Source organism: Botryllus schlosseri, chromosome 2 (genome assembly GCF_051294905.1).
Source record: "Botryllus schlosseri isolate E-star chromosome 2, Bs_hap1, whole genome shotgun sequence".
In the NCBI taxonomy this organism is placed as follows: domain Eukaryota; kingdom Metazoa; phylum Chordata; class Ascidiacea; order Stolidobranchia; family Styelidae; genus Botryllus; species Botryllus schlosseri.
The window spans coordinates 9,826,694-9,898,782 of NC_137237.1; the positions used below are offsets into that span (position 1 = coordinate 9,826,694).

Sequence of the window (72,089 nt, forward strand, 5' to 3'; positions counted from 1 at the left end):
ACGCGATATGAATGCTGACACCTCTGGAAAGCAAACTTTTTGCGCTCATTCGCAATGTGCATGTGTCACTTTAAAATTAAAAAACAATATAAAAATACGGTGATCAATCTAATTGTTTGCATCTGAACAAACATGCGGTAATCATAATTTGTAATTGTAAGATATTTGGACGATTACAGCATTTCCAAGTAATCGTAATCAATTATTTTGCACACACAATTGATACTTTGTAAAAGATCGAATTCAAATTGTAAAAGATCGAATTCAAATTACAAGTACAATCAGCATAAACTGAACAAGGAATACTGCGATATATCAACTATAAGATCGTCGATGGTTCAACTGTTCGCGTTCGCAAACGAACCTTCTGAACTTCTATACCGTAAACATTTTGGGAAATAACTGAATCATTCAGCAATCATAACATCTGTGATCGAAATCCGTCCAATTTGAAGTTTCTCTGCATTACGGTGGCAGCAAGAAAGGGAATTCAACAGAAAAATAAGTTCAAAACGGCATTGAAACATGATGATATTCTTATCGTGTAGAATAATATGGCTTTCTTCCACCCCAGCAATACTTTCTGAGTTTGTGTTCACTGGTTGGTCCCGCAAGGCATTCCGGTTTGATCAATATAGTTGATTAGTAGTTGATTAAATCAACTGTCAACAATCAATGCGCGTATAGTACTTAACGTAACAGTGGTGAAGGGAATCTCGTGAATAGAGTTCTACTTACTATTATCGAGCAGAAAGAATGCATAATACGAAATATAATTGAATAGTATATACATATTGAAAGGAATATACTATTCAATTGCACATTGGAGTTCTATACCTCCAGCTCTTCAAATACCAATTATCCATATCAAATATTAAATGGTGTCAGACATAAATGACAAAAAAGATGACATTGTTGTTTGAGAAACAGGAATGCTGTAAGAATTGGCACGTCACATAGTATCACGACGATTCCGATCTAAAATGGTTGCTGGTTACAGCCATGTAAACATAAATTGGTATATGACAGTGGATGTATTAGGTTTGATAATGTGCAACTTTGCATTTATTCATAGGTTAAATACCGTAATAAATGATCAAGCTGAAATACAATATAACAGTTGCACTGACCAGCCTAATCCCTATCACTCCAACAGCTCACAAGACGTAGGCACTAATTACATGCGAGCACAACAACAACAGCAACAACAACAATAATAAAAAGACGAGAACTGTGATCGCTCATGCGTTACAGGAAACTATTAGGGAGAGAGAGGTGATAGGAAGAGATAATCACACACAGTTTACTTACAAAATGAGGGATCTCAATCATTCATCCGTAATAATCGGCAATGATCGCGACTAGCCCGCTTACAAGCGTGGCTGTTGGATAGCCGTTCCGTAAAAGGCAACTATATTTGTAACAAGATATTAAGTAGGGCAATTTTTTACCTAAAAGACGTAAGATTTTGACAAAAAAAAATTAAATTTTGAATTGCTGTTTCGGTCTTGCGATATAACCTTCTCGTACGGCCAGGACTTCTATCACCTCTCGTCGAGTGCGTCCTGGTCAGCAATGTCATGATTTAAACCATTTGTAGGTAATAAAGGGTATCCCGCCGGTATCTCGCTCCGCCTTCAGGTCTCGTCGTTGCGACTGGATTAATTCCCGACAATGCAGACCTTCGCAGACTCCTCAAAGATGCAGCATAAAGCACGAGGCATTCGTACTATATCTGAGTGACTGAGTGCGTGCTGAAAGTTTAGTCAGCCTACTTCAGGTGCCGCCTATTCCAGGCGAGTGAGTTGAGTTCGTAGTAGACTATGTTCCATCCATCCATCCGTGTCAATGTTGAGATGGTGTGTTTTACTACTTCATTATGGTGAACTTCACAGTTTGCACTAGCCGACGTTACACTCCGATCATATCAAATGTTGACGTGTTGGTCACCGCTTGTCTTCCGGCACTCTCGGTCACTCTGCATACTTTGCAAGTGTCGCTCACATACCGTTTCGTGTACCTTCGCATTTTCGATGAGCTTATGTTGTAAAAAACTGGATTCATACACTCGGAAAGTCTCAGAAAAAAATACTGACAAAGTCCAAACCAGTATTCAGCTACCGGGTCGGGGTTCGTCTGTGTCGCCCAAAGCTCGTAGGCTGCAAGGCAACGAGATAGGTTTAATCTTACCTCTCAACACAAGCACTGGAATTGAAATAAAAGCTTACTGACGAATGGTAGATATCCGAATATGAAGGAGCACACAATGAGGACTAGTTGCAAAACGGCTTGCTTCTCTTTGCGCACTCTTCTTTTGATGGCCGCGTCATCAGTCATTATGGAGGACTTGGTGTGCTTGTGCACTGACCGGCAGATCAACACAGAGACAATTGCAACCGCAAACATTGGAAGTAGAATGAAAATGATGTAGCTCGGCAAAGAGAACTTCTTGTAGCTTTCAAGTCTGCCAGACATATGTGATTGTGATGACTACGACCAATGGGGCTGACTCGGGACTATTTTGCAGTAAAAATCAGTCGCGGTATGTGTACAGAGATGGCGTTTTGGAGGTATGATTCTAAGAATAGTAGGCCTATTTGAACTGGTCCTGACTCGAATTTATGCTTACTCTGTTGCCCAATCTTAATGTCCCATTATATATGGAAGTTATTATGGAATTTGCATGAGACATGAGGAATGAGGAATGAGTTTGGAATCGATTTCGATCCATTACAACATGGATTTAATGCGTTTTGACTACATAATGGCATAATGACATTGATAGTACTTTGACATTCAGTTTCTGAAATCCGGTTAATATAAGTGTGGCCATTTTAGTGATGGAGGAAGTTCGAGGAATCCTTTCCCTTCTGAATAAAGTTAGATAGGCGTTTAAGTGTCTCATGCAAATCATGCCTGTCACTTATCTGCGGCAAATTTGATATTATCTTGCATTTTCCTACATTACATCATCGGTTGGTGCCGGGACGATGTGTTTCATTAATTTGGTCCCTGCATTACAATACTTACGTCTCTAACAGCAAGGTGCAAGCTGGCCATCTAGCGTTCTCTTCACCGCTGTATCGATCTCTCTTGACGCCTTGTTCTGCGCCCGTGAACAACCACATTGTAACGAACCCACACAGGAACGCGATCACCCATGTTGCCCCCACCCATAGCTGAAAGAGTATATAGTGAGCGTTAGTGCGGATGATTTGAGACAACACAGCTGCAATATCCGTTGTTTAATTGGACCACTATTAGCAATCGGTGATCCATAAAAACAAAATTTCTATAACATCATAATATCGCCAGACAGGAACGAATCGATTTAGCATGTTTAGCACGCATTGAGTTCGGCCTGCAGATCTCGCAACAAAAACGTTGCAAACAGACAAACACTCTGAACTGCGCAGGTGGTCATTTATTGAAAGTCGGTCGTAGGTTCAAGGGAAAGTGACAGGCTCAGACTGATAAAGATAAGCGATAATTGTGATAATTTCTTTGGACTTGGTCGCATGGTAACAAAAATACCCTAGCTAAACATATGGGCTGAAAAGAATTGTCATTAAAAATAGAACGTTTTTATTTTGTCCTTGATGTTTTTTTGCGGCATACGAACAAACTCACGTAGCCTAGCAACACGTGATATTTATACATATACGTAAACGCACACGAGATATGCCCATATGCGTACCATGTGTGCATCACGTGCTTATGCCGCTGGAAAAGAAAGGTACAGAGATAGCCTTGTAAGGCATTCCAAGTCTTGCACCACCCCTCCATACTGTTCCTGAAATGCTTAGCGTCAAGTGTGGATACCACGGATACGAGTACGGCCACGACCTACCGGACGCTCCAAAATTACGCGGGTAGCTAGGAGATGCACCACAACCTTCTACCCCGCTAACAATGGTGACTAAAGCCTGAATGCGCCGCTACTACCTTCGCAGCCCATATGGGCATATTCATTCTGCATATACTTGTTTCTATAGTTAATGAATAATATAACAGCCGTACCATCAAATATCACGTCACTGCTATAAAATTTCGAAAATACCAGGCTAACAGATGTTTTCTATATATTTTATGCAGTCGTTAGGGTCCTAAAAAACGTCTGGGACTGAATGCCGTCTGATTTAAACCTACCAGACCGCCTCGTTTGGTGATGCGCTGGAAAAGACGTGGTTGCTGAATGGCGAGTAACCGCAGGAAAGCGAAATTTAGAATGTGCATCGACGTGGAGAAGGTCGTCATTAGATCAACAGCCCAAAAAAGCTGAAAGAAAAATCTGTGAATGTAAAATCTTCAGAAGAGTATTCAGTATGCACACATTTTCACACAATTGACCATCGTAATTCTCCATCGATCTTGTGTGTGTCACCTAACTACATAATTCAGGTACTAACAAAATCTATCTGTCAGTCGGTCTCCAACCCAAAATGACTCCAAATTGATACCGGAATGCCGGAGATCAATTTGGGCTCCTAATCGCTACGACTATACATAAAGGAGTGAATGTATGAAATCCCTCAAATTAAAGTGTTGGGTTGCGCTATATGTTAACAGTATACTGTTAACATAATATCATAATATTTCATTATAATAATAATTATAAATAATCTTATAAATTAATTTTCTTCGCTTTAATTTTTGTGACCAACATTTGTAACTACATCATACATTACTGTATTGTATATACCCTACTCGTGCCATGATGTTAGTATGATTCGATGAGTGAAATGGAAAAGCGGTATTACTCACGATGAATGCAAACTATATATATACTTTTACTATAAATTTGTCGCAAAAAGTACTGTCAGAGTCAGATGTACATCCGAAGTAGTCTAAATCCAATTCAAGTTCAGTTGAGTCAGTCGAGCTCAAGCAATATAAAGTTTCCAAAACGTTTCATTTGACAAGTTTACTGCAACGTGCTTGAATGTTTAAATGAGCGGTTTCTTACATGGGACTTCACAAATAACGGTATGTCTGAGTAGTCGCCAAGGGGCGAAAATCGATACACTAAATTGAGGTCACAGAAACAAGATGAAGCAATCAACGGATTTTACCACACATTGTCCGCGATGTCAATTTGTTAGTTCTATGACAGTGCTCTTATCATATCAAATAAATTAACGCCCATCATTGCATGCAGCTCCTACTTTACTTTACAGAAAAATTCAGGAGGCATCCAAACATCAAACCCCAATGTCCTTCTGTACCAGAAAAGTGGGCTTATAAGCGCTGACATTAAATCAGAAACACACAGCGAAGTGATGAAGAGCATGAACACGCTTCTGAAAAGACAAATATGATGTGAATATTTACCGATTTTCAGTAATAACTCTCTCAAACCTCAATTTCGGATTCTTTCGTATCACTAAAATCGTGAGAGTGTTCAAGACAATCCCGATCACGCAGAAGAGAAAAATGATTACTCCGGAAAATATCATAACGCCGTCGGTAAAGGGTCGCTCGTAACTCCTGCAAATAACATGGCTGGTGACTCAAAAAAGGTCATCAGACGCAATGAAACCGTGATATTAAAGTCGCGCCACGCTCCGAATATGATGCGGTTTCAAATTAAAGTTAGAACTGCGATAAGTGTTCGGCAGCATTCTTTTACTCAGAAGTCACCGCATTCGAACTGCAGCTGAAAGATTTCCACGAGGGGTTCTGTAGCACTTCATCAATCTCTTAGTTTTCGGTACTACGCATCATCGCTTCTTTACCCTTTGCGTACGCTACAATACTTATCGGAATTAAACCGCAGTGGTTCATAACATACAGCTCTTTCGTAAGATCTTCTGTCCTTTAGATTTAAAAACCCCTACTTGTTTGCTTCGAGAAGGTGCAACAGTCCCGTATGCGTGCCAGAAAATGGTCGAAAATGATAACCTTTTTTAGCCACCATCATCAGGATATGGCGATCAAAAGTGATATGACGTAGGTTGGCGATCTTCCAACATCTTGAACTGGGTGCAATCGAAGTACTAGGGTGCCGCGAACTGCTTTTCCCTTTCAGAGGGTGCCTCGAGGTCAAAAAGGTTGAGAATCACTGCTGTATGGAGTCACAGAAAAACTGTGTCGCATTACTAATTGTAATGTTCAAAATATTTGCCATTCATCGATTACAATATAGTTTCATACATTGGAAATTAATTAGGATTTTGGTCAATTAGAATATGCGATGACAGCATCTTCTTGAAATATATGTTTGTAGAAGACGAAAGATTATCGGATCATAGACTTTACCTGTGCAGCACAGCAATCTGAATAGTGACATAGGCTAATCTTGGAAGGGATCCCTGATGTTAATACCGAAGAACATAATAGATTCTTTGACTTACTCTTGCGTTGTGGAGTTTTGGTATGGCACTGTAGAAAAATTATATCCATACATTCTTCTTAAGTTCACAATTTCCCCCAAAGAGTTTTGATATAGGCCTGTAAAATATAACATCGGCATTTCTAATATAACGTTTGGTAAAGTCTGTTAAAGAGCAGAATAGAGGAGTAGTGCCCTTCAACTTTTTTTGGTATGGTCAACCCCAAAAGTCATTCAGACGAACTCAGTCATTCTACGCATGTATGTAATTGAGAACTGACTACTAAGAAAATAATGTCAGCAACTTCACGGCCTATTTGAGAATCCGATTACTAGCGCGAAATGTCAGCACCTTCGCAAATGTTACCCTCTGGCACTTCATGCACTCTTGTTTACCCTTTCGTACTGGTGCCCCCCATGCAAATCATGGTGCGCTCTACGATGTACCGCGTACACCGGTTGAAGAGCACTATCACAAAAAGATAATTTTTCGGGCCATCTGTCATATAACAAAGAAGGTCTGTTCAAATAACCGGGCAGGACAAGAACAAGTTATTTGTTCCTCTCATGTAGCCCAGGGGCGGCCAACCCGTTGCCCGCGGGCCACATTTGGCCTGCTAGAAGCTTTCGAGTGGCCCGTGTAATTCTCGAAATTAGTTATAATATAAAAAAAATTACCCAGGTAATTTATTGTGAACTTGAAAGACCAACTTAAAATATGATTATTCTGACTGAGAACTTTAGGATGTTGATGCCCAAAATATCAGTTCCTAAGCATTGTCGTAGCCAGGGGCCATCCACAATTTTCGTAGATCTTCGTAAAGTAGAATAGTTCGTGGCAGATTTATTTGACTTGATATTTTTCTTAGCACTTTGCGCGATTTATTGTTACTCGATTTCTTGCTTTTAGTATTGGTGCCTCCTCTCCTGATTATTAAATATTGAAAATACGCCCAATTTACGGTATTGAGTCTAACTATATTTGCAGTTATGAGAGAACGTGTCTTCCAACATGCGACTTCGCGTCTCCACTCGCAGTAAGATCGCCGGCGATGGAACCTTTGCACAAAATAATAGACGCATGTTCACTGAAATCTTTGATATTGATAAGTCCATGTCCAAGCGCCAATTAATCATGTTCTGGCCAAATGAGCCCGGTGATATACAGAGGCGACTTAAAATATATGCAACTAACATTGTTAATGACCGAATTCATTGAAAAAATTTCGCACTGCGCGTGGTTAGGGCATGTAGACAGAGTTTTCATGACATAATTGTTATCGATTTTGGTGCTTGGGGATATAAGTCCTATTTTACCGTTACCTAATCCGATTCGATCCTATCGGTCCATTCAAGTGGCCCGCGCAATGGTTCCTAAATCTCATGTGGCCCTTTGGCCGAAAAGGTTGGCTACCCCTGCTGTAGACTATAAAACCTTGGTGAAAACTTCGATATTGATATGACCAGGTGCCATATACTCCTGTCCTTGCAATCTGAGCACCGCGGTACATTAAATGCAATATATCCAACTACCATTAATATTAACCGAATTCACACGTCCACACTGATTTCACGTGACATGAAGGACAGTGAATTTGGTGATGTAGGTCTTTCGCTCCTCGCATAATTTGGCCCGTTCATAACCGACGACTGAAGAAGGTCATCAACAGAGAGTGGCCCGCGCATTTGTTCCAAGAACCGAATGTGGCCCTGTGGCCAAAACGGTTGGCCACCCCTGATGTAGCCTATACTGTAGGATTACTGATGACGGGTACCGGCACTGTGGTTTTGATAATCCCGCAACCCTCGAAGTCGTCGTTGGTTCGACAGTTATAGTAAGTAGATATAGATAATTGCTACGGAATAGGTGTTCTGATGATGATGACCGCCGACCGTTAAAATGCTGCATAACGATATAGTCCTGGTTAATGATATTTTTGGTCTGTTTATGACAGTCGAGTCGAGTAAATTTACGCATTTGAAAAAATAACTCGAGTCAGGTCGAGTCACAAAAAAATCGCTACCCGTGTGGAACTCGAGTCGAGTCATTACATACCTGGTGCCAATAAAGGACTCCCGCGGTCGAATACTAAACCAAGATCTATTTAGAATTTAAATACCAATTTGTTATAAGACCACGACAAGGCAGTTAGCTTCAGTCACATTGTTATGAGTGATATCTTACTCAGCTAAACCAAGCGCTCTTTAATTGGTTTCTCCTCCCGCAATGTCTTATACAGACTGGGGCATATACAGGAAGGTCAAATCAAAATCGTGAACCATACACCAATGTTCCCTCTACTTTTTGACGAGGCTGCGCAGTGCGCACACTCACCAACTCACTGCGCAGACCCTTGGACAACAGTGCGCAACGACTAAAAAAGGTCATCACTTCGGATTTTTTGTGCGCAACTTGGATTTTCTGTGCGCAGACACTGTGTCAGCACTGCGCATTTGCGAACGTGTGCAGCTTAGCGGGAACATTGCCATACACGTCAACAGTACCTATTGCAAAATATATCCAAGGCTACCGCCGGGAATGTGAACTAGTACGGCTCTCAGACTTGTACAAACTACTGCATTTTCAAAAAGCGCAACTAGAGCTAGTCCTAGAACTACTCACTTTTCAAAACCTGCAACTAAAACTAGAACTAGAACTAACGACATTTAAAAAATAACACAGCGCAGAATAAAGTGCAAACGTTTGACTTATCACGCCAGCGTATTTCCTTCTTCTCATTCTTAGAAAAAGAATTGCTCACATCCGGATTAGTTATTCCCAAGTCATTGATTGTTAAGAACCGTACTGAAGTGGATTTCATTGACCTAAGCCACACATTAACTTCTGTTTTACCGGATATATCAGACACACATCGACATTTCAAAAGGACGGGGTTTCGAGTTTGAAATGGGAGAAATTTCGATCCCAAAGAACCACCCGCTGGCTACACTACTGCACGGACACCATGCAACCGAACTCGATTCACGCAAAACGACGACATGTGCTTTCTAGTTGTTCGGCAACTGATATTTTTTCAAATGTGAAACTAGAACTACTGAATTTTAAAAATATGCAACTAGATCTAGAACTAGAACTATCCGCAACTAGAACTAGAACTAGAGCTACTCTATTTTCAAAATCTTGAACTAAAACTAGAACTGATCACTTTTCAAAATAGGCAACTAGAACGTGACATGCCACCCCATTTTTGTCGCTTGCTTTTCTATACTATCTTCTTCTACTTTTCATTTGGTGTGCATGCCTCCTCTTTACATCGCCTAGGCCAAGGTGGGTGTCAGATTTTAAAGACTACTCCAAGTCGTTTCGACTCCATCCTATCTTTTCATTGTATCACAATTTTTGTGGTGTATTGAACTGATAAAAATTGCTAATAAATCGAACCGAATTAGAACTAGAACTACTCAATTTTCAAAATCTGCAACTAGAACTAGAACTAGAACTAGAACTATCTATACTAAAAAAAGCATTACTGAGTTGACCGCCGACCTTACTTGGATAATGTCTGATCAAACATCGTATTGAGGTTAAGCACTGAGTACAAGGTTTCTTGAATATGCGTCACAGATACTATTTACGTTTTTAAGAGGAAATGCTGATTCACGCTAAGTCTATACATGAATTATATTCATGAATAGGACTATAATGGCTATTATTGTATCTTGGATTGCGGCTATAGGCCCAATGTCCAGTGAGAAGTAGGGCTGTGATTGAAATGTAAATGCACATACGGAGGTTTAAAATAGCACTCTCGCTTAAAACCTGTTTTTGTAGCCATGGCCTCCTTATCGACGCAGTGGAATCAGAGAAGCTTATGTCCATTTTAAACACTTGGTAAAATCAAGTTTCAGTGAGAATTTAATTTTCTTTTAGTCATATCGTGGTCATGGTTGTGTTGGCCACAATGTGACTGACATAAACACCGGCAAGATATGGCAGAAAGAAAGTCCTACAAAAACGTGATTTTTCCATTGTCATAAGCTACTTAGATTCCACTTCGACTTTACATGGAAATTTACAATATTCGGCTCATTTGTATGCATGTGAGTGCTGGTGCACGGCAGATAATGCTCGAAAGTTGTACTGTTCGAGAAATATTTTCACGTTATGAAATCACTAAGAGGCATCGATGCTGCACGGCAGACAGAGATGCGTCAGCAGCCATCGTATGAACCTCGCGCATTATCTTCATTGTTTATCTAGCGTCATGACTGGATTTGCAAAATCAAACATAATGTGTATATTACGCTGTTAATTCCATGGACTGGTGTAGCCTATAGAGAAGTTTCGATGGGCCCAATTATTCAATCTGACTGTAGTCGCATATGATTACCAACTGAATTTGTTAATGAAGAGATGCGGTAGCATCAATACAGTGCTGTATATTTAACAAGCTTATCAAATGTCATAAATCTTCAATTTTAATATGATCATTGACGTCGCCAGGAGGATAATGACTTATGTAAATAGACGGCGAGCCGAAACGTAAAATGTTGCACTTTTTGCCGTTCAATTTCGGCCTAGCCCCTACAAATGATGTATATGACTGAAAACCCATCAGACGACATGGTGGTGATATATATTCTACATTCATGATTAGTAATCATTACTATTATTACAAAATGCCTTGTGGATTATGTTCATGCTTGTCACCATTGTTGACCTTTTGCACCGCCGGCACAGAAATTAGGTTAATTACTGTGAAAGAGGGTCGTGACGTATACGACAAAATTTAGTGAACAAGATACATTGACATATGACTAGCAGTAGAAGATGCAAGGGGCGTATTAAATTGAAAGACCGCATATACATGATCGATCCTACTATAGCTGTTCAGTGTTCATTGCATCGCATTGTGTCCTGTACATCGCACTGTACATTGTATGTATTGAGCCCGTGAAAATACTCATGTGGCTGGTTTATGGTTTTAACGACGGTTTGAGTACAGGTGGGGACTCTGGTTGCGTAATTACGTTCCGTGTCAGGAAAGCGGAAGTAAAAAATCGCCGTTTCAAATCATTGCCCCGACAGCATATGAAGGCTTATTTTCATTTTATACAATATATATGAATTGCCTTGCTCATGTATTGCATCATCGGCCACATCGAAATGGATACTAGGATTAGCAGGGAATTATCATTCAGTAATTTTGCAGTTTGATTCAGCATATAAACCATGGTAAAGGCAGCCATGCTGTGGTATACTATCTTTTCTTATGGTGTTGATTTCATGAACATTTTAGTAAGCTGATGATCATGACATAATAAGGCAAATAATTTTTCGGTGCCATTGGTAATCTTCCTTTGTAATAGAATAATATGTACAATTACGCAAATTATAATGCACACGTTTACAGATGTCACAAAGCGTAGTTCATATGGACGTATTAGAGGTAGACACTGCAGTACTTTCAAACAACTCCTTTTCTTCTTCTTATAGCCTACTTGAAGCTGACCTGAGTCTTTTAAAGCACTACCTTAGTATTATTGCGTACTTGAGTCAGGTTTTGCAGCACAACGGCCATGTCTACCTTAAACCTAACCCTAACTCTAATCCTAACCTTACCCCTAACTCTAATCCTAACTCCTACTCTACTCCTCACCGTAACCCTAACCCTATTGATCAGCTTACCACATCTGCGACGCGTAACTTTCACAACGCCTCGGAGCTGAATACAGTGCCGCCAATAAAATTCGCACGAATCTGCTCAACATCTGCGTGCAATGCTTCTAGAAGCATCACGCGTATACCAAATATACAATTTATTCATATCTTGTGAGGAGCAGTACGACTTATTAATCATGCCAAACTAAAATTGAGAAAGTACACGTTGCTACGGAAATCGTGCTTCACAGTGTCAATTGACGAGTTAAGGTTTTGACCGGTCAACCGTTGAGTTCCATATTGCAATACCGACAGGCACCGCCGTAATGTGAAACTATTGAAACTAACGATCATTCAGAATGCATAATCTTCGCCCACTTTTTCTAGTAACGAGCCAGCAGCCAGTTCTGCGTATATTGTTTATAACGTGCCGGAAACTCCAAACGTGTATAGCATCACACAGACTTTAAGATACCCGTGTCATTATAGACCGTGCATTCGATATTAGTTATGTAATGCGATACACTGCATAGTTGCAATCGGTCGCAATACTTACAAATAGCGGTTCACAGTTTCTGGGATTCAAGATGAACGATAGGTAGGTTCCGACCAGTTGATTAGCTGTACGTTTCCGACGATGTGATGGGAATACTTTTCTCCAGTAACAAACAAACCTAATTTGCTCATTTGAAGTCAACGATCAACTAATGCCTCATCGAGCTTATGCTCACGAAATTCTGATAAAACAGGCTTCCCCTTGATAGACATACACATGACCGATCTCCGTTGGTATATGCGGTTTAAATACAATCAAATACATCACTGGCATTGGTTGGTAGCCTGCGATATCTATATGCGTTGCAAAATAATTGTGAACTGTATCCCTGATATCTACATTTAACAAATACCCTCTACGGAACGAATCTGTCATAATAGGCCATACAACCAATACCATCGGCAATAAAATATGAATAACATAACCTGTCAACCACCGGCATGTGTAATAACAGGCTTATGAGACATGCTATTAATATATAGGGGAGATGTGGTACTGATGGATCACTGGGACCGAAAATACTTTGTAAATTCTCTATGATAATTTCATATTTACACTCCGTGGACTTGTCTACAAGTGCATGATGGCAAAATCTTTCCTCACATACAAAAAAAAACGACGCGCGAGAGCTATGGGGTCTCTCACAAATGGTTTTTGTTTTGGGGGGTGTAAACTAAATTTAGATCGACATATAAATTTTTCTTTGTAACCTTCAATACGAACAAACCAGCGATCATTTTTATTGTGAAGTGTAGGGCTTGTATCAGGCTATATAATGGCACCTGTTATATTTTTCGGTACCTTCGTTGAGTGGATTTTCTTTCGATTCATGTATAAAATTCGTAGAGTGGGGACCGATGATACAGTAGATGAATCAAGCAAAATAATCAAGCATACTAATCATGAAACAAATGAAACATGCCTACGTACAGAAAATCTTTATGTATTAATTGCACATGATGTTTTATCGCTATAACGAGGTATTTGGAAGTCACACTGTCGATTTTCGGGCAAAATGTATGTACCCTCAAATTTATAAGTTCGTGCCTGAATCGAAACGTGATTTTATGACAACATTTGAGTTAATATTTATTCTATTTTTTGACGGTTGCGACCAAACATTCTTCTTTTGCTTGCTGTAGCATAGATTTTAATACTGAGCAAGAAAAGTTGTCACGTCTGAGTTTTTTAGAGTATATGTCTCATAGGTCCCCGGGTCGTGTGCCATTGGACCCACCGGGTGGGGACCGATGATACGTTCGAGCAACAAATTTTGAGCGTCCATAAATATTTTTTGAAAAGACGGATATTCATGTATATGTGCGCGATAGGCAGAGCTTGTAACAAAGTGCTGAGCCAGCAAAAGATCTGCTGTTTTCGGCTGAATATTTTGGGGCCAGCGATCATTTTCCAATTTTTGATCCATCGGTACCACATCTCCCCTAGTACTTTTGCAGCAGCGGTGTGTGTCGCACGAAAATAGTAACATGCGAACTATAAACGACGGACAAAAATATGATTGTTGAAAATATTAAACGGTATCAACCACACACACGCACACACAGGGCCGTAACTGCCGCACCCCAAACCCCCCAATTGGGGGGGGGTTGAGCTCGAAGGGGGCCCAAAATTATTTCGTGAATTAGCATAGATTATAGAGTATTTTTTGACAATTTATGCACCTTTTTGAAAATTTTTCGCGCTATGCGCGATTTCAAGATGCCAACTATCTGGATTATTAGGTACTCTTCCCCCTAGAAAAAATAGGCAAGATTTATAGAAATAGGCATATCGGCGTTGGTCATTACCGCGCCACGTCGCACCGAGACATATAATGATTTAGGCCATGTAACATGCGACTCCAAGAACTGTGTCAGAACGATCGACAGCGACAAACCTTGGCCGTAAAGGACTGCCCTACCCTTATGATGACCGAAAACTTCGTTATATATACAGAATACATATAGGTTCCTGTCTTGGCAATCTGAACCTCACAAGACAAATACCATCCCGCAGGAAAAATTATATACCAGCCAATAAATACCAATCCGAAATCGTGTGATTTTTCATTTTAGTACGTTTGCGCGATTCTGTATTTTTTGATATAGCAGACAGGAGGTCACGAAATAAAATCATGTAACGAAGTCATATCAACGGGTCCGCCCGCCCGAAGATGTTCATTAATTATTTACGGGCTCTACAGTTTCAAAGACACCTCACTCAGCTCTACCGGTAAATCTGATTACGTGAGCAGAGAGGACAAGAAATTGATAGCAATATATATGCAATTACCGATCTTATTTGACCGATTTTATCATGAATTGTCGAAAATTTTCGCGCTTCGCCCTGACTCACTAAACAGTACATCTATAAATTCGTGGCAAAAGCGAACAACGTGATGGGGGGGGGCAATTTATAACCCTATGGGAGCCTAAGACTTAAGTTTTTTGGGGGAGGGGCCTGACGAAGTGCTGTTTCGTTCCTACGCTATACGCTCGGAGATGTTTAATTATTATTATTGAGGAGTCCTAACTTTTCAAACACACCTCACTCATCTCTACCGATAAATCAGATTACGTGAGCAGAGAGAGGATAAAAATTGATAGCAATATATACGCAATTCCCGATCATATTGACCGATTCAGTCATGAATTATAAAAATTTCTCGCGCTGGGCGCGCACAGCCAAGAAAATCCGACCCACCAAACAGACACCCAATGTATAAGATAAGCAGCGGTAAACGCACCTCATTTTATCGCTTGCGTCTTATATTCTCTGCATTACTTTTCATTCAGTGTGCATGCCTCTTATTTACTTTGCCTGGGCTAAGGTAGGTGTCTGATGTTAATGGCTACTCCAAGTTGTTTCGACACCTTCCTATCTTTTCATGGTATCGCAGTCTTGTGATATTTTGAAACGATGAAAATATTAATAAACGTGATTAATTGATTGAACAGCGTACAGGCTGAGGAGGGTATGGGGGGCGAAGCCCCCCAGAAGTTGTATTTGTCACCATATGGGGGGCCCAAGACCGACGTTTTTTTGGGGGGGGGGGGGCTGACGAAGTGCTGTTACGGCCCTGCACGTATCAGATCTATAGCCGCGATATAATTACCGGTATCTTTTATTTTCGTCTACCACCAGTTGGGTTTGAAGGCACACTGTTTTTGCGAAGAGTGTAGTGTGAATCCACGGCAACGCAATCGGCTGGCATATGAACATACTCGACATTTGCTATCTTGAGCGAATATTTAATGGAAATTTCTCCTTCAAAACTTCTCAACATTAAGCATTTTTCCATCTTCTCAGAATTGATTCGCGGGCCGGATGTTTGACACCCCTGATGTAACGGTTTCTGATTGTCGTTTCTTGCCTCTGTGAATAACTATTATTTGGTCGAATTTCCCAGAAAACTCTGAACAGAATGTGCTATTTTTTTCCTTCCCATAATGTAGTGTCAATGTCACCACCTTGTTCCTGATGGCTACTTGAGTGAAAACTCAACACTGTCGACAGATGGTTAAAATGTGGCCGATGGACATGCTCGACATTCACTACTATCAGGAATGTACTGTATGTATAATACAATAGTTTTTCAATTTACTCAGAATGACCTCGCGGGCCGGATGAAATGGTCGGGCGGGTCGTATGTTCGACACCCCTGGTGTACACTGTACTTATATAAGGGATATATGGCAATGTCCATTAAAACGTAGAATTTACTACAGATACAACTGATAGCTTTATCGAAAACTTCCCAATTAGAGTGCCGATAGAATAGTATATGTCAAATTGCCTAATATTTAGGGCGATTTTTTTACCTAAATATGGAAGATTCTGACCTAAAACATCGAAATTTTGACATTTTATGACATTAAAATCTTAATTTTGACCAAATTTGACATAATGTATGCAAATTAAGTGTTTTCCGACATAATGTTAGAATTGTACTACTTATCTTCATTTCTGGTTGGAGCTGTCTGTCCTTACGAAGTAGTTTGGCATGCAAAAAACTTTTATCCCTCGCAAACGGACAAATTGTTACATGGAAAAACTTTATTTTAACGAAATCCGGCCCTACGAAAAATTCCATTAGTTATCCTACATTGCGCATTATGGTAGAAATTTTTGAAATTCTTTGTATTACAACGAATGATATTTTCCCACATTCTCGGGTAGAAAGTGTCTGTCCTTACTAAGTATACCTTGCCAAGAATGGAGAAAGACCGTTCAAAAGCAGCAGTTGTTGGCTGACAACACTGAAGTTGTGCGTACACTGCTGGTGACAAACCGTGTTGCTTCATTCTGGCAATGGTGTCTACATCACAATTTTTCATCGTGCGCCTCTTGATCTTAAGAACTATGAAATGCCCACGCAGTCTTGCTTCAGTTGGGATATTGCGGTACGTTGAGCATAACACCATGTAAACCTATTTGTTTTATTTGAATGTTTATGATTCTCAATGAGCAGACAATGGGCCCTCTACAACGGTAGGCCTATAAAGTATAGGCGACAAGCTGTAAAATGTCAAATGATAAGTTCACCGACAGTGCAAAATCTACGATATAAACGAAATGCAGGTTGCAAAAAAGTTTTAACTTAGTAAACAATTTTGACATTTTTTGACCTAACGCTACAATTTGGACCTAATTTGGACTTATATAAAGGCGGGCGGATGAAAGTACGAAAGAAAAGTTTCAGAAGTATAGTTGGACAGGCGAAAAGATCAACATCGAACATTGTTACAACGGGCTGAGGTCGTTCTTGATCGTTTCAACAACGAACATATCTTTTATTTATATCGCAGTGTGTCTTGTATACGATTATTAATCGTACAGAAATATGGTGCAAATAACTACAGGACGAGTTACATAGAAGCTTATCGGGATGCTGCTGAATTCGGTTGATTCCCGAATCCCCGCTTTTTCTGCTACCGTGTTGGTATTGAAGTAATTTCACTCAAGATGCATCTATACTATTGTCATCCCGTCGAAAAACTCTTCAAACACCCAAATTCGTAGCGCCGACTTCAAAGCTCGAGGTTTCCGACGCTGCACGACTCCCGGATTTATCAGCGCAGCCGCAGAACTTGCACATGTTGTTGAGATACCTCTTCGTGTTCCTACGCATTTTCGAGGAGCTGATGTTGTAAAACACCGGGTTCATGCACTCCGAGAACCTCAAGCAGAAATACTGACCAAGGCCAAACCAATAGTCGACCACAACGTGAGCGCTGCCGAAAGCAGACCAGATCTCATACGCTGAGAAAAGAGAGATAAACGGTCATTGTCGGGTGAACCTAGTTAGATTCATTTGAGTACTTACTGACGAAGGGAAGATATCCGAATATGAAGGACACCACGATGAGCACTAACTGCAGCACGGCCTGTCTTTCTTTTCGGAGGCGCTTTTTCGTCGCTTTGTCGTCGTTCACCAATGACGATTTCGCGTGGTAATGGACAGACCGGCAGATCAACACAGACACTATTGCGACCACTATCATCGGTAGCAGGATTAGGACGATGTAGCTCGACATTGAGTATTTCATATAGTCGTCAAGTCTAAAATATACGAAGTTTGTTCGTAACAATAATGATGACGAGTTGGTTCTGCACTCAGCAGTGATCAGACATACGTTTCTAACAGCAGGGTGCACGCGGGCCATTTTTCATTCTTTTCACCGCTGTTGCGATCTCTTTGTTCTCCAGGCACGGCCCCGGTAAAGATCCACAGCGGCACGAATCCGCACAGAAAAGCGATTACCCATGTTAGGAAGATCCAAAGCTGTGAGATTCAGAATAATGCACCATATTAACAATCACTGAGGAACTGTATTTTTGGTTCGTCATAGGTGGGATAACAGACTATATTGTGTGTTGCCTTTGTTAGAAAATGAGTCGACGAGCTTCACTGCAATACTTTTTGAGAAGGGTTGGAACATTTCAACTAATATTATATTTGGCGTTGATGGGCGTTTTTATGACTTCTCACATTCAGATAAAATGCATTAATTCGTGCGTCGCCAGCTGCCGAGATAACACTACGTAAATGACGAGTCGAATGATACAATACTAGAGTTACCATACGTCCGAGGACGCCTGAATGTCCTCCATTTTGGCAATTCGTCTTCATTTACAGCTTTTACAACTAGGCGAATGGACGGGGTCAACTGAAAATAGGCTTAAATGACGGACGTTCGAGCGGGTCATTCGGGTGTCGAATCATTGTGATGGCTTTTTTTTAGTCAACACCACAGAAATATCGTAAAAACTGGGTAATGCGGGAATCGAGTGAAAGTGGTGACCATTTTTTAGTCAATACAACAAGCTTTTCAGTAAATATTTCAAAATCAGCTGATTTCAATTTCGGTAAACTAGCTTTTAGTATTTTTTTAAAAGTGCCCTGGTTTCTGGATTCCAAAATATGATAACGCTATGCAATACGCATGATTTTACCGGCTGATACTGAATCATTATGTATATCTGGACAATGGGCCACTGTATGCAACATAATAGCATGGCATCCCGAAACATTTATAGCATGGCCTTAGAGCACAATAGCAACAACCTATCACGTTGCGTGGCCTGCCATAGTTTACATATAAAATCGAATTTTGAAGCTAAAGTTGCGCATTGTGTATACTGTATATACTGGCCGGAAGATGATAGCATCCATCAGGCGTAAAGTTAATAGAAGAGAACTTCTGATTTGTGTCAAGTCGATACAGATAGGCCTGCATAAATGCGAATCATATACATAATCTATTAATGTAGGAACTGAAAGATATAGTATTTACGCATAGCTCTACCTTCGCTCGTCTTTCCGAGATCCGCTGGAAGGTACTGGGATGTTGTATCGACAGATATCGCAGAATGGCAAAGTCTAGAATATGCATGGAGGTGGAGAAGGTTGTCATGAGATCGACAGACCAGAAGAGCTGACATAAAAATAAAAATAAAAATACAAATACAGCGCAATGTTGTGAAGTGACCATGGAAAATAGATGTTTGATAAAACGCTATCAGTCTAAAAATATAGCCTGGCAGAGGAGGATTACATCAAAGAGTTATATAAACTTCTCGGGGTGTCAGAAGAAATATATAATAAATGCCCATAAGCACAGAAGTTTGGATGTGCGGCACCCTTATTTTGGGGCTCAGCTGACACTACCACGCGAAGAGTAGAGTGACCATGGGATACCGAATACAATTAAATCCATGTTTATCGGCGCTTAAAGATCAAATGCAAACGACCGTGAAACTCTGGTAAACACCTTGCATAACAGATTGACCTCCCTAATGTGGGCTAATCAGAGACTAAATCACGGGTCGCCATCACGCAGCCCGCAAGGTCATATTTTGTGGCCTGCGAACTAATTTGAGATTTCGGAAGAACGCAAACTTAAGTATTTAGAAATGCTGAAATTTAGATCAGTTTCAAAGTGTTGTTGCTTCAATATAAGCTATTCGCCTTTGCCAAACATCGTTATTCCTCACTAGTTGAAACGGCTTCGGCGATAGCAACAGCATATAGGGAGAATCAGCTGATATGAATGGACAATGGGCGCCTTGAGGTTCAATGGCTCAGACACTGCCAAGACCAAGACGCCTTCGGTCTTCTTACATTATCAAGCTTTAGAACAGGGGTCTCAAACATGCGGCCCGCGACGGCATTTTGGATTTTCAAGTATTCGACAATATATTCAACTGCCACATATTTTTTTAGATTTGAGAAGTTAAAGTTTATCTAAAACTTCTCCAAATACCTGAAGTCGCATTAAACTTCACCATCACATCACTTTCAAAAGCTGTCATACGGTGGAAGATCATCTATTATGTCACATTTCTAGTTGATGATGATAAAACATGACCCGTTGATGATTCGTGACTGAAAATTGTGATTTGGACTTGGGCGCAACCCGTTCGTAGAATTACTCGAATTCGGACGTAGGTGTTAAAATCGAGTTGAGTTGGGTCAAACGTTACAATCAGAGAAGGACTCGTGACTCGGCGCCTTGATCTGGTTCGACCACGGACGCAACAAACTATCAAACTGTCACGGGGAATAGTAATATAATCAATAAGTCGCAACTTCCATTGCGTAACGTATATAGCTATTTAATCATGTCAGTATGGAAATCATTGCCAATCTGTTGCTCCCATGATGTATAGTTAGTCACATCCTGGGTGATCATTGGTCTCTTTACTCGTGGTATTATTGCCGGATCCGAAAAATTAGTGGTACGCTCCATAGCTGTAACATCAATGGATTCTTCGACGATTGGACATTTCTATTCCAGGGGTTCTTAACCAGGGGTACGAATCACCACATCACGGGGTACGAGATGCATTGTGAAATCAAGCCTACATGCGATCTAGAGCCAAAAACTATTTTGCAAACCCCCAAAAAAGTGGAATATTTTATGGGCTCATTTATTAAACTTTAAAAAATTCTTCGCTCTACGCGCGAGTTTATGTGAATAGACTTTTTTGTATTAATATAGGTACCGTCAGGAATTGTGTTGAGAATGGACAGGTGTATACGAGAAATCTTATTGAAAGCACAAGGGCTACGATCGCTAAAAAGGTTAAGTAACACCGCTATTACTATATGACACAATATTTATTATATTTAAGTTGTTATTGATCTGTTCCAATCGTAGGCAAAGCTAACGCTGATTTAATTTGACTTCGGCAATGACATGAACGATAGCCTACTTATGTCTACACCAGAAACCCGGATTAGGCTACACTGCCTAAATGCTATGATATCAGATCAATCTTGGGTGCATTCTAAAATATTCTACCTCTAATTGTGGCACGTCAAATTTCCGCAAGCTGCAGCATTATAACGCGGCAGCTTTTGCGATGTCATGATGTATTTTTCCTCTCGCATGGTGCATATAAATCATTATTTTGACAAATTATGTGCAGCGTGTCAACCGTGAAAAGTACAATAGTGAATTACATTTCCACGATATTTGTGGCATGACAATCTGCAAGGATCCGTTAAATAAGGCCTATTCTTAGGAATTATACATTGAAACCCCTATTATTGATGCTGCGGCCCGCGGCGTCATCAAAACTAGGAAATTGGCCCGCCAGCACTGATGAGTTTGGGACCCATGGAGATAGTCCGCGTGTCTCGCCAGCCCTAATATCGATTCCTTAGTCGCTGAAAAACGTTGTCATGTATGGTGCGCAGCTCATAGTTCTAAATATAATGAAAATGACGATCATGATCTTTCTGGATGTATTTGCACTACTTTAATAAACTATTACTTCTTTCGTGGTGACCTATATGACACGTCAGTCGCCCATGTTTGAGAGCGCAGCGTTGTGCTGACGTACAAAGTTTTAAAAACGTGATTTCTAAACTGTGTGGCATATTTTGTCTCGATAGTGCATTCTTGCGGCCCGCGACCTCAACGAAATTTGAAAAGATGCCCGCGACCAGTTTTGCGTTAGCGGCACTGGACTAAATGAACGTATTCCATAGGGCAGTGGTTCTCAACGGGGGGTCCGCGAATCAATTTCAGGGGGTCCGCGCAACCTCCAAATTTGCAAAATATGTGATAACATGTCGAAGCAGTTTCGCTTCATAACTGCTAAAACTGAAGGACTCAGGAAAACTGCATGGCCGTCTGAGATGAAATATTATAGTGTGCAAATTCACTTTATTCGCCAATTGCCACTGATACAAACATTTTGCTGTTTAGAGATGTTTTGTTAGGGCTTCGGAATAAATTCGCTTGCAAAACAAAATCTATTTTTTCCCTGTGATAACCGCTGTAGGGATGGTGTGAACATCTGAAAGGTTCAGGTTCGTGTGATGTGAACGCGAACCTTTTTGAAAGGTTCTGTGTGAACGCGAACGTGAACCTCATATTGCAAATTTTAATGCTACATTTCAGTGAAGGGATATATTAATGTACATGTGACCTAGCGACCTAGCGACGACTCGGGCCACATTATGTCACAATGCTGAAATACATATTGACGTTTTAAAGGTCGCCAAATGTATACACTGGGGCAATCAAGTGATATAATAATCCCATAAAATCAATATTTTCCGTGGCATTGCCAACAATTTCGACGGGGACTTGCAAGGGAATATAAGCTCACGCCTTGGACTAGGCCAGACCGGACTATGTATTCGGCGTCTGAGTATTGCTACATTGATATTGAGCAGAGTGTAAAACGGGTTTCTATACTTGCTACCGATATCATCCCATTAACATGTTATACAGGAGCATCCAACACCCCAATCACACGGATTTGTTTTTATAATACAATAAACATATCAAATCAAGATGCCTGCTATGCCCGTATGCCAGCTAGATTTTTTACATTAGACAACGATCTATTCCGAATTTCATTTATTGGTTGAATAAGCATCATTGGCAACCACCTACATGTATCGTATTTCCCTCTTGATGTTGCGTGATTCCTGGTCAAGCTCACACCAGAGAGTCGCTAATTATTCACATAGGGCTGGGCAAAATCGAGTACCTCAATGATTAGATTCTGAATCACGTAAAATGCTTCGAGTCGAGTCGAGTATTCGAGTATCATTCATTATGACGTCATAAAAGAATGTAATATGTCAAAGTTTAAATATGTACCTTTTATGCCACAACAAAGAATATAATCCTTGTTATCCATCACATCAAAGATAGTTTGGTATTTTTTCGACCAGACGGGTTTCATTACACTTTGGCCAATCAAGGTTTCAAGGTTTCCACAGTGGAAAATTGTATCGAAACTAAGTCTCGTTGATAAATTAACTTGCAGTGGCGAGGAGCGTATATTTCAGTACTCGAAAAATCGACTTTTGCTACTCGACTCGAATCATTAAAATAATTACTCGATTCAGATTCGAGTTCTCGAATCATTGCGCGCAGCCCTATTTACAAACGGAGAGCTGGATATTTCGAGCAAAATTTTGTAACAAAGCAAGTAAAAATTTCGAGAATGGCAAGGTTTAGTGTTGACTTTTTTTATGCGGCCAGCGCCATGCATAGAGTGGCCTGAAGTTGAAATGCAAAGAATTTCAACCAACGATGTCATAATGACGTGAAAAATTGTAATATATAAAAAAGGTTAACAGTGCAGAACCTATCAAGGTTCGTTTGCGAACGTGAACCCCTAAATTTCTGAGGTTCACACACATAACAGCCTCACGTTCACACCATTCCTAATTAACCGCTATTCCCGAATAACTTCAAGATGATCTGCTACATAGAAATGACTACGCTGGACATTATATTAATAAAATGATGATGGTGATGATATTGGTGCCATGTATGTTGCGATCAGACCCAAAGTTGTCGTTGGAAGTGTTACGCGTTATTATTACATTCGCCATCACCTATCTTTATGTAAATTAATAGATTTTCGGCACTCGTTCATCTCAAATCGACGACGCGGATTCTCGAGACACGGCAGCTTATTTCAAAAAATGGCAGCCATAGAATTCGCTTTAAAATCATAATCGTCTTTCCAATGTCCACATAAATAGTATGATGTCAATTTCAAGAAAGGTCATATTGTTGCTGTTTATCACTAGCCTACAGTTAATATCTGTACAAAACTGATGACGGTTGCACGGTGATAGAGCTAAATTTGAACCAAAACTTGAGGGGCCTGCGAGGGTCCATGACGGTCCAAAAGGGGTCCGTGAAGACAAAAAGGTTGAGAACCACTGCCATAGGGAATGAATTCTATAATATCACCCAGTATTATGGAGTGCTAGCATTACGCAATGCTAGAATGTCGCGCTAATCGCAGTTAGTCGATTTACCATATATTATTCAATATTCAATCATCCACAATAAGCTAATCGCAATAAGTCGATTTACCATATATTATTCAATCGTTCACATTGTGATTAGCGCGTTATTTCACGTTATGTTATTAGCATTTGCACTTTCGCCATAAATATAAGGTCTGGGCTGGTAGTGCACCTTACGGCGCAGTAAAATCCTTGAACCACGCCTACCTAGTACCTACGCGACACGCCCTCCGCATACTATTCACAGGGATATCTCTGCTGACTATTCAGCTCTGTGCTGGTATCGGTATCTCCCCAAAACTGTACGCGGCGTAAGGCGCATTCGACGTGCGTGACTTACGCTGTGATAACCAGGGATATCCCTGACGATAACAAGTCGACCAATTACGTTCAGACGTGCCGCTACGTTATCGGTAATTGCGCATATGTAATTTCAAATAACAGTCCTCCGCATATAAGTGATGATCATCTGTACGCACGTATAGTGGTTACCTTTATTGAACGATATGAAACGACGTTTTCTTCTCCTCCGTTGAAGGGTCAACGCCCGGGGTGCTAATTTCTCTCCTAATCGGTTCGCTTCATCCGGGAGTATTTGGTTGTAGTAACAGAATGAAAATTCTGTAGTAATCCTAATTGGTTGATAAAATCGTATCGACCGGCTGATCAATATGGACGTAATGGAACTGTCGTTTAACGCAGGGCAAGCCTATCAATCAATGTATAGACGACGACTGTGGAATAGCATTTCACTGGCAATCCGATAGTACACATTCACGCGTTGCCCAGTAGGGCTGTTCAGAAATAACTTTTTTACCCGGATTCAAGCCATTCACTGATTAAATTGTCAGGTTGCAATACAAATTTGAGTCAATTCCGACCAGTAGAAGCGGAGTTATGTGAGTTTTTCGATGAGAATTCTCGGATTATCCTTGATCGGTGGATAATCCGCGATTTATCAACGAAAATCTCACATAACTCCGCTTCTACTGGTCGGAATTGACTCAAATTTGTTTTGCAACGTCTTTAAAGACAGCTCAACAATTTCATGGGGTTGGCAGAAAAATTTGGAAAATTTTATTTTCAATTTTCCATGATAAATTAAAAATTTTAATTGGATCTGCGGAGTCCTATACTTGTTAGAATCGAACCAAATTTGGTGTGCAGCGTTCTTTAGGGTAACCTGACAATTTAATCAGTGAATGGCTGGATTCCGGGAAAAAAGGTTGTTTTTGAACAGCCCTATTGCCCAGTGCCCACATTCAAGTCAAAATAGACGCAGATTCCACTGAATAAATACTGGTCAGCGCTCGGGATTACCATACCAAGGTCTGATATATCGACTTCCACTATACCGTTACACGCCGCATGATTTTCATCGCTTGCCGTTTTTTCTTATGTTATCTCATGTTTTTCATTGAATGTGCAACTGATCTGCATGTTATCTATTTATATGGAGTAATAACCTCGCGGACTGCCGGCGCCGGCGCCACGACATATTCGGCGACCCGCGGCTGGTTTCAGATTCCGGGAAAAACACGTGACTATTTATATATTTGAATGCTTATAATAATATCCGTTTCGCAACGGCAAGAATGTTCATAATAATATCATCCCATGCGATCATCTACATCAGTCTCTTCTACATATTATGGGTGTTTCGGTAACATAGCGTGATTTGAATGGCGGACTGGCTGATGGCAACTAGTGGTCATTGAATTGGCGTGGCAATAGGCCAGATGCAAACAATGACAATAGTGTGCTTGACTTTCTCTTGATGGGTGCCCAGTATTACTGAATCTATACTTCTCATCGCTTTGAAATACCCGGATAGTCATTAAGTGAGTTGCGCTCATGTATTATAACATCCAATAAAAGTGATTGTATGAAACACGCTATTCTAGAGAAATGGGGGTACTGTTTGCTCTGTGAATGTAATGACCAAACCCTCTGTCCCATCTGTTTCGGAACTACTGCTCTCAGAAACAAATGCAGTGTTTGTCAGTATTTCGCAAGGAGGAGTTACTAGACACTCAATAACAAAACGCGAACAGAAGTTTTTGAGTGCTTTTCAAACCCTTCATTTGCTACTTTCACTTTAGTTTTAGTTTTGACATGTCTGGGAAATTGCTACTTCTAGTTGTAATTAAGTAGAAATTCCGTTACTTCTACATCTAGTTGAGTGGCAACGTTGACTACAATGACCAACTCCGAGGATAAGTTATATTTATATCTCGATACTGCAATATTGTGGGTTACGGCCCTATCAACTTGGAGAAGAGGCCCTTTGCCTATTTTGAGTTGGCGACTCCCATTCTAGAACAAGATGGGTGTTTGATTGAAAGACTGCTCCTACTCGTTTCGACACCTATCTCTTCATTCTATCGTAATCTGGTGTTTTGAATTGATGAAAATACTGATGAATGAAAGAATGAACGACAGAAAGTACCGTATACCTACTTTGCAGAAGAAGTTCGGCGGCAACCAGACGTCGAATCCCAATGTTCTTCGGTACCAAAATAACGGGCTTATGAGCGCAGACATCAAATCAGAGACGCAAAGCGACATGATGAAGAACATGAATACGTTTCTGCGCACGGAAAGAGACTGCGTCAAGTACTTTCGTTGCGGACAAACGGACAGCGCGCAATAGCGCATTCACTGACCTTAACTTAGGAGTGCTCCGTATCACCACAATCGTGAGAGTGTTCAAAAATACACCGATCGCCAGAAAGAGAAATATCACTGTGCCGGAAAGGATGGTTACGCTGTCGTCGAACGGCTTGATGTAAGTCCTGTTAGGTGTAATTGCACTTCATTTCCAAAGTACGTTTTGGCGCCAATTCTATGAGTTATTTTGTTGCTACATTTAGCCTTTACTTTACGATAGAGAATGAAGCCATGAAGTGATTGCGATATGCCCAAACATCCGAATAAACCTGATGGTGAAATGAAAAGAATGCAGCGTTGTCGCAGGCAGCACTCGCAGCAGTTTATAAAATATCGTCCTCGAAGCATTGGTTCAACTTGCAGCGACAATTTCCATGATCAGCCGTCTATCACCACTAATGATATCTGGATGACAGTACATCGCACGAATATGAGGTCAGTGGAATTATCCAGACACTAGAGACCGCACCAAGCCTAAAATTGGCAGAAATCATTCACAATTGGACTCTGAATGAGGTTAGCGTGCCACACAGTAAGTAGGCTGCTTATGGTAGCTCTGCGTTGCCTTGATCATATTCTAACCTCCAAGGCAATGACTTGTTTGATAAACCATATTTTGTCAATATTTCAATTCAAGAGAGGAGATATGCTCATCTCAGGAACTGGAATAGTTGCATCAAACTTGTCCTGGAAAAAAGATCTCTCTGTATTTCGATTGAAATCAATGTGTCGTTTTATGAATTTTATATGACTGCCTGTCTGCATGTCACCGGTATTTTGTATGTATTCTCGTGGTGGATTTTATTATAACTAACCCGATAATGAAAACATATTGTAAAATTGTGATGTCTTGCAATAGAAGGGTTAATATGCATGCCAGAAAGCAACAATGATTCAGGTACCGATAGGGCTAATTGCGGTTGTAAGCTGCAGTAGCGAGAGGGTTAATGCGCGGCAATAAGGGTTAATTAGTCTGCAGCGGAAGTGCGAAAATTGTATCTTTTGAAGCGTCATTTTGCCATCGAAAGCGTACGGTACGCCGTGCGTTCGCTTTCCATTTTTCTCAATGGGCATTCCGCGCACACATGTGTCTGTATGCATCGGATATTCTATTCTATATATTTGACAAAATGTATTAGCCATGACAGAATCCATACATGGCATAGCTATTACAGGTGGTATCAATATCAATGCATCATTTCTTCCCATGTGTCCCATGATGCAGGTTTATCATGGTACTGTCGGGATGGGATATTCCTATGTCCTCTCAGCATCATTCATATCGCGCGGTGTGACACACTGTAATTTACGTCATATTGCCACAAGTATATATTTTGTAGACGACATAACACCGAAATTTTATATGTGAGTAATAAATAAACTTTGGTTGTATGTGCACGCAAACGGAAATGTCGTCGACAATGATACCTTGTATCCAGTAGTATGAGCACAGTGAACACCATATAAGTCGATTGTAAATTGTGTAAATCGTGGTCATGTTTTCTGCATTGGAACACTGCATTCCATGTGATTCTTACGACATTTTTGCTTGCAAGATTCCGTGGCTATGGTTATAGCAACATATTCTAACAATGGTAGATTCGTGCTTTCACCCACGTGTTTTAAGTCTTGACAGAGCTTACACACAGTTCCGAGAATTTTATACCAATCGCAATGTCGAGTTCGAACTATCTCATCTGTTTTGACTCGCGTACAAAAGTACTGCATAGCCTTCGCCTATACAATGCGATACAATCGATTAACTCGAATACGGTTATATTCGTTCTCATATTGAAATTGTGTGAGTGAAGGAAATATAGCGAGACTTACGGTATCGTCGTTCCATTATCAAACGGAGTCATCGAAGCGTTGTAACTCATTCTTCTGACCTTCAATAATAGCAATCAACTCGGATCTACTAATTTCATACGATCCGCACCGACTTCAAATTTCTAGCTTGCCAGGAATCTTAATCACATAAAAGAATAGCTAATCTGGACATAAATAATGTAACCCAACTGTTGGTCATCACCGTGAGAATAGCGAGTGCTGCAAATATGCAGAGAAATGCAATATATACTCATGTTCAAATATTCCGCATGGTATTAACATCGTACTAATAATGTAATCTGTAAAATTAATCGTGTGAATAATAGTTCCTTCTCGCTACACTCGGAAATGTCAAACGTATCTCTATATAAATCTGATACATTTTATACCCATGACCCGAAGAATCAATCAATGCGACACCATGGATTCCAAGGAATTATTGCTCTTCCACTGTAATCAGAATTGGGATTATAAGGGCACGATTTTCCCTGATATCCGCTATTTCGAATTAGAACCGACCACGGCGCCTCTAAAGAATCACATCACGACCCGATTGTACGCGATCCGACCTACATTCCCCATTTTCAACGAGTAATCGCGCCTATGTACAGGATGTGATCTCACGAATCTGCGTTAAAGTGAATCATGACACATTTTATACATATAGTGAAATTGCATATACGGAATTCTGGCATGCGACACGGTCATACACGAAATTTTAAAATGTGTACAATTGTAGAGTTCTAGTAATCGGGGGCATATCGATCCATTCGAGATTGAATATGGATCGATTGTCCATGCATGTAATGTAGATCAATTACTGTTCAATGTTACAAGAGTATATCTTAACCGTTGGATATATGGTCGTAATTTGACGATGAAGATATTATATTCTATTATACTTCACAATATAAATGCTAACACAAGTCTACAAAGATACGAAGCCTACAACCATGCCAACTATACTGTCCAACTCGAACACTACCTCAAGCGTAAATAGCAGCGTATACGCAGCTTCATTGTGCATCAGGAACGCTTAGTTAATGGCAACGGTAAATTTTCTCTGCATCCGGTTGAAAACCCTCATTGTATATCTTGCGTAGTGCACTTTTGCGACTAAAGTTGATCATGCAGAAGCTGCTCGCATCAAGTACAGACTGCATAATTGGATAATGCTGTCATGACAACTATAAAAAATAGAGATAGACCGAGGACTGCGGTGTCCGAAGGCAGCAAACCCAGAAAGTACCGATATGTTGGTGGTGAGAAATTCTCGTGCCATTCGCCGAACTGTTGTGCTAGAAGTGATGACTTCTTCGGTAAAATATGATCAGTCGCAGTTTATTTAACTTGCCTTATAAATCCCTCATTAACTTGATCCTTAATATTTCCACTCACGTCCGACTGCGCCCAAGGCTTATTCGCGAGTATAGAGGGTTACATACAGTGTATTATGGCCACATCCATTGGCTTTCGTTAATATACGAGGCGTTGTTTTTCTCTAATAATTTCCACACGCTTCGGCAAGCCTGTGGTTGACAATGGCATTCACCCCGACCACTAATTCCCAGTTACATCCCGGCAATCAATCAGTTTCAATTATTGTTTCTCGCCCTTGACGCGAAGGATACCTTGTCAATAGGAGCACACTTTGCGTATTTTTAATCCTCCGATCAAGCGATGATTGTCCTACGAACTAAGTAATTTATGATTAATTGCATTCATATGTAGCAAGATGTTCGTCAACATATCGGCCCACCAGTCTAGTCGCCATTAAAATAACAAGCGAAAAATAGTCTTGCAAAAATTTAAAATGAAAGTTTCGAAGTTTGCAATCCATCCCGAACGCAAATCTCATTTTCGAAAATGAACGCTGCAACCATATCTAGATATAAATTGCCAACCGGATGCACAATGCACATACACGGTGAATCCGCGATAACTTCCATGTCTCGGGTTGCATTTAAAACAAACATATTTAAACCATGGCCCTTGTTCAGAACATGTTTTTATTGTTTCTTTTTAGTCATGACGTCACAAATATTCAACTTTGACGTCACAGTGGTTTGTCATTGACAATTGAAAATATAGGGTGAATATGGCCCCTTCGACGAAAAGGACTTCCGACCACTGTCATAAACAGACCAAAAATATCTTTAACCACGACTACATCGTTATGCAGCATTTCTACGGTCGGCGGTATTCATCATCAGAACACCTATTCCGTACCAATGATCTATATCTACATGCTATAACTGTTGAACCGACGAAGATTTCGTTGGTTCCAGCCACCCCACATCGTATATGCGTCGACTATATTGGGTGTAAATCGTCTGTATGATCATACTACATGTTTTTTTCAGAAGTATTTACACAGCAATTATGGCATAACAGACAACGTATGATTTTTTTCATTTTTTATAAAAGGCATTTGTTAAAACACTGCTTAAAACACTTTTTAAACAAAATGTTTTGAAAACACCGTATTTTTAAAATGTAACCCTAACCATGCCTATGTAAAAATGTATAATATATATCCCTCAGTACTTTTACTAGACATCTTTGCTGCGGCTGCTTTTTTTTATTGCAAAATCTTTCGTCAACGCTTTTAAATATGCTTGGATTTAGTCCAATACCCAGGCTACCAAATAACACAGCTCTTCATCATGCCGCTTCCATGCTACAGGCTACTATGAACGAATTAGAACAAAACGAACGAAGGTAATGAATAATAATGGCCGCCACTGATGCTCAAAAGAATATTCTGATTCAATAATTTAATCATGTTTTTGCGCTTACGATCTCGATAATATATAGCTTACTCTTCCAAAATATGTGACCGCTTTACCATGACCTGTAATTAACCACGACCGAAGGTCATATTGTCATTAACTGCACCAAATATAGCTCACCGGATATTTATAATTAAGACCTGCATTTCCATATTATTTCTCCAAGTGTCGTACATTCCAGCGTCAGAACTTTAATAAAATCTTCATCGACATCTTTTCATTTGGATCATTTTAAATAACATAAAAATGGGGCATTGAGTGAGAAAATAATGTTCTGACACCACGCGATGCGTCCAATACGTTCTGTAACGGCAATTGTTCTTTTTCGATAGCTTTGTCGATTATTTACTTTCGTCGATTTTGTAATACTCTTCGCTTCTCGCAGGAGCAATCCGATAAAGCACAGAAATGTGAAGATTTACTTCACTCGACCAAGTGTCATCTTCTTTGAACACTTTAGTTAGCAGTGGTTCTCAAGCTTTTTGTCTTCCCGGACCCCCTTTGGACCCTCTCCCCACACACAGGTTTACTTCAAATTTTGCTCAATTTTAGTGCAAGCGTCACCTGTCTTGTGTAAATATTAACTGTAGGCTGCTGATAAACAGCAACAAAATGACTCACGTTTTAAAACATATTATTCATGTAGAAATTATAGGAAGACTTTCAGTATTTCAAAGTAAATTATGTAGCTGCATTTCTTGATATATGCGGTCGAGTTGTTAATAGAATCCGCGCCGTCGCTGTGATGTGACAGAGTACCTAAATGCCTTTCCACAAAGATAGGTTGTGGCGAATGTAGTAACAACGCGTAACGCGTCTGACGACACCTTTGGATATGATCGCAACATATCTTTAATGAACATATTACGTTCAGTCTAGTCATTTCTAGCTAGCAGCTCATTTTGAAGATTAAATGAAATAGCGGTTTATCACAGGAGAAATGGATTTTTTTTCAAACAATTTGTTTCCAAAATGTCAACAAAACATATCTAAACAGCAATATGTCTGCATCAGTAGGCTATTGGCATACATCATTAAATGACAAACATCATTGAACTAAGTTTCCTGTTACATTTGAGTCGCAAAGATTTTTCGTACACAAATTTAGTGTTAATTTTTATTCCTGAAAATTCAGCGATCCGCAACATTTATTTTGAAATTTTACCGGTCCGCGAGGATATAAAGGCTGAGAACCACTGCCATAGTTCTTACCGTCGTAATAGTGTTCTGAAAATCAGTTACAGTTTCAACACTTATAAGCACGTATATTTAATAGCGCTATCCAGATTCTAGGAGGTATCAAATGCGTCCAATTGTACGAAACAGGCAATCCATAAAAGCGAATGAAGCACATGAAACCATACCGGGATTAACGACAATAAATACGATTTCATGCGGATTACGCCGATGTCTTCGTGATGAATTATTCATAGCTACGTGCAGACTGACACTTTGATTCGATACATTATTTGCAAGTTCCATTTTGAATGAGAATGAGTTATACAGGGGCCCAGAGAGGAGTTTAAGAGTAGGTTATACAAAATACAACATAAATAATATATTACAATGAGGTAATAATCGTTCATCTCTTTCGACGCCGCATATTCCCATATATCCTCGCTACCGATTGCTTTTCATGAATCGCGTATAGGAGTCCCAACTGGGATGAAATAACAAAATTCAGAAGCGAACTAAGAAAAAACACAACTCGCTAAAACTGAATAAAAATTCTTCAAACTGCTGTGATAGCATATAATAACTTATTGCATGGAATACATCTTATTCGGACAGTGTCTAGGATGGACACATCATCACCTCTATATCATTATTATTGTCCGGCGTATCTAAACATTCAAATAACCCAACACCGGAATCGCATTAGTTCTTACTACAGAAATACCGAACGAACTCTGCACACTTCCACCATCACTGTCAACCGAAATCAGTGGACGCGTGCTAACGAGAATCGACATGTTAACCATATTTTGTTAATCAATTTCGTTGGCAGAAACATGCCTTAAATTAACATAAAGCCTTCATTCCGTTATCACACACGGTTTGGATCACGTAAATTTCCAAAGTCATTGACACGTCATCATTCACGAAACAAAACTTATGATCTCGAGTAATATCCGCGACTGCCAGGAGCAAAATTGTTCGCGCTTTTGTAAAACGATTTATTTTCAGTAAATTAGCTTTGTAACAAATAAATTCCATAATTTTCCCCTCTCGATACTAAGTTAGGAAGCTATCGAAAGAAGTCGAAATGCCATGACGCAATGAAGCTAGCCTTTAAGAAAACTGAATTGGGGCACCAAGGGCGTAAATCGTAAATTTTAGATGGATTAAAGAGTAGATCATCTGGTTCATCAGGTTTGAGGAAACCGGGTAATCGTGGCGCACATAGTGGATCGAGTTTCATTTTTAATCCCATGATTTAGCAAACCCGGACAAAGTGTACACTGCGTAAAATTTATACGCATAAATATTTCCGATAATGTCCGCGACGATTGTCTCATATATAGGTAATGGCTTCCCAAAAGACAATCGGATAATCAACGAATTATGCACGCACCACGCAGTATATCTTATCTATATCTTATCTATCTTATATATATATATATTTTAATCCGTTGCATCGCTGTACCGTACTAATAGCACACGACTTTCATTTAGCTATGATGATGATAATTCTACCTTTTACGATATCAGTATCTTTTATCAGCAGCCAGCCGTTTAATTCGACAACCTGACATCTGACAACGCACTCACCACTGGATTGACAACTCTGGACACTTTGGGTAATAATCTCGCGTAACCTTGTCCGATTTTCTGCACTCTGATCAACAGTTTTTTAATCAGACGATTAACATTCTCGCAGATCAACGAACTTTATTATCTCAACCCAATATGCGCCAGACAAGCGTGGTGTATTACGTGAAATTCATTTGGAAGCAAGCATGAATCGACATTCCGACACCTTGTTTCTTATCTACGGGATAACACACCCCGAATTTTCACTGTCTTTATTACGCTGAGCTGAATTTATTAATCCCAACCATTTGCAATCCAATTTATAACTAATATAATATGTGAATGCACGGCGGGGTCGGATCAGTACATCCCTATACCCAGAGTCATGTCGATCACACCCTATCCTACTCCGTTAAATTCCTTTGTTATTATTTATATATTTCACGCCATAATACTATATCGTGCACCTCACGACTCCACTGGTAGTGGTTCGAATCCCGGTTCGGACCAACTTCTATGTGTCGGAGGTTTATCTGGGCTCCTCATCGCCGACCTCGCTGTTAACGCAGCGTCTTGAAAAGGCCCAGAAGAAGAGTGAGCCGAGCTCGAAAGTCGGCAGCAAAGATCTGTAAAGTGGACGCACGAAACCGAGAGGGAATGAAGAGTGGGAGTGAGCGTGGAAGTGAAAAGTCGTCCTCATTACGAAAAAGCAAAGACGCTGGACTTTAAAAATGTACTGTCGTGGCGCACAAGGCCTAAAACAGGCGATACGCGCCACTGTAAAAGTGTATTCATAATAATAATAATAATATCGTGCACCTAATGGCCGAGCTTTCAAAGTTGAATATCGTTGATATTAGTACTTTCGTCGAACTCAATATTCAATTTCTAGAACATACTCCGATCCGCATTTTTTCTTGTACGATAATTGAATGTGACATCATTCGGGAAAATCGGTTTATGATCGCTGAAATACATCTGAAGTAAAAGTTTTAAGCATCATCATATGTATGAATTGGAACAATCAAATTCTTTAACAATTCCACTAAATTATTATATTTTACGTCACTTGCCAACAATATCGACGATGACTTGCAAGGGAATGTATACTTAAGCCTTAGCGGCCAAGGCTATATACCGGACAAGGCGTTAAGGGTTAGACTATTGCTACATTGTTATTGATAAGAGTGAAATACCGGTTTCTACACTTGCTACAGATATTACCTCAAAATTAAGTTTGTACAGTAGCCAACACCTCAATCGGGCGAATTTTTTTATGATAAAATAAACATATCAAATCAAGATAGATCCCGCAAGCCTGCTATATTTTTACATTCGACACATTCTTTCAATCAGTTTCGTTGATGTCAATAATTGATTGCGATTTTTATTGAAGGCCAACCTCACAGCAGATAGTCACTAAATATCCACAAACGGAATGCTGAGTGGTACGAAGTTTAATCGGAAAGAATTTATAATGGTGTAAAATATTGTCATACATGGACAAGGTACACAATGTTGAACCTACCAAGGTTCGCTTGTGAACGCGAACCTCCAAATGTCTGAGGTTCAGACACCGAACGCGAATGTGAACCTCACGTTCACACCATCCCTACCAACAATGTTCTTGCGATGCAAAGCACCCGATATGATTTATCAGTAAGACGTATATAGGCTAGAGGTCATCCACATCGCAGTGTTTTCATGAAACCAATTCATGTAGTTGTCATCAACGTAATTTTATTAGCGGGATTCTATTTATATCATATACCTACACGGTAAATTAGTGGGAAATTTGGTGCAGCATGCTATGCTTATATAGTACATCGACTATGCAGTGGTTCTACATTACACGTCTTTCCTTCTGCCAACACGATTAGGCGATTCATGAGTGCAGAATTGGAGATATGCGATGACAGCAATCGGTAACGGCACGTTGCAGCATAAAAGCGGAAGCCTTGAAACTGCCTGTAATTTCCATGTTCTTTTATTAATATCTGTAGACCTAGGTGGGGTTTTGATTGAATATACTAATCCAAGTCGTTTCGAAGCGTTCCATCTATTCTCTGTATCGAAATATTGTGGTATCCATAAATGACGAAAACAATAACTAATTATGATGACGTACAAGAAATTGTAAGTCATCGAGTCGAGTCCTTTATCAGAATTAGATAGACAGAGGACACCGCAGAAGTTCCCACCACATCGCATCCCATTATATGAGTATATCACCAGCAGGGCCAAAAATGCAGCGTCCCAAATTGAAGCTCGAAGTAGACCGGAAAATAATTCGTAAATAAACAAAAATAAATACTATTTGGGATATTCATTCAACATGAAGATTTTCGTCGCGCCTCGCGCGTTTTGTGCCACTTGATTTCTCGATTTTTATGGGGCTACCATACCCAACAAAAAAATTCCATAATTTATAGAAATGACTCCCAATGTATTCGCAATTATGAGAGAATGGCATATTCCTGATATCTTCTGAGGCCCTTGCCATGCGTGGCTCAGGGTTCGTTTTGGCGCCGACCATTACCGCGCCCCGGCACATTAAGAGGTATGAAGTTTAGGTCGGAGTGTGGCTAGGTGTATACTTCCAAAATGACCACCGCGTGTTCGTCGAACACGCTATATGTCCATTGTCCAATTGTCCATTGTCGAATTGTCCATAGGCACCTGAATGACCGGAGCCGAGTGGTCCTGTCCTTGCAATCTCAGTCCCACAGTAGGCCTACAAATGGTACGCGCATATGAAAATGATGTGCCTCTGAAGAAATGCTAATTTCGAATGGTGTTCGTCTCACGAAATAAATTCTTGTTTTAGTTTGGTCTGATACATCTGAGCGATTCTGATATCTAGCGAAAATCCAGACGAGCGGTCACGAAATAACAACATCAAACAAATTATCGTATAATTAATAAAAATGAGCCAAGGAGAAAGTAGATAGACATGTCTTCCACAGCATCGGCGAGTTAATATAAAGCAAGCAATTTACTGATTGGTCTACCTACATATACCATGTATACTTCAATCATCGAGAGTGGCATAAAATCATCCTACCATGCCGCGTGATGCTTCTGTGTCGTCTTGAACGTTGTTTGATTTCTGGGGTAGCCTACTTACATTGGATCAAATATATTTTCACATTAAAAAAAAAAGCACAAGGCAAGGCATCTCTCTGCCAACAATTTCCTGAATAGACTAAGATAAGAACGATTTAGCTTTCGAAGGTTTTGAATTTGGGACTTAAATCCAGCCGCACCCATATCGCGCGCACTGGTTTCTCTGACCACACATTCAACAAAAAATTTCTCCAATTTGATATATGAAATTGATCTATACCATTCACTAACATATATTGGAGTTGGTTTCCACGTGTGGCTTAAATTCCAGTCACAGTAACGCGTAGCACATCCGAGCTCCCCGTCTCTGAAGTAACCTGCTTCGTGCGATCGTCACCAAGGCTGCAAGAACTGAAGAGACGACGGAGATAACGCCTCGTGTGGCTGCGCATTTTCGGCGAGCTGATGTTGTAAAAAATCGGGTTCATACACTCCGACAAGCGCAGGCAAAAGTATTGAAGCAATCCGAACCAGTAGTCCGCCACGGGATCGCTCGCGGATAAAGACCATAGCTCGTATGCTGAAATACAACATAGGAAGTACAATCGGCAAGAAATCGCACTAGATTAGAAAGAAGGACTTACTGACGAAAGGAAGATACCCGAACAGGAAGGACACGACGATAAGTGCCAGCTGTAATACGGCCTGCTTCTCTTTTTGCACCCTTTTGTTCATTGCGGTGTCGTTAATCCCACGTGACGACACGGTGTGTTTGTGCACCGACCGGCAGATGAAGAGAGACACGATAGCGACCATCAACATGGGCAGCAGGATGAAGAGAATGTAGCTTGACATCGAATACTTTTTGTAGTGCTCGACTCTGTCACGTGAAAGAACCGAAGTCAATAGCGATGCGGATTATTTGATGTATAGAGGTGGTCTGTAACGAAGGACTTCAGCTTCCTGAAAATAGACCACTGACTCAAGTAATTATGTTGTTAGGTTGGAGTCGATAGACTGTACGTCCATTTTCAGTTGATGGTTTCTAGAGAAAAACAACTGTCCGCTTTTTTACTTAGTCAAGAGGAAAGTAGTTTTTGTCAGGAGTGGTAATTAGTATACTTCTAGTTTTCTAAGTACTGAAGTGAATTTTGTCTAAGTTCACTGCTTATTCAAGTACTTGCGTTTCCACACTACTTACGTGTCTACTTGAACTTTTTTGAAGCCAAACTACATACTGTTGCGTTGCAGATTATCTCAATTACATAGTAATAGTTAAATGGAGTTGCATTGCATCACATTCATGACTGAAATCGCAATGACAACTGGGCGATGCAGACCCTGTATGAACTATGAAGGCCGCAAGAGGCTCGGCTGACGCTCGGCAGCGACTACATGCGGAACAGAGGAACATTTATTCTCACTTTTCGTTCAGCGATGACGTAATCTCTCGTTTTGGCCAATTTAGTGAGAGAGTGAGAATCGTACGCGCGTACGATTTTACGCGAATGTGACCCAGCTTCAACAGATTGTAATTTCGAACATTTCGAAAACTGGAGCCCGCTACTGATTAAAAATGATCAGCGACGCCTCGATCCGATTTACTTGTTCAAACTCTTAACTTGATTATTTCTCGAAATAAATAATTTAAGTGGTCTTTCCATGCCTTGATATTCGATGATTCTTCTTGTCATGAATTTCTGGCATTACTTCTACTTGCTCTTGAGGGTCAGTGGACATTTGCATGTGACACTTCAGCATTCGACATTTGGGCATGCGACACGTTAGCATGTGAGTAAGATTAGAGGTTAAAGTCGGGTATGGTATAGATCAGGGGTCACCAACCTGGTGCCCGCGGGCACCAGGTAGCCCGCGAGGACCAAATGTGGTGCCCGCAAGCCTGTTCTAAAAATAGATCGAATAGCAGCATTTGCCAATATTCATCAGATTATCACCAGTGAACTTTTAAATAGATAAATTGAGTGATTTAGCTATTGTTGTTTAAATCACACTATAACATGTGACTTAGAAATGACAATACATATGCATAAACACTTAAAATGATGATAGCAAATATCCCCAATTACAATTAGTAATATACCAACATGCAGTAGAATAACAAGATATCGAAGACGTAGAATAGCACTACTGCGTACTGCCCATACAGGCGATATGACGGCATGCCATCCACAGTCTTCTTGAAAGGGCGGGGGGTTCCGTTATGGTAGCTCGATGTCCCGGACAATGCCAAAGTAGTAAACAACATTACTGTCCGGTAGCAAATGGCGGTGACGACTAGAAGATGCAGTATGACTAATGTGTATTGCATATTTTGACACAGCTTGTCTCTCTTACACTCAACGCAATTTATAGTACCATGTTTCTAACTTTCTTTCATCGATGCTGCTGTCAGGTATAATGAAAAATGTCATGTCTGGATGATGAACAGTTGGAGTTTGAAATTGTAGCCTACTACTGCAAAATCACCTCCACCTCAAAGCCCACAAGGCTGCAGCAAACTTTTGGTGCCTTGTTGACACGGAAAAGTACAATGGTGAATGATGGTTTCAAGCGTGTTTGGTTCAACTTATCGTTGTGAATCAGCCTTTGCGGACACGACATTCATCAAATAACGAACACAGAACACGCCTCACTAATGCACATCTGGAACACTCACTCAGAGTTGCAGTGTAAGTTACATACCAGAGTACAGCGCACTAGTTGATAGCATGCAATGCCAGGCCTCCCACTGACTGGTTTAAAAACAGATAACACGATGTCCAGTATAACGTGTGACGAGATTTATTTTAAAATCTGAGCTTACAGTTGTTATTTAATTTATATAAACACGGTGCGAAGTAATTCGTGATTTCTTGAAAAGCCTTACTGGCTAGCTGGTTGAAATGAGATGTTTTTATTTAAAATAATCTCTTAGAAGTCTTACCGCTATGCGATACCTGCCCAATGCTATGAATATCAAAGCTGAAATTGTGTCTGACACGGATAAACGGCGGGAGTAAATGGTAGCCCGTCGCTTCAATCAGTACCCAAAAGTAGCCCTTGGTTGCAAAATGGTTGGTGACCCCTGGTATAGATTAAGGATTGGTCAGGGTTAGGTTTTGGGTTAGAATATATATATACATGTTGATTTCGGGGTAAGGGCGGAGGTTTAGGTCAAGTTTTTGGGGTGAGAAACCACATGCCAAAGTGACACATGCCACCGTTCTTGAGTACTAAAAATGACTACTTTGACCAACTCTGTGTATGTCTATATCTGAGATTTTGCAGCTTTTCATTCACCCATCAGGATACGAATGGCGCGAGGGAACTATGAATTTTGAATTTCCAGTATCAGTTTGACTGCAGTGTAAATGACACGTGCAGAATGGACACTTCGATGATATTTTCGTATCCTTGAATATCTGCAATGTATGCCTCTCTAAAAACTGTATATACATTTGTTGCACGCCGATGCAGTATCTATAGTTGACTTCACCAAGCCATTTCAATACCTTCCCGTCGCAATACAATGTTTCGATGTGATCGCGTCAACAAAAAAAAAACTCTACGATTTACTCACTGGTCTAACAGTACAGTGCACGCAGGCCACTTCGCATTCGTTTCCCCACTGGTTCTATTCCTTGGTACGCCAGGATCAGCTCCTGTAAATATGGCCATCGGCAGAAACCCACATAGGAACGCCACCAACCATGTAATGCCGATCCATGCCTACGAACATCAAACTCCAGTACAAATTACAGGTTTCCAGACATCTGCAATCCGAATAATGGATTGTGTGTGAAGATTTGCCACCTTCGGACATATTGCTGTCGTGATTCTGACCGGATTTCTGCTAAACATACCTCATACTTCAATTTGTGGTGAAAATAGGAATTTATTTCGCTATACTTTCCAACAAAGTCGACTTGCGTTGCGTTTGTACTAGGTATGTGCTTAATAATTTGGGATCTACAGGCCTAATATACAGCATGATGTCAGATTAAGAGAATATCAAGTCTAACCCAGGTAACTGTACTTCATTCACCAAATGTAATTGTCTGAATTATCATCTCAGTTATGTTAAATAATATACGAAAAACTAATCACCGTTACAGAAGTAATCGAGAATGATCGCGGCTATCACCTTGCGTCATGACCTCAAATGACGTTAGATGACTTGGTATCGTACATGGTGACGTGAATGTATACTGTATACAAATGTCATGTGACCGTGACTAATCCATTACCCAGCGTCAGGGCGATTCAAACCTATAAATGTTCAAAATTCCTAATTTGTAAGTATAATCTATAATCCTGTGCTAGAGGCGAGATCTGGAAGCGATGATGCTAACCGTCGAGTCATTTTCAAGCTAGAAAGAATCCGAACTGTTTATATATCTAAAATCGTAACCACGCGTGTACTGGAATTGCCATAACATTTCAACCGATAAATATATTCATATCGAGAAATCGACTCATTGTTAACAAGGTATACGTATACACCCGATCTTTCGATTCGACTAGGAGTAGCCGAAAAATATAGGTATATTATGCAATGTAAGCAATTCCTTCCAGCATCATGCGCTACTGTAGCTGTTACTAAACGCCCAGGGCAAGGTAATATTCCTTCTACCAACCACAGACCTTGGCGCGTCTGTCAGATATGCGACGAAAGACGACAGAATGACGGATCGACAGAAGACGCAGAATTGCAAAATTCAAGATGTGCATCGCGGTTGAAAACGTTGTCATCAAATCGACGGACCAGTAAAGCTGAATAGAATACACTGTAAATAAATGGGAGGAAATAGGTGTATTTACAAGATTCGCATTATAGCGTAGAGCAGTGGTAGCCGATAGGACGATTCAGGAGTATCACACAAAAATGGGGTGAAGAGGGTTGCCGTCAAGATAAGGACTGTGAATTTATCGCTACGCCAACTCCTACTACGATGGCTACAAAGAGGTAATTCTCGGCTTGACCGAAAAGGATAGCCTTCTTTAGAAACCACCACCAGAACCTTGGGATGAACAATGATATGACGTATATGTTGATGAACTATTTTAGTCATTCGCTCCCGGAGCGTTGCACTTAGGGTACTCAAAGTTCTAGGGTGGCGTGAACTATGCTCTCTGTTGTAGGATGCAAATCAGGCCAGCGTCGCCTTTTCGTTCACAGTTTTGTTTCCACGCCCATTCCCATGGATGGAAACGAGTGGAAAACACAAATGTTTATTGAATAGTATATTCATATTGAAATGTACCCGAATATTTTCGGCTGACACTCGTCAGGGGTAATCGTCAGCAACTAGTAGAGAATTCAGAAGAACATCGTATATCAACAATCGTATCACAAAATATGACGTCACCAGCATGAAATTTCGAATACGAGAGCTTTCAATGTAGCATTCACAGATGGTATACGAACTATTTTTGTTGACACAGCCTTGGCTGGTGTATTTTTTTTTATAAAAGTCGACTCCAAGGCACACAAATGAAAGTGTGAACGGCCCCTCCAATTGTTGGATAATCCCGCTTGGGCGAAAAATTATCGAGACGACAGATTTTGTGTCGTTGGGAGGGGCCGTCGACAAGACGTGAATATAGGACTAGTTTTCGCCGGGTGGAATGGGTAAGAAAGAACGTTTGCGTGACACCCTATGCTATGGTGGACATCCGGTGAACATATACGATTTTCGTTTCCAGTCAACCCGCGTCTCATTCCGCTTATAACAAGTTTGTTGTTTTTGATTGGAATCCGACAGCTTACCTTGCAAAAGAATTCCGGTGGCACCCAAACGTCAAATCCCAATGTTCTACGATACCAGAACAGCGGACTTATAAGCGCCGACATCAGGTCGGAGACGCAAAGAGAAGTGATGAAAAACATGAAGATATTTCTGCGAAAAATCATACATACTTTTTTGATCTATTCTATGGTGTACATATCATGGTGTACTTCTACAAACCTGAGAGCTGCCGTACTCTGTATCACTAAGATTGTGATGGTGTTCAGGACAACGCCGACGATAAGAAAGAAGAATATCACGACACCAGAGATTATTATGACGTCATCTTTAAATGGGCGGACGTAGGGTCTGAATTAATACACATCGATAAATTTGGTGTCTTGTGGTATGGAACTATATGTAAAGTAGCCTGTCCAATGTCATAAACAAAGACACGCGAGTTTAATTTCGGCTCACGTTTGAATGTGACTGTGAAAGTACGAATATCGCCTAGTGCGAATCCGAGACAATTACATATCATAAATTACGGTATTTATTGGTATATCAATACTTGACAATCAATACTACAAACAACATGGTTTGGTCAGTATCGGGTAATTCCTATGCTAAGTTACTAAGTACAAGTATAGGCTTATATATATTGTAAGGTATTGCAATAACTGAACGACTAGGCAATGACAACGAAAATGAAACTTTTGCCCCCAATATTGCATCTGCCGGTAACTGAGATCCTAGCTTTGGCAACATCCGCTTAATGTCGATATAGGTACACAGGCAATACAAGCAGAAGATCAGTATGTTTGTTTGTTTTTGGGGTATTCATGGTGTTTGTCGACTACTATGGTCATTAACACCAGGCCGATATTCTTATTATTTTCAGTAACTGCCGACTTATAGCACGGCCCACCTCTATAGGCTTTTGTAAGACACCGCTGACGCGGATGAGGTAGCGAGGAGGGCCTAGGTAAACCTCCAACACTTAGGTATCGGAATTCGGAAGTCCAACTCGGTCGGACTCGAACCCGTACCCATTGGTGTCGCAGCCGCGGATTATACCACTGCGCTATCTCGCCACTGGAGAAGATCGGTAAAAAAATAAAATAAATTACTTTTCTAGCGCCCTCACCGGCTTCGTAGTGACTTTATCTGTGGCGTCAATACAACTGCCATAGTACACACGTGAGTATTGTTTTGAATTTGAGATCGTAAAAGAAGGAATCAAAAATTACGGCCGGATTCGGATAGAATTCGGCTCGCCGATGTCTGGCAAGCGTCGGATTAGAATGCGGCAGTTAAATGGATTTGAGCCAGTGCTACTACTTTACCATTACTACTAAATGACGACTTGAATTTGATTGCTAAGTCCGTAACCAGGCTTGGGTTTGATAAATATATGAAGTGCCGCGCCTCTGCTTTACCCACGAGTAGGGTTGCATTTAAAACAAGCGGTGTTTCAAAACACTTTGTTTAAAAACATGTTTTAAACAGTGTTTTAAGAAGAGGCCTTATAAAAAAATTGTGTTTTTCAAGTTGTAAAATCATGGCATAATTGTGTAAATACTTTCCAAAAAACATGTTGTATGAGCCTACGGACAATTACCACCGGATATAGACGACGTATATCGATATGGGATGGTTGGAACCCTCAAAATAGTCGGTACAACAACAATAGTACAGATATTCCGTCAAAGGATATATATTTATCCTATATTTTCAATTGTCAATGTCAATCCACTATGAAGTCACATTTGAATATCATGACGTCATGGCGTAAAAAATGTTTTAAAATAGGGCCTTGTTTTAAACATGTTCGTTTTAAATTGCTTTTTCTTTTAAATACAACCCTACCCACGAGTTTATGACACGATGAAGCTTCTGCTCCATGACAGAATGGTGTCTCAAAGCTTTGGAAGGCAAACTTCTAATTACAGAACTACTGCCAGTACCAAGTCACGATATGTATTAACTACGTATATGTGTGTGTGTGTGTGTGTGTGTGTGTGTGTGTGTACTGTACACACACATAGCATTCCTATATATAATGTAGCCTGCGTATACTAGGAACTAAATAAAAGCGACTTGGGTAAAATAAATCATACTTGGATCCTGCATCGTTCGGAAACGACGATGAAGAGGTATTCTCATACATCTCGTGTCTTCGTCCGATGGAGAGACTTCGAGTGATCGTAATCTTATTTCTAGCCCCAATATTCTGGGGAGGTAAAGTGTGAAAAGTACGCAACCTGTTTAGACCAATGATAATTTCTTCAACAGCAAACTATATCTCCATCATCAGCCCGTCACGCAACAGTCTCACTTTAACGGTGCAATACATTTGATTGGTCGATCAAGGATCATCTCCCAGAACTCAATCAAGTTCCTACAACTTCTCTCCCATCTCCCAATGAGGATGAAAGCAGTTTTAGATCACAAAAAGCTCTGCATGGCTTATACTTGAAACATCTTTATTTCATTTGAAGTAGACTACTGATGAGTCTCAAGCTGGTAATCTGACGACTTTGCTGCGCGTTTTTAGCGTTTTCGTACGAGCTTAATCCGCGAATATACTATCGAACCTATAGTATTAATTACCTTCATACCTGCGTGATATCAGTCGAGATATATTAGCGCTACGCTGTACGAGTAGGCCTGCACGTGTTATATCACACTGGACTTCGAATAATTGTACCAATCAATTGCGTGAACCTTTAGGCCAAAAAACACCTCCATATCATATCTTCTCAGTGAGTCATGTCTGGTATATAGTCAGGCGTAGTTGACTTCACGAAGTACCTTGCGAAACAGCGTCTTCCTAGAAAGTGACGAGATCGCTAACTTTCGCATGATCGTCAGTATCTCCTATCCAGAATAGTGTGTAATGCCAAACTCAACGACGGCCATTCGTAAAGACAATGTTTGAATTTAAGCCGAAGTTCAAGAGACACTCCAGGCGAGATCAACGGATTATGACAATATAGTGTTTTGTCCTAATGAACTTTGGAACTTATAGGGTACAGCAGTGCATAGTGACTCTTACAAACACGGTGGTAGCACTGGAAATTAATTTTTATCGCTATTACTGGAATATCCGGATTTGCTCAAAATATGAAACAACTCGAACTAAATATCAAGACCAGGGGTGGGCAATTATTTTTCTCTGCTGGCAAAATGAGAAGCAGAAAATACGTCGGCGGGCTGAGACTAAAATTTTAGCTGCACTCCCCAGCGTATTAATTTTATTTCTAGGTTGAAAGCAGTGAATCACGCTGAGACGTCGGTAATAAATGCTGCTCTGGGGATGTCTTGATATTAGGAAATGAGAAAGTGACGAATAATTATCAAAAAAATATTATTTATTTGCCGTCATATTCCCAAACAATGGTAAACATGATACATTTTGAACTCTCTTTAACCCCTATCCGCGTTTTTCTATCAAGACATTATAATGTATTTGGGATACCACAAAGTTTATTGTCATGGTCGCTGTCTTGGCGAAATAACCTTGTTGTGGAGCGAAGCTCGCAGTTCTTCTATTTCGCCCGCCATTGACCGAGTGTATGTCTTCGTGTTTTTGACATAAGACTGGCTCAAGGTATATTCTTTAAACACGGCGACACGGCATGACACTAACTACTAAAAAGACAGGTTTACCCCTGACTCCAGTAAACGAATATTTAGTGGTCCAAACTTTCTTTGAATTCTGGCTTTCGGCGTTTTTGACGTGCCCGTTAATCGTTTATGAGTGATGATGACTCATAGCACTTACGGGCACTGATCGACTTGTTTTACGAATTAGGGATTTGGAAATGTATCACGAAACAATTTAAAGCACAGACGGTTAATGCGTAATGTGACGATGGCAACAAAGAAGGTTTGGTGACTTCTTTAATTGTTACGGGATAATTTGCTACATTTACTTTATTTTGATTCTGGAATACGCATGCGAGATACGTAGGCTGCGTAATCGCGGCATATTAATGAACACTGGACAGGATTGAAAGTAAACGAGTTTTCGGTTAAATTTATACAGCTGAAGGTTTTAGTCCACGCAGCGACATTGAATTTCGAACAATTTTTCGCGGGCCGCACTTTGCCCAGGTCTGGTCAAGGTGAATGATAAAAATTCGACAATGGCACCTTGGAAGTACTTTTGTTGTTGGTTATAGGTAACCTTAATAGAAATACGGGTGACGCGTATCTATCTGGACGCTGTGCCAGATTTTACTCAATTCTAAATTATATAGCACGCAGCTACAATCTAGAAATATTTGGATTGATTTTGTTGCAACGCAAACCATGATTATCTGTAAAATCCTTTCAATAGGATTCGACTCAAGCAATCTTGTGGGTGGTACTAGAGTTAACCGCGGCGCACGGTATGAATTTTGTTGACTGGACGATGTGATGTGACAGCCCATTTACTTAATATGGGGCGTCTTGGCTAAGGCGCGTGTTATATGAATGACACGTAATCGAGACAATCGAGCTGTTCCTGATCCACTGTGACAGAACTTTTTATCGTCCCCACAGTTAGCGTCCGCAGTGGCCCTGCGTATTATCTTGTGGTTAATTTATAGACACTAGTTATAGATCGTACACAACGCCAGGTAAATGGTGATGTATAGTCACCACCTTTTCCAATAATAGTAATACGAATTGTAATCATAGCGTCAAGTAAGTTCTTGCCACAAAAATTACGCATATCCGTCGTGACTCTAGCTACCTTCTGATATTTTACTCGCCGAAAACATACATTTGTTACATAATATTTCTTCGAACCCAGAAGTAATCACATATGCTGTTGACTTATTTTCGCTTTGCGAGTGCAACGGGTGGCCTCGGCTACCCTAAATCTGAAATAGGTTTTGCGGTATACAAACAAGTGGATATACACCATAGAGGTAGAGGCTGATAAAGATCAAGGAGCGTATCACCATATGAATCACACGTGACACATCTTAGCAACCATCACAAGTGCATTGTTTCTTGATTACTATTAGCTCGTATGCATGCGCAGCCCATGTTCCTATATCTATCGTGATAAAGAATGACATGACGTATATTAGACGTATTTCATTTGACTTTCGCACGTCATAGAGCTGGGGTAGGCAACCTCCGGCCCATGAGTCACACCATAGTGTCCTATAATGGTGTCGACACAAGCAAATCTCACAGCTCAGTGAAATTGTATCATGTCACAATTTCCATTTGGCTACAGGCAATTTGACAGTCATTTTTGACCGGCTTGCCGAGCATTAAATTTGGTAAAACGGGTATCAATCGAAAGCTGACTCTGCACTATTACGAAAATATAAATTTTATTCTGCTCGCGGCCCTGGAACCCCCACAATTTTTGATTGTTCTGGAGATTGGCATTGGGACGCAACAATGCTGTCTGACGAAACGAGAGAGTAGCTCAAGAGAAAAAGAGCGAACAGCATTGTTGCGTTCCGATGCCAATCTCTATAACAATGAAAAATTCGAGGCTGATTGTGGGGGTTCCAGGGCCGCGAGCAGAATAAAATTTATATTTTCGTAATCAGTGCAGAGTCAGCTTTCGATTGATACCCATTTTACCAAATTTAATGCTCGGCAAGCCGGTCAATAATGACCGTCAAATTGCCTGTAGCCAAATGGAAATTGTGATGTGATACAATTTCACTGAGCCGTGAGATTTGCTTGTGTCGACACCATATAGGACACTATGGTTACACCATCTGTTTTTATCCACCCGCGAACACCTGTCTGCGCGCAATTCTGCCCGAAACTTAAATGTTTTGCGCTTGCGTATACCCGTTCCTTTGCAGTCTTCTATAACTCATAACATGTCATTTTATGAAAGCGCAGCGAACCACGGGTACTAACGTGCCAATAGCGAGAGTGTAGCGAATACGGCTTGTTCCACCGTTGCGAAACCAGTGGATTCGAGACTGGCGGCGGGCGATTCTGTACATTCTACACCGCCAGTGAGTGTCTGAAGTTTATCCATAGTTTCCTAATCCTCAGTTGATCCACGTCGACCGTGTTCTACTATAGCCTAAAGCAGGGGTGGGCAATTATTTTCCTCCGCGGGCCAAATGAGAAAAATAGATACGTTGGCGGGCCGAGTGAAAAAATTTAGCTATATTCTCCTGCGTACTTTAATTTTATTCCAAAATGACATTCTTAATAAATGTTGCTAAGTGAATGTGTTGATATTAGGTAATTTGAAAGTGACGGTGAATTAGAAAAATATCTATTAGCTGTGACGATAGGAAACAGTGTTACATTTTAGCTCTCTTTAAACCCCTATCAAAGTTCTTCTATTAAGACTCTAAAACAGTGGTTCTCCTTTTATGATAGTGAACAATTTCGCGCCCACTTATCATGATATCATAAAATATAGAAAAGTGCAACCAGAACGCTAGCAATACCAACGGATAGTTTGATGGCATGGAAGATTATGGCTGTTGATGAGAGAATCGTGAAATATAAAAGGCGGAGCTGGGGGCATATCGCGCCGAGCGCGAAAAATGTTTTCAACTTTCATCTTCGGCTTTGCGCCACCCTTCTGATGCTTTCACGTTTCCCAGTTCGAGAACCACTGCACTTAAATGTATATCCAATAGTACAAAGCTTATTTTCATGTTCGCTGCCTTCCGAGCAGTGTGCAGGATAAATAGCATTTATGTTGAGCGAAGCTTGACGTTTTTCTAAACTTCGCCCACCCTTGACCGAGTGTTTCGTGCTTTTGTCGTAAGACCGACTTTGAGTAAAATCCTATATCTCAGCGACATGATCGGCAAAAACTGAAAGGATCGATGGCTTTACCCCTGGCTCCAGTATGCGACTATATAGGCTTTCTTTTTTTTGGCATGCCCGTTAATCATTTATAAGAGATATATATGATGAGTCATATAGTAATCGCGAGCACTGATTGACTTGTTTTACGAATTAGGGATTCGGAAACATATCACGTCACGAATTGAAACACATGCCGTATAATGCGTAATGTGACAATGTCAAGAAGGTTTTAACTAAACTATATGGAAAAAGTGATTTCTTGTGACTTCAATTGCTACTGACGCTTTGCCACATTGCTTTTATTTTGAATGTGGATTACGCATGCCAGGTACGTAGGCAGCGTATAATCGTGACATATTAACGAATAGACTTCAAAGTAATAGAATTTCGTGTTCATATGATACAGCCTATGTGTTTAGTCATTCAAAAAGCAAGTTTTATGTTTTGAATGCCAAGCAACCTTTCGCGGGTCGCACAAAATAGCTTCGCGGGCCGCACTTTGCCCAGGTCTGGCCTAAAGCGATAGTGGGTCATACTAGCTGTATGTTGCTTCGACAAGTCCGGAATATTTGTAATATTTGTAATTAATATTTGTAATTAACAATGTCTGTCTGTCCGTCTGTCTGTCTGTCAAATGGTCAATGATGTCGGAACACCAAGGACAGCCCGGCATTGAATAACTGATCCACATTTAATGACATTTTGCATGGTTCGACTATAGATAACCAGCCTAGAGGTGGAGGGGAAACACGTGACTGCACGATTGGACAACTGAAAACATCTAGCAATTTCTGGTCGCTTCGTAAACAGATATGGTAGCTGCACCAAAATTGCCCTCAAAAGTTAAAAATGAACATTTTCGGAACAATCGGAGCAATACAATAGTGTTCGGGAACCTATGGCTCGCGAGCCATATATGGCTCTTTGAGAAATTTTTAATTTTGTACTTAATTTATCAACATTACAGCAACTTGTTGATAAATTTTCATGGCGGCGAGAATAATTATTCTCGTGGCTGCACAAACATGTCTTTGAGAGGCCAAGACAGTGGGGTATGCAGGGCTAGGGGCTCGCACCGCCCTCTTTTCCAAATCCAAAATTCAAGTTGCTGTCGCACTGGCGACTACCACCGTCCGCGAATTCGATCTATACCAACCATCGGACGCTCAGCAATCTTGGATTGCACGATACCTTGATTGGCCAAAAAGAATAGCAGACATGGCGACACTTGTAGGACAATGCAGTTTTCAGATACACAATGTCTTCCTGATGTACACCGAGAAATAAAATGCCTTTGAAGTGACCTTTACAAATTCAAATTCAAATTAAAAACAACGCTATGCCTATTTTTTTTCTTGGTTGGTTATTAGCTTTTAGCATCGCCGTAAAAAAATGTGAGTGTGTAACGCAGCGTTACGTTACGCCGAATATTTTAGGAGTCGATTAATGCTTCGATTATTAGAATCAGTGCGATAATTACATTTGATTAATATCAGTGATTATAAATTCTAAGCTACTTTCGACGAGTTGCACTCTCGCAGGTGAGGCTTGACCCGCCTGTGCCTCATCTGAATCGTACCTCTCATTTCGCGCTTTATTTTCGAACAGTAAATATGAAAAGACCGTGTTTTGGGGAATAAAAAGGCTCAGAATCTAGTCATTCATAAAAATCGGTAGAAGATTCCAATAACCCTTGAAGGGTTCAAAATACTCCTTCACTCATCCCTGACGACATCTGAGGCACTGCCTCACTTGCCTCCCCTAACCCCACGTCACTGAAGTATCACACGGTGGGTATGTACTGTGGTTGGAACTATGTTTGGCTCCACCTACGCATGTTGGCAGAGAAATATGGCGAACACTACGAATCCCATATAGTAGTGCTACCAATGCGTCTCGGATGTTCAATGGTGACGTAACAGTTTATTGACAGTCGAAAAAGGTTCCCGACCACTGTAACAATGACCATAACACTGACCTATTGCAGCGTTCTGATTGTCCGGAACAATGCCGATTTCCGACTTTAACGGATTTTGGGGGTAGTTAAAGCGCCTTGACCAGATTATCTTGTATATTTTCAGGATCAGTGCAACAGTAGCTTTCGTTAAGGGCCATTTTAAATAAAATTTGCACTCGTATCGTACGGAATAACATCAGCATTACTTTACGAAGCAACCAGAAATTGCAAACCCTGGCCTAACCGGTGGCCCAACAGTGCAGTCAGGTATTTCGCAATTTCAACAGCCAGCCTCAATCTCACAAAAGTATCCAAGCGACATCAATCATTGTGGCCGATCTGGTCCCATTAACGCGATGTATCTGATTCGAAGGAAATATAACACTTTCTTAGTAACAATTTACCGCGTGATCGGCCTACTACTCACCATATCACGGTAACTTACTTCGTACTTCGATGTTCTCTCATTATTGCATGAGACTCTTTTACGCTACCTACGACAATGACGTATCTGAATAAACTGTGTTGAGTGTATCTGTGGATTGAGAATTTACTACCAGGACAGGAACGGATGCAGGTCAAGTTACTGGTACAGCGCTAACCATAATATTTGGTTAGCTACCATTGTAGTTCGGGCATAGCAAATCCGCAAGCTGCTGCACCATCCCATTGGAGCCCCCCACACGTCGTGATATCATCATAATTCGAAAATAGAAACATTTTATTTCTGATAGGCTATTGTGAAGAGCCTACGGTCACCTATCATGAAAATCTTCGCACCTTGGACGTAAATGTGCTATGATTGATAGTCATATATGTGAGCGCCCAGCCAAACATGCTGTCAACGACCAATAGAGGGTCGCAGATTGACATTACTTCAAACACGCGAAAACAACACTGTTAAAATGCGATGCCATGTAAACCCCCTTGTTACGGCATGGCGATTCTATTAACACGGACTTGAATTCCATGTCGCAGCGTGCGGTGACGGTCCTCAGTCCTTGGTGAGTTATGGTTGAATTTTGAACAAGGAAGAATGTTTCCTTGCTCTGACTAATCAAACGTTGATGACACAACAAGGAAACGATGGTTCTGCAAAAAATACCAAATGAGCTTCCGCGTACTCTTTGCAACTTGATGACTCGTATAAAACCTATCTTGATAGTCGCAACAAACCTGCTCGTATATCTTAAATCAAACATTGTTTGGTTATACACGTGGTCAGTATCCATGTGATAGAAGGTTTCATCCCCAGGTCAATAGACATCTCCCTGGTTTTGCGCCATGCGTTCGCTAAAGACGGAATGCAACACAATTTCGGAGTCTGGAATCCCAGTAAATGGCTCACGGCTCGCCATCCAAAAACAAACATGACCCGTCAAAGCTGTCATCGGTGGTTATCGTATTTGCACAATTCAATCCATATTGCTTCGTAATATTGTAAAATTTTGGATGCCAATTTAGTCACTGTGTCGAACTTAAAAGCGACATTAAACAGAGGCTCGGACGATTTCGATGATGGTATGGAATAGGAGTGAGAACATGTCTCAATGTAGGAGTTCTGTCACCCACGGGAGTGCGTCAAAATAGTAGCCCTGCAGACGCAGAGCATAATAAATTAAACGTGATGGCTATTTTTGCATTTACCTAACATCTCAACCAGTATAGTCATGACTGACTGTTGCGGCTTGATAACACGCCAGTTGATGCAAGCGTCGCGTTTCTTAAGTCTTGTACTTGAAACGTTTCAGATGGAGCAGGCGATACCCAAGGAGGAGACATGCGGCGTTGTTGCTGTTGCTGCTCTCAGGTCGTGATTTGTCATATGAAACGAGTTGTAGTACTCATATAGGTCAGTGCAAAATACTATTAGACGTCGAGCACCAAATGTCAACTCATCAATGATGATCCGAATTTATTAGCCGCTCTACATCAGGCTGATATTATCTCTTGATATCTGAGCTGCTGACTTTTAGCATTGCCCGCTGGCCTTCCGAGATATTTGACAGACATAGTTTACGCGGATCGGATGGCTGCAAGGAGCGTAGCTGGACTTCCAAGACGTGGGTCGTGAGCGGAAGTCCCATTTTGCGCGGCCAAGTTCAAAAGTTGAATGCAAGAAGCCCGTGACGCGCGACAGCCTTTTAAACTTTTCAGTGTGATGCAGTATGAGCACGATAACAAAAACCTATCAATAGCACCTGCGCGAGAGATGAATTAAAGAATGGAATCGGTCTTGAAAACGTAATTGAATTGGGGATCTGATTTGTGGGGGAAAATATCTTTATATATAGACGATGTTGAACATAGTCCTGTTAAGGTTCCTACGCCGGTTAACTGCTACTACATTGTACATTCATTGTATTGCAGACATTGCCATGTAGCCTAACTGTACAAGACCAAAGTTAGGCACACCTCAAGTTGCGAGTCGGTGGACAAATTCTCCAGGAATCATGTCCAGTCCATCTATATCCGTACAATTTCCATCCCCGAACCGATTTCTCATTTCTCGACTTTTTGTTGTTTTTCTCGGCATTTGCGTATCCTTTGTTGAGTGCGTTCGCGCCGAACAATGGCACTGAAGGTAGAGCAAATGCTGCCCACGGCGCGAGCGTTGACCGGCAATGATGTTTCAAAAGGGAAGTAGTTTTTGCAACCCGGGTAAAGCTGAACCTATTTTTGAATATTTTTGCTGTCCAGAACCTGGGTTTTGAATCAATGGCCACATGTTTTTTTCCACACTATAGACTAGATACTTTTCATTGTTACTGCTCGTCACAGCATCTACTGTATGTTTTCCTAAGCGAAAGAGCTGTTTGTTTCGTTCATTTCCTGCCCATATATTTGGTTCAGTAGGGTTGCATTTGAAACAAAAATCATTTTAAAACAAAATCTACTCAAGTACGAGTAAAAGTACTTTAAATCTACTGAAGTCATTAAGTAGTTGTGAAAACGATAGTAATTTGCTCGCATGGACTACCAAAAGCTGCAATTAGAGTTATGCGGAAGGTGTAGAGGAGCTTGATTCATATTGATGCATCGCAGGAATTGTCAATTTTTGACAGAATAAGCAGTCGTCCACATCATGGGATGTAAATGATAGTATTGATATGGAAATGCGATACTAATCCTTTGTTTACTCGAACACCCCGTTTTAGAGAATTTCATGGCATGGAGCCCTCTCCCATATTGTAAGGCCCCCAGTTCAGTCGAAGAGCAATACGGAGAAGTTTTGCCGGATACGGCTTTAAAACTTTGCGCAATTGGTATACGATACGGTAATTAAAAATATGGCAGATCGTAAAAATGCCATATAATGTATAGCTTTATTTTCGAAAAATATAAGGCATTACTACACTTGGTTTTATACTTCAACAGATAGGCGCCGAGTTACAGGGTGGCGGGGTGGCGCAGCCACCCCATGACACAATTATGGGGTGGCGGCCACCCCATAAAAAATGCTTAAAGGCCCGCCGTCTGCGCTGTCAATTAGCGAGTCTGTGATATTGTGTGGATGCCAACGTTTACCATTGATCGATGCGCGCGCTCGGCGACGACGAACTAGTGCTTAAAACACACCAATAAATTGTAATCCATGATTAGCAATCATACAATCGAAGCGACCTCGTTGACAACATCGATTTCTACACGCTTGCGCTGGGAAACACCATCTCCTTTCTCGACCAGACGAACGAATTCACGTTCTACTTGTTTCAAACATGTTTTTATTGTTTTTTTAAGCCATGACGTCAGGAATATTCGATTATGACGACATAGTGGATTGGCATTGACAATCGAAAATATAGGATAAATCGAAGAAGCGCAAAAATATCTACGTACTGTATCTATTTTGAGGTTTCCAACCATCCACTATCGTATACGTCGGCTATATCCGGTAATAGTCGTCCGTAGGCTCATACAATATGTTTTTTGGAAAGTATTTACACAATTATGGCATAATTATACAACTTGAAAAAGAAATTGTTTTTTTTAAAAAGCCCTTGGTATAAATGCAACCCTATAGGTAGCAGTATTTGACAAAGTAGCCTAAAAGTGGGCCTTTTCGCTGTTCGCCGTATTAAAAAAACGAAAACCGGGACATAAATTAACGTAGCCATATGTTGTTATACATATTACTCAATATTGGGCTATGTATATTACTTAACGCACCTGCTATCGCCATTAACGTCTGAATTTACTGAATCAGTTGTTAAACCATAAAGTTTTGAAATTCATGTCACGAGTCATTCCAATGTGGGTCACGAAAAATTCCAAATTTACCACCTTCGATAAAAGATCACTATATAATATAGTTTGGCCTTTTAGTATGATATATCGTCAGCCATTGTAGCTGTATTATAGGCTTGGATCTTGAGGAATGCTATATGGATGTTTCATAGCATTATTTAGTCAAATGGAGGAATGAGAGTATAAAGCTAACAACCTCGTCTATGACGTGCATTCATGGGATATGCAGTATCAGCTTTTGTTATAGTTCAATATGGATAGTCTTCGCTTTTTCCTGCTTCAGTTAACTACTAATGGAACATACATCTATGTCATGTAGCTTAACATGAAACGTTTGGAGCAGCTGGTTCTGCGTTCTTTCCGAGTGCGCGAAGAATTGTTCTCTCGTCCAAAAACCACAAATGTATCCGAAAACTATGCCATCTGTATATATTGGAAATATATATATTGGAAATTCCGAGATTTCCACAGAAGGCATCAATAATGCCCAGATTATACCTGATGCTTTCGTAGTTGGGACTTGAGATTCGTGAATAGTCTCAAATCGGATCGCACTGTATAAGTGTATAGTTCTGTTGAAGGTCTGTCGTTTAACGAAGATTGGACTCCAATTTTACTACACCCTCTAGGAGTCTAGGTTATGTCTCTGCACACACTTGAGCTTTATAAATTATTTGCAGCACCTGTAGCTGAATTTCAAATATCGTTTGGGTAGTACTGCATCTGAAATTTTTCAATTATAAGATTTAGCCCGTATCGATCAAAGTTTTGTGTGACTGAGCAGATCAATGGTGCTTCATTTCGGTATTTAGTTTTGTATGAGAGCTGGTGCAAACATATGATTGCAATCTGAATCGTGTGTGCAGTTTCGTCGTGCCATTGTAGAGGATCGAAGTGGGCATGACGTATGCTTCTTGTTTTTCAGATCATATGGGCATTTGTTACGTTAATTTATGCTATAAATGTGCGAACTCGTTGGAAATTGCATTGCACTCACGGTTCTCTTATCAATGGGCGAAGAGGAAAAGTGAGCTGATTAATCGCGCAGAAAAGCAAAGAACCAGGTAAAATCAATGTCGAGGTGCAATTTCGACATGAAATATGTCACAGTCGCATCGTTATTGCAGTCAGATCGCAAATCACTAACTGTGACGATGACGAGAACTGCAGGGCCGAAACAGCACTTCGTCAGCCCCCCCCCCCCCAAAAAAAAAACGTTGGCTTTGCCCTCAGAGAGATTTATTATTATAATCATCAGTGAGCCGTTTTCAATTGCCTCATTTTATTTGATTCATGATTGAATCGGTCAATAATATCAGGAATTGCATATATATTTTTATAAATTATTTGTCCTCTCTCTGCCCACGTATTCAGATTTACCGGTAGAACTGAGTGAGGTGTTGTCTTGGAATGTAGGACCCGTAAATATGAAGATTAAACACATTCGGGCGGGCCCGTTGGTATAATGACTTCGTTACATGATGTTATTTCGTGACCTCCTGTCTGCTATGTGAAAAGATATTGAAATCGCACAAACGTACTTAACTTAAAGACGCACACAATGTCAAATTGGTATTTTTACACTGACACTGGCAAGGTCTTAAACAGTACTTAAAAATTGCCATTTTCAAAAGTTGTATAATTATGCCATAATTGTGTAAATACTTTCGAGAAAGGAGAAACATGCAGTTCATGAGGCTACGTACGATCTGCACCGGTTACCGTCGACGTATACGATATGGAATGGTTGGAACCCTCGAAATCGTCATCGGTTCAATAGTTATAGCACGTATATAGAGATGATTGGCACGGAATTGATGCTCGGATGCCGGAAGACGCCGCATAACGGTCAAAGATATTTGAAGCCATATTTACGTATATTTTCAACAGTCGATGCCAATCAACCCCGACGTCACGATTAAAGATCCGTGACCTATTGGGTAAAAAACAATAAAAACAACAACAACAACAAAAAGGTATTGAACATATTTTTTGTTTTCTTTTAAATGCAACCCTACCTGTCACATTGTTTTGAGTTTCAGTATATAGACACGGCTTATTTTCAACTGCCATGTTTTAAACATTAAAATTTAAATGTAACCTTGTGTGTCTGACATTACTGTTTGCTATTTCGCGTGATCCCTTAGTATTGGAACTTTCTCCATTCGTAGTGAAAACGCATGACCGGAATTGCAATAATAATCGGAGAAGATGCACCGGCGATTGTGTGATCTGTTGACCAACGGTGACGATGGATGAATCTTTGTTATTGTAATTATTCATAGCGTTTATAAAACAATTTAATTCGGCAGCGCTTATGACGTGTATTCCCCGCCTTTGCACATCGCCACAGAAATAATATTGATCTAGTTTTCCGTAGGGCCTATATATTTGTGACTTATGGGTGTAGGTATTGTATTAGGTACAGGTGTGTGATTGCAGCGTAACTTTTCCAGGGCATCTGACACATATTGTCACGGAAGCCTGGCTTCAGTGTCATTGGAAAGTTCTCGAGAATCCCTGAAGTTTTCCATGATTGATCGGCTCATCTTCTGGAATTTAGTGACAATAAAGACGTGACGTTGGTAAATACATTTCTATCTAATGCAGTGGATTCTGTGAGACAAAGTAATCAGTCTAGCGATGATGCATTTTATCAACAAATCAGTCGAGGATCTTTTTCGTTTCAGCTACCAAACCGGTGTCGCCTAGAATTATGGACGTGGACGTTAATATCAATGCATCCTCAACGCCAAGTGTACTCAGCTCGACAACAATGGAGTGAGTGTGACTCAGTGACGTGCGGTCAGGGGAAGCTAGTGAGGCAGTGTCTCACGAGTCGTCAGGCTGAGAAAAAAGAAAATGTGACACCTTCAATGACTATAACAGTAATCGTTATGCTATTTTCCATTGGCGTTCATGAATGACTAATTTTGAAACATTTTGATACACGAAATCACGGAATTTATATATTTATTATTCAAAAGTACAGCGCGAAAGCAGTGGTAAGCACAGACTGACCAAGCCTAACCCGTGATAACGCAATTCCTCATAAACAGCTCAGAATTTTTATTAATTGACAATAATCGAATGCTATCGTCGTACTGATTTCGAAAATCTAAATATTAATAATGTCAGAACACCAGAACCCCCTCAAAATCGCCGGGGAATGTGAAATTCAGGATTGTTACGTACAATGACAGCACATAGAAACAATGACCAGGTGAGGCACATATGGATTTGCCTCGCCTACTGTTAGCTAGCATAATCGCACAATCACAGCGCAATGATAAAATGCGGTATCAGTATATGGATCGTGTAGTTGCGATGGCGACCATGTAGTGCAGAGCAAATACATTATCTTACTGATCTATCTGTTAATGTATTTTCCGTCCACACCTATACCTCCCATTGTATTGTGGTTACCTATTCTACCTTCTTGCGCAGTCTGCGTGTAAATGGTACTAATGTGATAAGAGACAAATGAATCGGCCACCATTTTGATTATATATATTTGTAAACATGACTCCAAAGGTTCAGTATCTCAGCAGCCATGAACCTCACCGCGCGTCACTGGTGTGACTGTATGTTTTTATATGTAATTGAATATATATTCCAAATGAAAATACATGACCGTGAACTTTTTTAATGTTTTCGAAATTGAAATGGGCGTCATCACTCATAGTGTGGCAACCGGCACTTCACAAATATTATTTAAAAAATAAAAATTACACAAAATCTTGATTTTAGTTTCAAATAAGTCGGACGCATTTCCTATTAGTAAATAGTACATACATTCCCGTGTATTCTATCTTCTTGTCAATTTCCCCGAAACGTTTTTGTTTCAAACTAGCTTTTTTCAGAAGTCTAATCGGGTCATTGTGTGCTATGTGTAATATTTTAAGGCTGCATGCGCCTGTCAAAAATTCCATAAGGGTTGGAAGACGATCTTCATTAATCTGGGAGCTTGACTATTATCGCTTTGCAAACATTTTGTCGCGAGTTTATGGTGACTCGACTTGACTCGAGTCATTTTTCCAAATTCGTAAAATGATTCGTCTCGACTCGAGTAAATTTTTGTATTGACTCGACTTGTACTCGAGTCACTGTGCACGACTCGAACGAAGTCATATGACTCGAGACTATGACGACCAAGGCAGACATTTCATTGTAAGTTCAAAGAATAGTAAGTCACCACATCATTGGTATTTCGTCTATCATTCATGATAACTGTTAAGAATGAGGTAAATTATTATATTAAATTGTGAACATAATGACTTGGACTAGAGTCAAAATACTGTGACTCGGACTCGACCTTCTACTAGCTGACTTGAACTAGGACTTGACTCGGTGGTGAATTGAAAATGATTCGACTTGACTCGACTCAAAACTATAAAAGTGAGATTGACTTGTGACTTGGAACCTTGTGACCCTGCTTTCAAGTATACTTACTATTGCCTGAATACCTCAATATTTCATCCTTCATTCCTTCAGGCCATACACAAGACCATTTAGCAGTACGGCAATTTGGGTGTCGGCAATATTTTTATTCAGCATGCTCGTCATCGGGATGGCTTTGAACATTTTGACAATGTGCGTGATCCTCAAGTACAAAAAATTGAGGTTTGTTCAGCCACACTTGTCATACTCGAACATCAAGAATGAAACCGAATCACGTGTATTTTTCAGGAATTTGTTCGTTTATTTTATTTTCTCCCTCTGCGTATCGGATCTGGTATCTGCATTGATAAGCCCGTTGTTTTGGTATCGGCGCACTGTGGGATTTGATCATTGGGCAGCTCCTGGATTCTTTTGCAAGGTATGGGCAAAGTATGCTGTACGTTTACATTCAGTCCATTTGACGAAAGTAGCCTTACGCGAAGTAATTGTTGATTCAGCTTTATTGGGCAGCAGACCTCATGACTTCTTTCGCCACCGCTTTGCATATCGTTTCTTTCGGGACGTTCCGACTTATATCGATACGGTACCCGCATTTCTTCACAACCATTTCAAACAAGATTGGAGTTGTGGGTGATACGTTATGATGTCAATTCGATCACAAGCCGGTAATATGACATATTTCATACATGCAGGTTTTGGTGATTATAATTTGGATAGTAAGTTTCACCTGCGGCTTTATACCTTACTTCGTGTGGTTCGGCGCGAGGAAGAGAGACCGCTATAGCGACTCACCGGATGCGAGATGGCCCGCTTGCACTATAAACATGGAATGGTATGTCGCCAGCATTAAAAACATTATTTTTTATCGTACGCCCCCACAGGCAATACCTAAATCGTCCTGTGCAATTTCCGTCTGTCTGTCTTTTAAGTAGCCTAAGCTTGCCTGATAATATCGGTTATGATTAGTGTGAACCAGGCCAATGAAGTGCATACGTATAATGACAATGGGTTTGTATACAATTCGTATTGATAATTATTTTTCCTTCGACAGGTATGGCCAGTATACTCTCTTCCAAAAAATAGCCTTCCCATTGTTTTTATATGTTCCCCTGGTCCTCGTCGTGATCATATCTGTGATCACCTGCGCTCAAGTATTCGCGGCAATACGTTCAACTGTTGTCACTTCCAAAACGAACAGGCAGAGATTGAAAGAAAGGCAGGCTGTCCTTCAGCTATCACTGATTGTCCTGTCATTTTTGTTCGGATACATACCTTTCACGGGTGAGTTAGTACAATTCGAGCAAGTTGATGCATTACTGTGTGCAAGTTACAATGACGCATCCTTTTCAGCATATGAATTCTGGTCGGTACAGGACCACGAACACACGGACTATATTCGGTCGTTTGACTACTACTTCGGCCTGATCGAGTACATTCTACTTCGATTATCCGAATGCATGAACCCGATATTCTATAATCTTGGATCTTCAAAAATGCGAAGGTATACTAGAAGGTTTGTGCGTGACCTGCTAGACAAGTTAACTGGGACCAATGGAATCCGTACCCGAGTGCCTTCTGAAAGCCGAACAGAATCGATCCGAACGTAAGGAAAGGAAATTCGTCGCAGCAATCGTCCGCGAAACCTGCCAATGTATAGATATTAAATATTGTTTTCTATTTTACCAGTAATAATGACAATGCTAGCCTATGTATTATATGGTTTGAAGAGGGCAGTGAAGCAGGTTGAGAATCAATTGACCACACCCTGAAAAGCGACTGCTTTCTTACGATATCAACAAATGCGATACAAGTTCACGAGGAAAGCCTGACAGTAATACATTTGAAATACCATTGCAAATTTTCCGTCGACGATCTGCGTCATATGCTATTCTTTAACCAGTAAATGCAGTAGTCAATTGCATGCACAGTTTTTGTAGTGAATACCTTATTATGCAGATATATAGCAGTGGTTCTCAAAGTATATGGGCCGCGAAGGGTACAAATTTCTCTCGCAACCGCACCAAAGCGATCGTTGAATCACATGTATGTGTGTGTATATTGAGTATATTTGAGTATCAGAGATTATCAAAATAGTCAGACTTGCTACTCAAGTAGAGGTAGAGGTAGCGCCATAAATTTCTACTCAAGCGTAGGGAGAGGTATAAATTATCAAGATCTATCAAAACTAGTACAAGTCGAAGTAGAAAATAAAAAACTTGAACCGTTCTCAAAGGGCGGATTTTTTTCGAGGGGTCGCGTAACAGGTATAATTAATCTGAGGTAGCAACTTACGAATTTGCAAGGTGTGTATTCGCGACGAATGTCAAATGACTGGCGACAAGACACTTATAGCAAGGTATTATAAAATCTTCAAAAAAGTATTCAGTTACCGAGATGCAGGGGCTATTTCACCCGGTTCTTGTGACAGTTTCCTAATATAAGTTATAAAAACTTATCCTCAAACAACTTTCTACTTTTCAAAATACAAATTATAAAAAGTAAGTAGTTTAGCCCAGAAAACTACTAAAGTAGAAGTGAAAGATGTCTGAAAACATAAACACTTTATTGAGAGTGCATGAACGAAAAAAAGTAAAAGTACTTCGGTACTGATCACCTCTAGATACTAATAGCCAATAAGTAATGCACGAAGCGAATTTGTTACTACAATAAGGCTTAGTCACGAAAATGTGACGATCCCTGTATTACACGATTCGGTTTAATGTCGCTAGCGGGTGTAATGTGGTCGCAGAGAAAAGCTATAAAAGTCCTGATCAACATTATAACAACATTTCACATGTTAAGGTCGCGCATCGTTTCTCCGTGCTTGTTTTTGTAAATTCAATTGCCAATTTCCAGAATCTAGGGGTCCGTGAGCTTGAAAATTTCCAATTAGTTCGTGACTTGAAAACGAATGGAAGCCATTGATGAGTGCATTGCGCACAATACAAAAGAGTCACGGATTTAAATACAATGAAGGATAAATTTCAGAGAAATCAACCTCACTTACTAAATGACTTTTTGATAATGAATGATGTTTCGTAGAATTGCAGAGCGTCGAACTGTTTGTCTGTGGATTTTTTTATTCCATATGTGCCATGGCCGTAGAACGAATAGACGTAGACGTAGACGTAGAATATTAACATTAGAATTGCATTTCATTAGAGGTGTGAGGATTGGGTTGAAAGATGTTAATAAAATCAGATTTGAGTCGCGCCCTAAAGAGTTGGAGAACCACTACAATCAGGGTTGTAATGACTCGAGACACGATTTTCTGATGACTCGAGAGTCATTTTCTCAAAATACGGAAGTGACTCGACTCGACTCGAGTAAATCTGTGTATTGACTCGACTTGGACTCGAGTCATTGCACGTGACTCGAACCAAGTCATATGAATCGAGACTCAGGAGGCCAAGACTGACATTTCAATGTAATTTCGAAGAATAGTAAAATAACCACACCATTGGAATTTCGTCTATTGGTACTGGTACTTGAAAATGCGACCAGAAATTGCCAAATGTGAGGAAAATTAGTTTATTATAAATGCGAACCATCCGATATCAGTTATAAAAAGTGGGTTTAACAAGACTTAACTGGAAACTGGGCAGTCAACACAATGAGTTGGACTTGGACTCGAGTCATAACACCACGACTCGGAATCGACCCTCTACTCGCTGACTTGGACTCGGACTTGACTCGGTGGTGAATTGAAAATGACTTGACTCGACTCGAGTCAAAACTATAAAAGAGAGATTGATTTGTGACTCGCGCCTTTTTTACTTAGTTACAACCCTGGCTACAATACTGTACTGCTACTATACTCTATAATACTCTACTATACTATGGGCTGTACGTGTACAGTGTAGGCTACAAAAGGTACAGGCTTTATTGCTTTCACGAGTGATAGGAAATATCTCTGTAAATAGTTTTACAAATAAATTCGTGATATACGACCAACAGAATATTTATTTGACATTCGGAGAATATTTTATTCCTTGATTTCTATGTTAAATATATAATTATATATATATGCAAATAGCCTATGCATATACCTCGTAAATTTTGTCTCGTTTTATACTGGTGAGTGAGAGAACTACGAGGGAGAGTCGTATGCGTTTGGAAAGAAGAGAGAAAGGAACACAGCAGTAACAGTAACCCATCAGGCTGAGGCTATGAGGGGAGGGTATACTGAGGTATTAACACATTCAAAACACGGAATACGTAATCCGGTTCGTATAATTTCGAATGCGAAGTGAAAATCTAAAAAAAACGCGTGAGCGAGCAAGTCCAAGCACTCATATGCATCTTGTAAAGTAGATATAAGTCGAACTTCCGATCGTACTGTTTCATTGCGGCGAGCAGGACCTCGATGATCTTGACTAGAAAGCCTGGTTTGAACCATAGCTCTCATTCAAGGGGATGGTGCACGGACTGCCCATTGCGCAATTCCACAAAAAGCATTGGTCCTTGGCCCCCGTAATAGCATGATCAATCGAGCTTCTGGGGATCTCACCTCACAGACGCCCCTTTCTACTTTCAAAATCGCAATAAGTAAATGGCTAGTTTCCGTCACGGTTATGAGCCGGATATACGGTAGGGTTGGATTATCCGGATAACGGTTAATCGCAGGGTTTTTTATTATCTGATATCCGAATATAATTCTGACGGTTAACCGGAGAAAAGAGTATCGTTGCTAATGCGTTTTACACTTTTTAGTAAGCTTCATTAAGTCGTATTATCGGTGATGCGCGCGACCATTTAGCGAGAGGCATGTTGCCAATTAGCGAGACACCTCAGTACCTGCACAATGTAACGCGACACGATCTACCGCTGAGAAGATCACCAAATTAGGTCATTGATTGCCGCATGCTCGGCTATCGTCACTGGCCTGATTATCGCGTCTTCAACAAGCTTATATAGTTCCGCTGGCTAGAAGAATCGCATCTCCAAAAGGCCCTGTGTAGCGTGCACACTATCCATTGCTGGCCTGCACAATCGCATCTGCATTGGCTTGCTGCCCATGATATTATCGCTGGCTTACACAATCGCATCCGCAATAGGCCTGGTACGAAAGATATCATCGCTGGCCTAACCATCGCGCCTCGGGCCTAGCATGCGTTGGCTCCTATCTCTCGATGGCTTGGAGACAATATGCCGTTAAGTGTATGTTGATTAGCGATTGTGATTAAAGAGTGGCATCGCAAAACTGAATGATATCGAATGTTCGCAAACATATGCGTGCGTGCAAGCGTAATCGATTTCCGCTGATACTCAATGCGAAAAAAAATCGAAACCACCTCATTTCATTTCAAACATCCCCCTTATTTTTCGGCTGGCTACGCGCCTGATCACGTGAATTCCAGTATCAGCTACCCGTCCTTCCAGTACTCCAAACCTAAATAGAATGAAAGTAAAAAAGGAATGTCTTTGAAGCTTCCGCGAAACGACCTGCCAACCTTTAGACTCTCTACGAAGCGCTGTTTACAATTCAGCCCACTCCTGTGAAAGCAGAAAGAGCATTCAATGCATGTGGACTCTTTGTTACAAAACTCTGGACCCGGCTACAGGATGCCACAATTGATTCATTGTGCTTTATAAGTAAGGCATTGCAGAAGCAGTGATTATTAAATTTGCGTGATTTTTCTCTTGTTCGCTCGTACTGCGCGTGTACGTATAGATCTATAATGACACTATGTAATGATTTTGCGATCCATTTTTCATGCAAACCTCGTAAAATCGATTGTCTCATTTAGCAGTTATTATCCGGTTAACCGGTTAGATAAATTCCTAATATACGGATATATCCGTTATCCGGATAGTGAAGATTATTTATATCTGAACTAAACCCTAGTGTACGGGTTGGAGCAGCGGTTCTCAACTAGACTGCCACGAAAAAATGTTGTCATGATGGTTGTTGCCGATTTATCAAAATTTAGGCACATCCAAATCAGACATGGGGTAATCGCGATTAGTAATCGTAATCGATTACGACGATTACAGCATTTTCAAGTAATCGTAATCGCAATCGATTACATTCGAAAAAATTCCGAAGTAATCGTAATCGACTACTTCCCATATCTAATCGATTTCTTTGTGAAAGAACGATTACTTTTTATTTGTACAAGGACTATGACATAAACTGAACATTCGTGAACAAGGAAGATGTATCATACCAGGTTCATGATAACACAAACGTCTGATTTTTAAATGCCATTGCTCATTATTACGTCAGAAGTGGCCTACTAGCTTTGCTAGTCATTGCGTATAAGAAGTATCCTCAGTAAATAGATATTCGATGTACGTCACGTACATTCGCGTGTTTGTAAGAACACCCGCCGTGCTGTATATCAGGTTATCAACCCGTTCCACACGCCAGTACCCCGGAGCAACAATGCAGCGGTGAGCTTCGTCGAGGACGGACGTGCAGCAATCAAGGAGATTAGCATCCTCGCGAACACGAAGGAGATTGGTCTGGGAGACTTCGTATCAGGTGTGGTCGTTCTATTTTTGTCTTGCTTGTATATGTATAGTAATACTGCAGTAGATAGGGAGCCTTAATGTCAGGAAAAAACGGGGCGCATAAGCGCTCCGCTGAAGAGGAACTCTCTGGTCCTGCTTCTAAAGAGGCTGCATCTAGTAATTCGGTCGGTGGAAATCAATCGGTCATAGTGACAGGTTTGACTAAACAGCTTCGCTCTTATAATCCTATTCTTGTCAACAAAGGCCTTCATCAAGTACTAGGTGGTGCATATAAGGAGGTCAGGATACTTCCATCCGGAGATTTGAGCGTATTGTGTAACAACTACGACCAGGTGACAAGACTTTTGGCTTGCAATAACCTTGGCACTGCGGCAAAACCAATAGAAGTCAAAACTGAATTATACAAGACGAAAACCCCAGAAGTACGTGCTGTCATAACTGATGTACCTCTAGACTTATCCGATAACGATATTAAAGAGGAACTATCTAACCAAAATGTTGTATTTGTTCGTCGGTTCTCATACAAATCAAATGGTGATACAGTACCGAGTCGATCCGTTTTGATCTGTTTCGCGTCAACAATCATTCCTACCGTGGTCAAAATCGGGTTCATGCTCTTTCGTACCAGGACATACAACCCGCCGCCTTTAAGATGTTTCAATTGTAATCGGTTTGGTCACAGATCAAAATTTTGCCGAAGTGCTTACAGATGTACCAAGTGTGGAGATCGTCATAATTACAAAGATTGTACTAATATACCTAGGTGCGTCAACTGTGGTGAACCTCATTCTGCGGGCTACGGAGGTTGTAAGCGATACAGACAGGAAAGTCAGATCAACGCGCTAGCAGCTAATCAAGGAATCAATTATTGGGAAGCCAGAAAACAGATCATGCAAAACTCGGCACCTCCTGATGTAAGGTCGTATAACGAATTCCCAGTCTTGGCACCTTCGCCGACATATATTCATCCGCAAATGAACATTCCGACACGCAACGCTAACGTAACGCCGGACAGTAACACTTTCGTGTCCCAATTAGGACACAGCCAGGTCACGACAACTCCTTCACAATCCAACAGCAATCCAGAACAAATCACAATAGCCACATCAGATTTCTTACTATTTATTGGAGAAGTTATAAAAAACGCATTGATGTGTGTGACGGAAAAGAGACAAATCGACATCGAAGCAATCGTAACACAGTCTGCAAAATCAAAACTAGGCGTTTCCATACTCAACTCTTCCAATGCCGTCGCTGAACGACACGCGAACGAAGTTGACTCAGCAGTTACCACCATCACGACTGCAGTAGAAAATACTTCACCCATGAACCTAACACATCGTGAAATCGGGATGGACCTAACGCAACGAGACTTTACCCACCAAAATTCGAAAAGTTGAAAATCATGCAATGGAACTGCCGCGGGATTTACCGAAAATTGAACGAGCTGAAAAAATATGTTTTAGACATGCCTGCGAAACCAGATCTGATTGCCCTGCAGGAGACGCATCTTATCACTAAATATTCACCGAAAATTCACGGATACACCCTATTAAGAAAAGATCGAAACATACACGGCGGTGGCATATGCTTTTTTATTAGAAACGGTATACCTTACGTTGAATTACCAATAGAACAGATAAGCCCAATGGAGGCACAAGCGCTCAACATCCAAGGTCTAACAATCATGAACGTCTATATCCCTCCGAATAGGAACATCTCTCGCTCGTTGATGCATAGATGCTTCAACTACCTCGGTTCCAAATTTATATTAGTCGGGGATTTCAATGCCCACCATCCTCTCTGGGGAAGCAACTCTATGAACACGTGTGGAAGACATCTCCATTACTTCATCGATATCAACGATATGGTCGTGTTAAACACAACGTCGCCAACTAGAATAGACCTATCTCTTCCGAACCCGGGTCGCACCTCAGTATTGGATCTAGTCATGACCTCAAAATGCCTGGCGGCGAAAGTAACTACCGAAGTCACGGAAAATCTATTTGGCAGCGACCATTACGTGATCTTGAGTCATCTTGATCACGCGATCAGCGTTGCAGATGATTTCCACAGGTCTTGGTCGCTGAAGAAAGCAAATTGGGACAATTTCAGTCAAATGTGTGAACAAATGTTGATCTCCGAAAGAGAAGAGCCCCCAACTTCGATTGAAGCACTTTCGCGATCCATAATAGCAGCAGCAAACGCTAGCATCCCGCTAACCAAACCCTTTAGAAAACCAAGCGTTCCCTGGTGGAACTCGGAGTGCTGTAAAGCAGTCAGGCTAAAACGGGCAGCGTTCCTTAAAATGAAGCGTACATTCGATATTCACGATGTCGTAAACTTCAAACGTCGCCGCGCCGCCACTAGAAAGACCATCCAAATCGCCAAAAGAAACTATTGGCAGTCGTTTTGCAGCTCACTCGATCGAACCGCTAGTGTATCAAAGATCTGGCACGTTATTCGAGCGATGTCAGGAAATCGGACTTGGAACAACATCAACTCACTCAAATGCGGTCGTGATGTAGCTACTGACAGGAAACAAATAGCTAACGAGCTCGCTAGTCACTTTGCCTCAGTTAGTGGAAATCGACATTTGGAAGAGTCGTTTAAGACCAGACGAGCAACGTTCGAATCTGAGAATCTACCATCGATTCTACAAGAAACTACGCATAACAATGAATTTAATTCGCCCTTCTCAATGGAGGAACTAATGAGGGTTGTGCGTCAGCGAAAGGGTGCTGCACCCGGAAGTGATAAAATCTGTCACGCAATGATAAAGCATCTTTCTCCACCGTGCATGCGTATACTGTTGCAAGCACTGAACAACATTTGGTCTGATGGAGAGTGTCCACCATCATGGAAGCACTCCTTAGTGGTCCCGATACTAAAAAAAGGCAAAATAGCGACCGAAGCAGCCTCGTATAGACCTATCTCACTTACAAGCGATATGTGCAAAATTATGGAACGCTTGATATGCAATCGGTTATGGTGGTGGCTGGAAACTAACAACCTCCTGCACCCTGCCCAGTGCGGCTTTCGACCCCGCAGATCGACCAGAGACTGCATTATCTCTTTACATGATGAAGTTTATAAGGCCGTTTCGAACAAGAGATATACCCTAGCGGTATTTTTAGATTTGGAAAAAGCCTATGACAGGGTATGGCAGGGAGCAATAGTGTATAAACTCCATAGTCTTGGTATTCGCGGTAGTTCGTTACGTTGGTTGAACTCCTTCCTTAAACATCGCTCATTTCAAGTCAGAAATTTAGGTCAGCTGTCTGATACTTTCCATACGACAAATGGCACACCACAAGGAAGTATTTTAAGCCCAGTTTTGTTTGCAATTATGATGAATGACTTACCCGTAGAAGCCACTTGTCATGTCAACCTATACGCAGACGATATATGTATTTACGATTCAAACTTGAATGCGTTGGACCTCCAGCAAAATATACAGCACTCCTTGAATAAGGTTGCTAATTGGTGTAAAAAGTGGGGATTGAAAATAAACTTGAGCAAATCGGCTGCCATGCTATTCACGAGACGGCGCAAGCCCGCAAATTTTGAGCTATCTCTCGATGGGTCGCGGATCCCGTTCGAAAGAGAATTCCGGTATCTTGGCATCACGTTTGATTCTAGACTTACCTATCGGCAACACTCCCGTCAAGTAGCTGAAAAATGTAGCAAGCGCCTGAATATTCTACGGTGTCTGCGAGGCACATCCTGGGGTGCGTCTACGTCATGCATGATATTACTTTATAGAGCCATTATTCGCTCCATAATGGAATATGGATTCGAGGCATATTTTATAGCACCGAAGTATGTCAGTCAAACCATACAGAAGATACAAAACTCTGCCCTAAGGCTCTGTAGTGGGGCAATGATTAGCACCCCAACGATCGCGCTACAGACTTTTTGTAACGAATTACCGATACATCTCCGGCACCTGCAAGCATGCGCCGCATACCGGTGCACAATATTGTGCCAACCTAGACACCATTGCTTATCGGTAACACAACACTCCTGGCACGAAATTTTTCCAGACTCGGAAAATTTCAAGACTTTCAATATGATATCTAATATAGACCCGCTCAGAAACATAAAACTCACCCGAATTCAACCCGCTTCTGTGCCCCCATGGATTCCTTTGAAAATTTCAGTAGACCTAAGTCTTGGCTCTAAGACCTTGAACATTGAACACCCCGATGCGATCAGAATTGAGTGCGAGGAGTATATGTCTACCCGCTACAATCATCATTTGGCTATATATACTGACGGTTCAAAAACTGACCAGGGATGCGGTGCCAGTTACTACATCCCAACTCTTGGTGTCTCTTTCAATCTTTCCTTGAGTAGTTTAAAAAGTGTGTACTCTGCAGAGCTTATCGCCATCAAGGAAAGCCTGTTGTGGGTATGCAATAACTGCCCATCAAACTCAAATATTGCCATTTTTACAGACAGTCAAAGTGCGACCAAAGCCATCGAACAAAGACTCAACGAAGGCAACATGGTTATCGATGACATCATCCAGTGTATTGCTCGCCTCTCGTCAAGCGGCAGCCGCACAACAATTATATGGATCCCGGCTCACAAAGGAATAGTAAACAACGAAGTGGCGGATAGGCTTGCTAAAGCTGCAGCGAACATTGTCAACAATGGGATGGAAGAGATTTCGCTGACGCTTAGCGAATGCAAATCCATGATATCAGACTTCTGTCGCACAAAATGGAAAAAGGAGATACGGGATCAGGAATCAAGCTCCAGATATGTTCGCCTGGTGAATTTGGTCGGTGCAACCTCCCAGCTACACGAACTGACTCAGCGTGAAAACTCTATCCTTATTCGGCTTCAAACAGGTCACTGTCGACTAAATGCACACCTGCACCGAATTGGCCAGCATGACAGTGGTCTCTGTGAACGATGCCACGTGCCCGAAACGTTAGAACACTTCATATTTACATGCACGCGTTACCGATCACAAAGAGGTTACCTACTCGGTAGGTGTAATCTACAACAACTTCCAACGGACCTTCACGTACTACTGAACAATCCTA

General features: G+C 40.8%; 4 protein-coding genes across 9 annotated transcripts; 1 reads left to right on the forward strand and 3 right to left on the reverse strand.

The window, feature by feature from the left end:
• Positions 1 to 1,607: 1,607 nt before the first annotated feature.
• LOC145433420 (growth hormone secretagogue receptor type 1-like) lies at positions 1,608 to 6,835 on the reverse strand. The gene is made up of 7 exons (XM_080310519.1): positions 6,354 to 6,835; positions 5,359 to 5,487; positions 5,171 to 5,300; positions 4,150 to 4,278; positions 3,031 to 3,179; positions 2,229 to 2,464; positions 1,608 to 2,159 (listed from the first exon to the last, which is right to left on the reverse strand). The coding sequence occupies exons 1-7, from the start codon at positions 6,470 to 6,472 to the stop codon at positions 1,912 to 1,914; spliced, it is 1,140 nt and encodes a 379-aa protein (XP_080166645.1). The 5' UTR covers positions 6,473 to 6,835; the 3' UTR covers positions 1,608 to 1,911.
• Positions 6,836 to 17,237: 10,402 nt separating this feature from the next.
• Positions 17,238 to 29,531, reverse strand: LOC145433422 (neuromedin U receptor homolog nmur-2-like). The gene is made up of 7 exons (XM_080310522.1): positions 28,805 to 29,531; positions 26,971 to 27,099; positions 26,765 to 26,894; positions 19,320 to 19,448; positions 18,147 to 18,295; positions 17,837 to 18,072; positions 17,238 to 17,772 (listed from the first exon to the last, which is right to left on the reverse strand). Exons 1-7 carry the CDS (start codon positions 28,852 to 28,854, stop codon positions 17,513 to 17,515), a joined length of 1,083 nt encoding a protein of 360 aa, XP_080166648.1. The 5' UTR covers positions 28,855 to 29,531; the 3' UTR covers positions 17,238 to 17,512.
• Positions 29,532 to 35,791: 6,260 nt separating this feature from the next.
• Positions 35,792 to 47,913, reverse strand: LOC145433421 (growth hormone secretagogue receptor type 1-like). 2 transcript variants are annotated; one of them, XM_080310521.1, is made up of 8 exons: positions 45,266 to 47,913; positions 43,386 to 43,514; positions 43,187 to 43,316; positions 42,061 to 42,189; positions 40,997 to 41,145; positions 38,061 to 38,296; positions 37,708 to 37,996; positions 35,792 to 36,416 (listed from the first exon to the last, which is right to left on the reverse strand). In XM_080310521.1, the coding sequence occupies exons 1-7, from the start codon at positions 45,313 to 45,315 to the stop codon at positions 37,737 to 37,739; spliced, it is 1,083 nt and encodes a 360-aa protein (XP_080166647.1). In that variant the 5' UTR covers positions 45,316 to 47,913; the 3' UTR covers positions 35,792 to 36,416; positions 37,708 to 37,736. The 2 variants fall into 2 exon arrangements, with proteins under 2 accessions (XP_080166647.1, XP_080166646.1); XM_080310520.1 differs by lacking the exon at positions 35,792 to 36,416 and having other exon boundaries at positions 37,236 to 37,996; positions 45,266 to 47,911.
• Positions 47,914 to 56,960: 9,047 nt separating this feature from the next.
• LOC145433431 (growth hormone secretagogue receptor type 1-like) lies at positions 56,961 to 64,612 on the forward strand. 5 transcript variants are annotated; one of them, XM_080310533.1, is made up of 9 exons: positions 56,961 to 57,218; positions 58,326 to 58,739; positions 58,845 to 58,935; positions 60,649 to 60,777; positions 60,844 to 60,973; positions 61,053 to 61,181; positions 61,248 to 61,387; positions 61,754 to 61,836; positions 61,906 to 64,612. In XM_080310533.1, the coding sequence occupies exons 3-9, from the start codon at positions 58,871 to 58,873 to the stop codon at positions 62,160 to 62,162; spliced, it is 933 nt and encodes a 310-aa protein (XP_080166659.1). In that variant the 5' UTR covers positions 56,961 to 57,218; positions 58,326 to 58,739; positions 58,845 to 58,870; the 3' UTR covers positions 62,163 to 64,612. The 5 variants fall into 5 exon arrangements, with proteins under 5 accessions (XP_080166659.1, XP_080166657.1, XP_080166658.1 ...); XM_080310531.1 differs by having other exon boundaries at positions 56,971 to 57,218; positions 58,611 to 58,735; positions 61,607 to 61,836; XM_080310529.1 differs by having other exon boundaries at positions 56,972 to 57,218; positions 61,607 to 61,836.
• Positions 64,613 to 72,089: the final 7,477 nt, after the last annotated feature.

Coding starts and splice junctions, on each gene's coding strand:
- LOC145433420 (XM_080310519.1), bottom strand. CDS start 6,472: ATGCCGATGTTATATTTTACAGGCCTATATCAAAACTCTTTGGGGGAA. Junction 5,301..5,358: donor CGAAAGAATCCGAAATTGAG/GTTTGAGAGAGT, acceptor TTGTCTTTTCAG/AAGCGTGTTCATGCTCTTCA. Junction 3,180..4,149: donor TCACCAAACGAGGCGGTCTG/GTAGGTTTAAAT, acceptor ATACTCTTTCAG/CTATGGGTGGGGGCAACATG.
- LOC145433422 (XM_080310522.1), bottom strand. CDS start 28,854: ATGAGTTACAACGCTTCGATGACTCCGTTTGATAATGGAACGACGATA. Junction 18,296..19,319: donor TCTCGGAAAGACGAGCGAAG/GTAGAGCTATGC, acceptor TGAATCTCACAG/CTTTGGATCTTCCTAACATG. Junction 18,073..18,146: donor TGCACCCTGCTGTTAGAAAC/GTATGTCTGATC, acceptor CGTATATTTTAG/ACTTGACGACTATATGAAAT.
- LOC145433421 (XM_080310521.1), bottom strand. CDS start 45,315: ATGTATGAGAATACCTCTTCATCGTCGTTTCCGAACGATGCAGGATCC. Junction 43,317..43,385: donor CAGAGTACGGCAGCTCTCAG/GTTTGTAGAAGT, acceptor GATTTTTCGCAG/AAATATCTTCATGTTTTTCA. Junction 38,297..40,996: donor TGCACTGTACTGTTAGACCA/GTGAGTAAATCG, acceptor TTCACGTGACAG/AGTCGAGCACTACAAAAAGT.
- LOC145433431 (XM_080310531.1), top strand. CDS start 58,871: ATGGACGTGGACGTTAATATCAATGCATCCTCAACGCCAAGTGTACTC. Junction 60,974..61,052: donor CTCCTGGATTCTTTTGCAAG/GTATGGGCAAAG, acceptor TTGTTGATTCAG/CTTTATTGGGCAGCAGACCT. Junction 61,388..61,606: donor TGCACTATAAACATGGAATG/GTATGTCGCCAG, acceptor TTCCTTCGACAG/GTATGGCCAGTATACTCTCT.